Raw genomic sequence first — 70,194 nt, forward strand, 5'->3', positions numbered from 1 at the left:
TTGCTTGAAATTATGTTAAACTCATTTAATTATTTTTTTATTAAATGAGTTCATTAATTTTTTAATAAAAGATAAATTTAAAGAAATGGAATATGCGAAAGGTGAACGGTAATTTAAAAACTAACCTTAAAAACACATTTCACAAGTAAACTACAAGAAAATCGAAACGTTATAAACGCTTGTCTGTTCCACCGAATCCCATGGAGCACATCTGGGACGCCCTAGGAAGAAGTGTTTCTGCGTGTTGGCCAGTTAATCTGAATTACTCTGAGAAGAAGTAAAAGAATTTTTCTTCGCTCAATCTTAGAGTCAAATATAAATATTTATGAAAATCCATCCATTAGAGGTACAGTTATTACATGCGGACGGACAATCAGAGCTTTGTTGTTGGGCAACGTTTGGACAATCAGAAATTTTCGAACTTACTTTTGACTTGCCCTTTATTTCCTTTGCATCCAACAGTAAAAATGGGGAAAGGTTTCAATATTTCGCTAGACAGTGTACTTTCGATTTTTTGTGCCATCACTCATGATGGCTGGTTGCCTTGCCCAGTTTGTTAGCCAGTGCTTCCCTCCACAATAAACTACCTTCCTATTTCAAACTCTGACAAATAACCGCATTTTCCCACGCTTATGGGTAGATAAACGGCCATTTTAGATTTACCATTTCTCCTTTTATAGAAAATTGCCCCCATAAGATGAAAACAAGGGGCAACTACAAGGGAGAATGAAGTGGAGGCACCGCATTTGCAATACGATCTGAGCAGCAATTTCACTTCTTTGTTCTGGAAGCATTTTGCAGAGCAGACATCGCGTTAGAGGGTGTACTCGTGGCCCGTTAATAGCATCCAAAAGACAGAACATCCTGCTGGACCATCATCCGTGACGTGGCGGGGATCAAATGTGAAGTGTTTATGAGATTGAAGGCGACAGCCTCGAACTGTCGGTGACAGCGCGTCTCTCTCAATTCGCTAACGAGCCGTGACGGAAACTTTATATCGTCGAGACATCCTCGACAACCGGCTGCACTTGCCCGACTGGTGGCGGGCACGGAATATTCCAGCCGTCACCCCACGACCGCTTTTCCTCGGACCAGTTTCGCTTTCGTCACACGACGTCACCCGTAGAACGAAAGACGAACCGCTCTGTCGGAAGTCAGAGCGGAAGACGACGGTTTCCTGTCACGCACGGAGAAGGGAGCTTCCTTAATGGGTGGAGCAGCGTCTGTTTCAGTTGAGGAAAGGTCTGTTTTAGTAGGAAGTGCACGAAGAACAAAATAATGGACACACCAAAGTCCACTTTCTCTCACTAGTATGCACCACTGGAACATAAGGGGACGTCTCCTAACATTGCACGCATTTACATGATTGAAAGATTGTTGATGACCATTTCTAGAAATAGCGAAATCTTGGTGATGTCTCAGATAGTCAGGACAACTAATGGAATGTACTTGAACTAGTGTAGTGTGTGCATCACCAGCCCTCAAAAGGTCTGGATATAAAGATATACTGAAAGAACACCAAATGCCCTCTCCGATTGGTAGACACCAAACCAGTATTTTAGATAAGTAAGGCACTATTTAACAGGCCACCGTAGCCGAGTGGTCAGGAGCAGGAGTGCAGTAGCACACGCTCTTTGAGTAGAGCTGTGTTGAAGCCCACTAACTGCTAAATATGGTCCATCTGCCAACCGACACTGGATCAGCGTGGTATATAATGGTCCATTTCCATCAACATGAATCCTTGAGGATGCTTCCATCCTGCAGCGGACTGATAATGGCTGTAGTTTAAGACATTTTGGTCCATTCCTTGAACACAGCGACCAATTCAGCTACCGAGTGTGGACGTGTTAGACTGTTCCAAGGCTGGCGTTCCATTTAACCCCGATGGTATTCTGCGAGGTTAACGTCGGAGCTCTTCGGATTCTGTACATTATGCGAGGTCTGTTCCTCTGACGTAAGTGTAGCGTTTGACCTCAGCCTTTTATCTGGAACATCCAAGGATCTCCAGATGCTTGGAGATGGCCACAAATATTTTCATTGTGAAGAAGATTCTTCCCTCCTTAATAGTCTTGGGAAACCTACTCAGGTAAAGCTGTTGACCCGTAAGAGTGGAAAGTTGTTTAAGAGGGAGGCGAAGTTTCATCTTTGCCAATTTCAGCAGCCAGAATTCTGAGGAGTAGATTTTTTTTTTTTTTTTTTTTACATTCGTAGGAGACGTTGGGAAAAGGATTGCTGGATTGACGGTGGCACTAATGAAGTTTATACTCTGTTTGGGGTGCTGTGTAGGTATGCGCATTTGGAATGGCCGTATCACCAATCTCAAGACTAGTTGAATCCGGTTTCAGAGAACAGACAACTCGTGTCGATTTATTTGGGTTTATAGAAAACCCAAACGAGCACAGGTAGTTCTCAAGGTCAGCAAGCTTAATATTAATCATGCTGAAAACTGCCAGAGAGGAAGAATTAAACTCGATGCGAGTGAGCACCTTAGATCATGCTGCCCATGGATAACTGCAACAACCAGAGCAGTAGATAACAGACCTGAGAAGACTCAACCTTGTGAAACCCCTGCATTGATCGTTCTGGTTATTGTCTAATTGCCAGACTTGAGTACAACATCACTCTCACCAAGAAGCGTACAATTTGTACTTAAAAAACACAGGTCGCCATGAACGGATCCACCAGTGATTGGATATCAACAGCATCGATAGCCAATTATTGGTGGATCTGCTGGACACTGCCATCAGATCGCAAAACTGCGTACAGCGATCTGTCCCTCCATAGCGCAGCTTTTCAAAGGCCAATTACGATGGCTCGTGCACCAGGTAAGTCAGCATTGTGCACGTTGCATTATTTCGGTAAAATCCAATGTCACGCAGTTCCCTACGTGTCGTTGTTGTACACATATCAATTCCTATGGCCTTCCCGAACTTCTGGTTAATAACATTCGATGAGGATTGACAGCAATGTAGCTGCTGGCTGAGCAGAGAAACCAGTTAAAATACACAAGACGAATTTCCAGAATTTTCCTGTATGGCAACGCATAAGCTGTACTGATTTTGCACGAATGAACTCCCAAGAGTATTCAGCATGATGTTAGCGTGCACTGTTCATTGTATCAATAACCAATAATGTTTCAACACTTTTTTTTTTTTTTTAGAAAAACCTTGGACTGAATTAATAATATAAATATTAATAGTAACCAGTATTAGAATGCATAGTATAATTAAAGTTCGTTTATAATTTAATTTTTTAAATTTATTCGTTTTTAAACTTGGATTTAATTCAACACCTTTTTATTTTTCTAAGATAGTCAAAATAATCATTCAACAAACGGCTTTTATATTATAAAAGATCTTGAATGATTAATCTGGTTTCGCGTTGCGCTTGACGATTTCTCGAATTTTTTTTATCTGAACTCTTGCCCCCACCCCCTCCACCTCCCACAACGAAAACTTGAATAATAATGCAATCTTCCCTTCTGGTGTAGTTCTTTAAAATACCAACAACGAATATCTGATGGCATGTAAAATTTGAATTGAGTTCGGTTTTGAATTCAGAACAGCGAATAGTGACGTTCCTCTCAAACGCTTGGATAATTAGAAAATTTTCAAGATCCTCATTGCTGCACTATTATCGGGTTATTCAATCCCTCACAGAAACGTGCTCTTACATAATTTCATCGAGGCGAACAAATTCCATAAACGTTTTCCACCACATCATTATCGGCTCTCCAAATTCGCTCAGCAATAAACGTTGCGAGTTCTCTGTTACCTGTTGGAGCGTGCTTGTGCTTGACACTAAACCCCATTCAAGATCATTACATCTAAAGAAAGTATGCGTGGACACCGAAGTGGGAGGCGTATTTAGGACGAACAATATCAGCACTTTCTCTATCGTACATCCAACGCAATGCTGATTGAGAAGAGACGTATTTAAACCTTTTGGGATTTAAGTTTCTGGCGAAAAACTTTCCAAGTAATCTGCATCGATTTGAAAGTAAAATCTTCACCGCTCGAAGATGACAATAGTAGAAAATTAAGAGTCCAGAATTAAAATTCATGAGCACAAACCACTGAGTTCGGTTTTTTTCCGACAACACCAAACACCCCCCTCCCCCTAAAAAAACCATCAAGACTTTGAAAGATCTTCCAGTCCTATACATAAGGTCGTGGCATCAGATAATAAACCATCAAAGAGATCATTAAAAATATAACGCTGTAAACAAATTGCACCTTGTTATTTAACAAAGAAAACTACGCTGTGCTGCCAATTTATTAGGTACACCTACATAGTTGCGTGTTGAGCCTCCTTTAGCCTTCAAAACATCCTGAATTCGTCTAGACATGGATTGAACAAAATGCTAAAAACGTTGTGCACGAATGGAGTACCATGCAGACAGGAATGTGTCACGAAGTTCCTTGAGATTCGACGGAGGTGTAGCCCTGCAGCGAACAGCCCTTTCCAGCTCATCCAAAAGATGTTCAATACGATTGAGATCCGCGAACTGAGCGGGCCACTGCAGCAAAGAAAAGTCATTGTTGTTGTTGTTGTTATTTGGTGTTTTAGGAGCATTAGCAACTAAGGCCATATTGCTCCGGGATATGCGGTGGTCATTCCCTGACCTTTCCGTATCTTCCGTATTTGGTGGTGACGGGCTCGAACCCCGGTCTAATCAAGAAGCATGTGCTACGCACTGCTGCGCCTTCCCACCTGGCTACGGAGGCGCAAAAGTCATTGTGTTCCTGGATCCATTCCATAGTGATTCGGGCTTTGTGCACTGGCGCATTATCCTGCTGGAAGTAACCATCTGACTGAGGATAAAAACTGTCAACATGAACGGATGCACTTGGTCAGCAACGATGTTTAGGTACAACGTGGTATTCAGACGTGAATCTATGGGTATAAATGGATCCAACGTGTGGCAAGAAAACATTCCCTACACCATAACACTGCTCCCACCACCTTGCACAGTAAGCGTCAGGTCAGACATGATGGGTCCATGGATTCATATTGTTTTCGCCAAATTCTGAACCTTCCATCAACATTATGCACCAGGAACTTCGACTCGTCAGACCAAGCAACTGTTTTCCAATCTTCGATAGTCCAGTGCTGGTGTTGCTGTGCCCACAGGAAGCGTGCTCTTGTTATTCATTGATAACAAAGGTACGCGATGTCGCCGTCGGCTGATGTAGCCTATTCGCGATAAAGTGCGACTAGTGGTCCATTGCGATATTTTGTTCTGCGCACCAAGGTTGTATTCTGACGTGATGTGCGACATTGTGGACAGTTTGTTTGTTTGATTGCACAATTTATACCCATCCTCCTCTGACCTCTCTCATCAACAAGCGATTTTCTTCCACAGGAGTGCTGTTGAGGATGTTTTCTGTTCGTTGCACCATTCTCGATACACCCTTGAAACTGTGGTGCGTGAAAAGTTCAGGAGAACTGCCGTTTCAGCATGCTTTGTCCAGCACGTCTTGCACCTACCACCATGCCACATTCAAAGTCCGTTAGATCACTCCTTTTCCCCATTCTTGCTACGGTTTGTACACTTAACTGATACTTGAAAGGTTGCTCCAGCATTGCAGGTCACATGACCACAACTGTGGTCATGTGTCCTGCAACGTTGTGGGACAAACCATTTGTGCGCACAGCAGGGGTATACCTAATAAAGTGGCTGCACAGTGTATATTACATACAGGTGGATACTACAATGATGGTTTGAGGAAGTGTTGGAGCTGAAGAAGTGGAGATGTAGACCTTGGGATCTAAATCCGATATTTTTCTGCATTCGGTTTTCAAAGAGGCAACTAGTTCAGCCCTGCTTTTTGGGCAGGCTCTCCTCAAATGCACCAAACACTCTAATTTAGCTCAGAGGTTCTCTGTAGGATTGAGGTTAGGATTCTGGGAGTGGCCAGACACTTAACGGCGCGCATATCCTTAAACCAGTCTGTCAAAACGCGAGCAGTACGACATAGACGCTGTCGTCCTGATACAAGGATGGACGATCTCTGTGCTGCCACAACTCAACGAATTATTGTCTGGATGGATCTCAGTATTCGTGGTATTGTCCCAAAAAAAAAGATGGTTCGAGGCCAAACCATTAAAAAGAGTCCCGCACCATCACGCGGCCTCCAACAAACTTCATTGTCAGAAACCGCACAGTCGATACATCTGCCGTAGCCAGGCATGATCGTCCAAGTGGTAGATCATTTACCATGATTCATTACTCCAAAGCACAGCTTTCCATTGGTCTACAGTCAAAGAACAGCATTCAATGAATGTTATTTATTTTGCATTTATTAATATTAAATAATATTTAATAAATAAAATTAGTTTTTTTTAAGGTAAAAGACTGAACATAGTGGTATATCATTTAGGATAAGGAACCACCGGTGGTCTCGCACAACTGCCCCACCAGTACTCTTGTGAAGTATACAGAACTCTGGAAATGACAGAAGAGTGTGTGACATGTTGTGTATGTGCATAGAATTGTGTTGAATTCGTTTGTTTTTCTGGTTACTTGGCCCCAGCGCCCTAGTGGGACCCTACGTTGCCCTCCACCACCACTAGGAGGTGGGCCAGGCTGCCCGTCATTCTCTGGCTGGTTTCCGCCAGGGTTGTCTGAGCTTCATAGACGAAGTCCAAGTAAAAAAAATGAGATCGAGGATGATAGTTCTAAGAATGGTAGTCAAAGCAGGTAGGAAGATGGAAGGATGAAGGAAAAATGGCACCCTCCAGATGAGAGATGGAGGGAAGGAATGAAGGTTTGGACACCACTGGTCCGGGAAGCCCACCCAAGCTGAGGGACTGTAAACGTTTGCAAGGTAAGAGAACCCTGCAAAGAGCATCGCCATTTAACATCCCACACCCGAAGGTGTCAACAGCACCTGACCCACCGTACAGGTGCATAGTCCACACCCGAAAGTGTCAGCGAAAAAAAAAATATCTTACCCTTATGAGGATTTAAGGTAGATTGTTCCTACTCAGGCACGAGGGGAAGATGTATCATAACACAATCTAGTGTAGTGCCAGCTAGAAGATCCTACCCCAAATTGGGTCGTGTGGGATATATCACCCGAGGTGAAATATCCCACACAACATAAGTAGTGTTAGTATTCCTACCCGCATAGAGGTTTGCATGGGTCAGGTTCATGGAGATCCATTTAGAGGTCAATATCAGAAATGTCAAATCCAGGTAAGGTAAATTAGTGGCCTTTTCTAGCGTAAACTTTTATAGCTTGCATTTGTCCTTTGAGTGAGACTCATGTTGGCTTCCAGTGGATCCTACCCCCAGACAGAATAAATCCAGCACTACAAACAGTGTTAACATTTCCAGTTCCATTTGGGGTCAGCAGGTAGGTGTGAAACCCTTCCCTGAAGTCCAACAATAATAAACCCATCAAGGTGGAATTATGGCGTCATGGACGAGTAATTCCATAGGAAGGAGTCAGCAAGTCGTGGTAGGTCATTGGAGGGATTAGTTGTCCTGTCTGTCATGGGTTTGTTTGACGGCTGGCTCATCTAATTTCAAAGACTGATTTCGCAAACTAAGTAAAGGCCAGATAGCAACTCTCATCCTACAGCAAGAGGTGCTCATTGTGCTGTGGATTATTCTGTATTTCGGTGATTAGCCTGAGTTGGGGATATTTTGGAGAAGTTCACATAATGTGGTCCCATTTTCAATCCCAGGGTTGTCAGTTTGGTATTGAAAGACCGTGTAGGCCTAGTGAATACGAGGGAGGAGATTTCAGACAATTGATGGGGTGAATTTCATGTTAATTATACCATTGCCAGAAGACAGAACAGTAATAGATGGTTTTGATTTTAATTGGATAAAGAAGAAATTATTTTCAGTGATTATGCCATTAACCAACAAGGCTAAATTCAGCCTTCTAATGTCTATAAAAGTTCTTGATAGTTTCATTTTAACCATTCAAATAAGAGAAATCTCTGAGTTGGGTTATGAGTGATATTCAACTTAATACGGATTTAATAAACTATTTTTTATACAAATCTCAAATATTGACTAACTTATAAACAATTAATTATTCATCAAAATTTAAAAAAAAAAAAAAATTGGTTTTCTGTAAACATTTTTGAATAAGAAGCGTTTTCCGATATATCCCAGATATTCTTAATTGGATCAAATCCCGAGAACTGAGCAGTCAAGGTAGATGTTGGAAATCTTCCGACTGTTCCTCGAACGATGCAGATGCATTTTTTTTTTTCATGGTGAATCGTTGCGTTGTCGTCTTGAAAGAATCCATCGCAATCCAATTAAAAATGAAGCATTGCAGGGTGAAGTTGATCCGGTACCACAAAAAGATATTCATTGGAGGTGGTACCATGATACAACCTCCAGCCGCTTGAGTGGTAAACACTAGACGGTGTGGGTGTATTTATTTAAATGGTGCGCTGGTTACCATACACTGATTAATGAAAATATTAGATCCCTTTCAACAGAGAATTAAACGTACAGTAGACAAACAATTGTCACATGGTACGATCAGCTGTTCCTTAGTATCACATAAATGCTGTACCCTTCTATGGGGAACCTACTTAGTCCATCCAGTCATAGAGAAGACAGGGGATCTTTCCCATTTTCATAAAGGTGGTATTGTTGGAAAGCGACCATCGGGAAAAGTATATAATGAGTGGAGAAGAAAGGATAATGCAGTTCTAAACGGAAGAAATACAGCAGACACTCGGTAATTCAAGAAAAAGACCGTGGAAATTTAAAGGGAATTGTGAAGCAGAAGAGAAGGTCCAGTGGGCAGCATGTGACTGAGAAATTCAATTTAGGCAAAGGATTACCTATTTCTAACAGAGCGGCTGGAGAGTTCTGAGTACGAAATGGGTCCATTCATACAGTTTAGAAGATCCCGTTACCTCCAACGAATATGTTTCTGTTTGATTGGACCAACTTCATCTTTCAATGCTTGATTTTCCCCCGGATTTCGATGGATTCTTTTAAGACAACGCCATTACCCATCGTGCGTCAATTGCAATTGAATGGTTGGAGGAACATTCCGAAGATTTTCAACCTCTATCCTGGCCGCCTAATTCTTCAGATCTAAATCCCATTGAAAATATCTCGGACATCTCCAAAATGGCAGTTCGGTTTCGCAGTTCTTTGATGACCACAATACAGCAAGCAAATATCCTGATGGAAGGATGATTAAATCTGGAGCCAGACTTCCTCATAATACACCTATTGGAATCCGTGCCACAAAATGCGCAGACTGCAATTCAGGAAAACGTTGTCCCTACAAGATATTCAAATAAAGGTTTCTATTTTTGGACAGTGAGTGTAATGTTGAAGTAAAACAGGAAACAGCTCAGAAGATAGTGTTTTAAAAGTTTTAAATGATTAGCTGATTCATGTGCCATGGTGTATATGTCAATAGAAAACTGAATCTCTAGGCTTCACTCTCGAAAAAAAAAATTATGCCCCCGGACTTCCTAAATGTGAATTCAAAGGGGATGACTGTGCCGCTCTGTCTGTACTTTGACGAGCAGATTACGACATGCATCCAAGAGGAAAATTAACTATGCACGGCTAGAACTCTTTTCCGTCTTTCATTCCACTGATCAACGATGAATAGAAAAGGGACCAAGAAACGAATGCTCTTTAAATAAACTGAACTTCGATAAGAAAAAAATTGGCTCCTTTGAAAGAAACCCACTAAATATTTTCATTTGATAATCCTTTTATCGGAACTCCGGTTTCAAAAAGATACAAAAGACAGCAATGGTCTTCTTATCAAAGTAATCACGAAGTTGAGGAAGCAAACTTCCTTCAAAGACCCTTTTAATTAGTCCATCAAAAGCCAGCGGATTTTAATGGTATTCCTTAACAAATAGTTGCATCAAATTCCTTCATATTTCATGTCTTCATTAGAGATTTGATTCAGTACTGCTGACAAATATTTTATTCGGAAATTAAAAGAACTGTTCCTTCTGTCACTCGAAACTATCGATTTGCACAAGAATCGATTCCACAATTATTCATCTACGTAGTCATTGAGGTCTTAACTCTAAAATCGATAAGTACACTACGTTATCAAAGTATTAGCACAGTATAGGATGATCGTATGCTATCTAAAGGTTATGCTAATGATGCAGAGGGCGCTGTACTACAGCATGGTTATAAATTAAACTGTGGACTGTGCCTGGAAAAGGGGTACGTCATACCCGAGTTTTCTAACCAAACATTGCTTTAATTTCCTCTAATTTAGAACTTGGGATTCATTGTACCATCCTTCGTATGATTTATAAGTATTTTTCTACAGCAAACATAATTCGACCCTAATTTACAGTTTCCCAAAGATAACTAGGGGAATTTATTACCTTTGGGGGTTGGACGATTCTCCATATACTTAACCAGCGGCAATTACTGTAATCAGATTGTACGCATTTCGGAGGTCATCTTGAATAACGGCTATACCGTCACGTACGAACAGAGGTGAATTAATCAAATTTATTTTTCGCCCATCACTTTGTCAATTGAGCCAACACATAACTCATTAATGTCATGCAAAGTTTACAACAACATTGATTAGGGTGCTCTCAGTTTGCGAGCATTCCCACCGTATATTCTCATAGCTGGGTTGCACCGCTTTCAAATATTGCAAAGAGAACAGACAGAATTCTTAATTCAACTTGACACGCTTCTCTTCTGATTTATATATTGAGGATATTTATAAATCTCGATTTATATGTGGTGAAATCGTCTATATACGCTTTCTGGCAGCATTTTACAAAAAGACATTACTTTTTGTTGTATTTAAGACATTGTCCTTTGAAAGACAAACTTTCTTAAATTTTGAGTAATTTTACGTTTTGTGGTACGAGATGTAGCAATAAATTTCCCAGACTGGTGCTGTTGAGGTCATGTTCGATAAGTTTGAAAATAAACGGAAGTGGTATGTGGAGTTCGAACTTCCTCCAGCAGATGGTGGTAGAAAGTGTGCAAGAGATCATCGTTTGACTATTAGAATGGTGGCCGATGAGTTGGATATGAATGAGCGGACGATTCGTCAATTTCTGCAAGAAGAGGAAAAGGAAGGTCTGTGCAAAATTTGTACCACAAAGCCTCACGAATGAGCAGAAGCAACAAAGGGTGTCACCATGCAAAGGTTTCATCTAAACTTCAAGGCAGTCCTAATTTCCTTGACGGTATTGTCGATGAAGATGAGTGCTGAGTTTTTCAGTGTGACCCAGAGACGAAGCATCGTCTGGAGCATCCATGAACTTCAAAACCATCAATAAGGCCCAAAACGTTTCGTTTACAGAAGTCCAGAATCACGACGATGCCGATTACGTTTTTTGATAAATAGGGCGTAATTCTCAAGAAATTTGTACCTGAAGGAGACAGTCAATGCTGCATTCTACGTACAGGTGCTTCGAAGACTATTGAAACGCATTTCCAGAGTGAGGCAGAAATTTCGAGAAAAAGGCAGCTGGTTCTTGTTGGATGACAATGCTCACGCCTATTCCGCACTTGTTGTGAAGATATTTCTGATGAAACATGGCATTGCGCAGATCAACCATCCACCCTACTCTTCCGATATAGCACTAGCTAACTTCCTCTTTCCCGAGGTGAAAACTGTCCTCAAAGAAAAAAAGATTTCGGATGTTGCGGACATAAACATAACGGCCGACATCCCTTGATTGCCTTCGCTGACTCTTTTCGGAAGCTTTTAGAAGAGTGTAATAAGTACATTCAACCAGGTGGTGATTACTTGGAATAAAAATAAATCCATTTTTGAGCTCCTTCGACTTTGTGTTCTTTTCATTGCAGCAGTCCGGGAACTTTATTACCCATCTCGTGTGGTAAATAAAGAGATATGTGAAACAACATTCAACATCTCCCATGAGTAAGCTCACAATATTATGGTAAATATTTTAGGAATGATGAGGGTTTCTTCAATTTGTTTCATCTTTTTGATCGACTCCGACGGAATGTTTATTTAACGTTGAGTTATATTTTCATTCCACAAGGTAACCATGTAATTCTGCTTTAATTTAGCCAGACTCACTACCTATAGCACTTCTGGAGGCAAAACTTATTTCAGTTATCGATAACCTGCTCCTATAAACGAATTTCATAAGATCCAGTCTCCTATTATTCCCTGAGATTTTATCTTTGTATCCCTAATCTGTGTCTTACCTAGAAGGGAGAACAAACTTTCCTCATTCATTTTACTCAGTCTCGTCAGCACCTTATACATCTCAGTAAGATCTCCCCTTAGAAGTCCAATTGTCATTTGCAGGTCACACCTAAGCCGTTCTTCAAATGCGCATCGCTTTGCACACGCAACTAATCTGGAGAGAGAGAAAGAGAGAGAGAGTGTTCAGAGAAGGGATACCAGTTCCATGCCTTGTTTTAGGTGCAGTCTCCAGACCTGAATACAATATTCTAAATGCGATCTAACCATGGCCATTGTATTGTAAAAGGACTAATCCCTTTTTGCTCCTTCTCCAGACTATCAATAGTCTTATAAATCAAGGACAGGACACCACTTGCCCTTCTAGCCCTCATCGCCTTAGTTGGTTTGGCGCTTAACACATTTGTTTAATTAATTCTTACCATTCTTGTCGAGATGGTTCCGAATAGCATCCTTAATCAGACTCCATGAATTGAAATCAATGTGTCTTTAAGGAATTTACCAGCATTTGTTCAATGGAAAATGTCTCCAGGATCGAATCTTCTTTTGTTCGGCAGTCAATGTTTATTGGCGTATGCTGATCAGTACTATGATTTTGTATGGGCGGGTGGGGGAGGGTTGATTCAGTCACTTATGTTCCCTTTCACGCCCCTTTCTGACTTTGCTGTGGTCCGGGCGATGTATGCAGTGCTTTGACTTTTGGTGGGATGAAAAGCTCTGCATCTTTACCGATTTGCATTTTGAGCTGCTTCTATGCGGATTGGTTTATTTATGAGTAATGGCTGAAGCACTCCTTTTACTTCCGAACTGCGTTTTCTTATTTCCGTCTATTACATAATTTGATTATGTCTGGACTTTGAAAAAGACCCAAATTACTTTCAAATTAAATGTACAGAAAGTGTACTAAATAGCGTGTGAAAACTGGATGAATGACTGAGGTAAAAAAAAAAATTCTCACCACACTATAGTACCAAATATCTTCCTTAAAAATACAAAAATTAGTTAAATCTCTGCCGTACTCTTAATTACTTCCAGGTGGTACTGTCTTTCTGACTAAGGAACTGTTGCTTTAATCCTATATATGCCAAAGATGGATTAAAAATGACAATCTTCTTTAATCAGAGACAGCTGTCTATTTAAGAAGAGCTTTAAGGCACCCTGACATCGAAATCTCTTCCAGTTTTTGACCGAGAGAAAAGTCATATTGAATTGACATTTTCATAACAGATGAAAGATTTCTCTATTGTTAATTATAAAAACAAAAGAATTTAATAGACTCTCAATGCTTTAAATTTTTTAATAAATATGTTATTAAATAACTTGATTAACCCATCAGTCGCATGATCTTTCGTGACATAATCCATTTTAAAAATCCGTTTTTCTTTCTTTTTGTATGATATCATGATGGTATTTTTAATCTTTTTAACCACCCTACTTTTAGAACTTTTTCTTCCGATTTTACAGAAGAAAACAAGATAGTTTTCTCAAGCAACCATCGCGGGAAGCGGACTAATTCAGTCTTAGTGAAAAAACAGCTCAAAAATGTCTCTGCCCTCTCCAATCCAGATTTACTCAATACCGGGTCAAAAAGATAATCCGAATAGCTGTCAGCGAAGGAGTTAATTAAGAATGTTTCATTTCATTTGATGATTGGTCATCCAGACCAATCTGCATCTAAGTTATTTAGGAATACTGACCTACAGCTGATTCCAAAATCACACTGAATCCGCGAATTACTCTTAGATGAGAAGTTACCGAAAACTTCCTGTGCAAGAAATGCCATGTGCCATTTCAAAATTTAAAACGGTAGGGTTAGCAATACTGTAGTAGAGAATTATTTCTAAACAAATCTACACAGGTCAGAAAACCTGATGTAGCTGATGCTAATTTCCAATCAATGTTTGTTGAAAACAGTCAAAGACTCAAGAATGAACAGAATCTCTATCAAAACGAACTCTTCCCCTACAGCACCAGCACAGAAAAGAAACAATGCAAAGATCGCAGGATCTCATCTTGTTCATTCCTCGCTACAGTCAGGATCCTATTTCTGATGATTTCCGGTTTCTACGACCAAAGAGACTAATGCCAATCCATACTAGCAATCCACCTCCATCAAACTGACTGTCCCTGTATGTGTACAGGATTATTTAAGGTTCCTTTTACATACCATACTAGAATCCAAAGAAAATCCGACTGTAGTCTGTATCTGAACTCATCTGTAAAGGGGAACGCTGCGCAGAATTCTTGGTTAATCCAATCAAACACTCAATGGAACACACACGATAGGTCATCTCACAAAGTCCATATCTGTGCAGACAATTTTTGATGGATTGGTTTACACTGTAGCTGCTGCAAAGGGCCCGAGCAGCTGGATGGCGTTCAGGCGTTGATTGTCCAATAGTAATCTCGCCTCGGCGTTGTCAGTGGTCTACTTCGCTGACTTGAACCTCTATTAACGGTTTGGGTCCTAGGAACTAATTCTACAATCTAGTAATGACACTGTGACACACCAACCATGCTGCAACTTTAGAATTGCAAGTGTCGAACTACTTCTGAATCCGATAAATATAATTTCGTAGGGCTTCTTAGTGAATTCGGTCATGGTTCAAAGACCATTCCCAAGATTTTCAGCATCTCTATCTGAATCCCACTAAGAATGTCTGAGATATATTGGAAAGGGCAGTGTGGCTTTGCAGTTCTCTACCGACCACAATACAGCAGCTGAAAAACATCCTGATGGAAGGAAGATCCAATGGCCCTACTAGATACTGAATAAAAATTTAATTTTTTGACTAGTGAGTATATTTAGACAACTTTTTATGCGATAGCTTATAGAAGTGAAATGTAACAGGAACCAGAAAATAACTTGTTCCTTTTATCTCTAATTAAACAGGAATCCCTAAAGAATCCTACCGAAGAGAAACATTTCAATCACCTCAACCATGCAGGACAATAGCAGACAGCAGCTCCCCCGTGTGTCATCATTGGCAGACGAATAGTATAAACTATTCGAGGTAATTAATTTGTGGGCGTAAAAAAGCTTATTTGAGAACAGAAAAGTCCCTACGGTTAATTTACATTAAAATCAGTCGGCTGTTGTGTGCTTCAATAAATTACCCTTCTGGTGATGTGCAATCATAGCGAGAATATCATTCTAATTTTCATATTTCAATGTGCATCGCACTGCTGGAAACTATAGATAACAGACTGTCCAGGGGAAATATTAGTTTATTATCTTTGTCTGTTGACTTTATAGTTAATTAACTGTACAAGGAATAACCTGGGGAGAAAACTAGTTTTCTTAAGTTCCGATACGAGCGTAGCATCTTTTACATCGAGAGGAAAGAGCGCTATAATTGAAACAGAGACTCCTGAAGGATTTGGACCTGAAGTGCAAAATCTATGGCAACAGTGATGATTAAACTTAAGCTGTGTTTGTTTTTGAATAAATATAAAAGAACGCATTTTCCACCTTATTTTTATCTTTTCTTAATGATGTTTGGGTTTCTTTCTGGGAAGTCCAGACAGAATATTAAAACTTAACACCAATAAAACATTTTAGGATGAAAAGGAAAATTAGCTGACGCCGGAAATAATTATTTAAGCAGATTTTTATCATTCTTTTTCTCATGATGTAATGCTTGGCGCTCTACCTTCACTTCTTGTGTAAAATATTTTCTTAGAACTTTTCACCAGACCTCTTAGTTATGTTAATAAACCAGAAAGCTATCATTGAGTACAACCTGTAATAATACAACTTAAAAAAGCAATCAGAAACTCGACAAGCATTTCACTCTAAGTCTCAACGATATCTTAGTTTTCACTTCAAATGCCTGAACGATAGCCAAGTTTCATTAATGAGCACCAAGGTCTTCCAGCAAACCCAAGTTCTCCAGGACTAATTGGAATCAGTTGATCTGAAGGTCAACAGTTAACAGACTGTTAAATTGTCATTGACTAGAAGCTGAAATTCATCCAAAGATCTCATGCAGAATATACAAGAGGAGTTTATTGGTTTTATAACTCTAAGCTGGTATGGACAACCAACTGTTGAGTCCACCATTCATATCATTAGGAATTTTAGGAACAAAACTAGTTACACAATTTCTTTTTATTTTTCTTAGAGAAATGCATATAGCACATATATAACTCAAATATCTGCATCAAGGGGCGGTCAATAAGTATTTGCCCTCATCAAGGAATAATTGAGTAAGGGATTCAGAACTTGGCTAGCAATTTCATCTATCTCTAAGTAACTGTCTTCAGAAACCACACATGTTCCCATCTACGAATAAGATCTTTCACTCCTCTTCAATAAAATCTTTGAGCAGAAAACCAGGATTCCACTTCATTAATTACCTTCTCATCAGTCAGAGCGAGAATTATAGAAGCCAACTCAGAAGAACAGTGCCCATGGAAGTATCTAAAGAAAAGAATGCAGCAGAAACAATCTACGAGAGTGGAGAGATTTTGTTAGAGATGGTACTACACTACTTAACATCTCTTCTTTGAATGAAATTAAGAAGCTTAAGACAGGTTTTATGGGTTCCGCCTGAGATGTGGGAACAATATTCCATGGTAGGTAGGGTAGATTTACGATTTGTACAGAGTGATAAGCTATCTGAAAGAAGAGGTAAAGACGAGAGCGGAACAGAAAACTCAGTTTTCTAGATGTAGAGGAAGAAATATTTGTGATGCGCTTATGCCAAGAGAGATTAAAACTCAGGTTAATCTCTAATAGAGATGTGATCTTGTCTAGAAATCTGAGTATCTTCCAAGATAGGAGCAGAAGAATCCTTTTTGCGAAATATAAAATAGGACTGAGTTTTAGAAGAATTGAAGACTATTAGGTTAATCTTTATAATTATCTGGAGATCAGCATTTAAGGAATTGGTAGCGGATATTCAAGAAGTTGACGCTGGTTGAGCAGGACAAGGTTTCTCAAACTAAGGTGGAATGTAATGTGCTATCATCAGCAAAACTATGGGTAGGATTTCCGGTCAGTGGAAGAAGGTCATTAATATACAAGAGGAAATGGTGGGAGAAAGAACTGAACCTTTGAGAACACTAGCATTGGTGAAGAAGTTAGAAGACAGAGAGCCATCTACCATAACCTTTTCAGTGAGCGATCAGAGATAGAAGTGGATACTCAATTACAAAAAACATTTGGCAAACCAAAAAATAGAACCTTATTTAGGAGACTTAAAGAGAAACTGCGAGAGTTTAAAACTTTTCCGCTGATTTTGCCCATAGATGCATAACATAAGTCAATATATCACCAGTGGATTAACACTGACGGAATCCATAGCAGCGATCATTGATCAGATGGAAGACTTCTAGACAATTTAAGATTTGGCGGTTGATAGATTTCTCTATTACTTTAGGAAGAGTAGAAGTAAGCGCAATGGATCGATAATTGGATGGAAGGGATTTGTCATCTTTTTTGGGAACTGGCGGAATATGAATTCCATGCAGAAAGGGAAAACACCGGTGGAATAAGAAAGTGTAAAATGGCGACAGAGAACAGGCGTGAGCTCATGGGCACAGGTTTTAAAAACAAGTGGAAAAGTACCATCAGGACCTAGTGCTTTCTTGGCATTCGCATTAAGATTGTTCAAAATTCTTCTGACTTCCTTTTGATGGAAGACTACAGGAGGCATTGAACGCGTGTATCTTGGTTTAACAAGATCATCAATACACGAGTTGAAAGGCTAATAGGTCAGTTTTATCTTTAGTTGAGGTGACAACAGATCCATCCAGTTTTGACAGACATCATAGCAAAAGAGAGGATAAAATTTGCGGTCAGTAGCTCCAGAAAGAGATCACAACACTCGGGTGCCATTTGGACAAGAAGCAAGTTTTCTTACTCTTGGCCTGTTAAAAATCTAGTTTGGACTGATTAAGAACTGCTCTACAATTGTTGAGAGCTTTAAAATGAACTTAAATTTTATACAATCCAATTGCGATATGCAACGTTCTTATCTTGAACAGCTTTAGCATGTATTGGAAACCCAAGGTTTAGATGAAGGGCGAGATTTTAAGGTTGAGTGTGAAATAAAGGATCCCTAAAAGAATAATTTCACTGACACGATCTGAGCAGATGCTGATATCAGATTTAAAACAGTAATTTTAAATTACTGTTTTAAAGAATCTTGATGTTGCTGCGGCCACAAGTGAAAACATTTCCAACCGGACTTTAAGAAGGCTCAATTCAAGTGGACTAAATGTAAGGAATAAAGTTTCTATCCTCTTAACCCCTAACCATCGCAGAGCTCGTAGGAACTGGTGACAGGAACATAAGACTTGGAGCCCTGACAAATGAGGTGCAGTTCTGCTCTCTTATGAGTCCCGTTTTAGCCTGAAAACAAATTGTAGACGTTATTTTATTGGGAGACCACGAGGAATGCCGTACCGTCCTTCCAATATCACAGAAAAGGACACTTACAGTGTAGGCGGTGTTCTCGTTTGGGGACGTAATAATTATCAATGGCCTCCATGTTTTTGATAGGACACCGTAACTGCGCAGAGGTACCGAGAACAGATCCTTGAACCCTATCTGCGACTTTTTAGGGCGCGATTGGCCCAGATTTTCTTTTCATTCACGAAAACGCCACTGCACATCAAGTTCAAGTGATGGAGGAACATCCTGAAGCTGAAAATGTCCAACGACTTCCATGGCCTGCACAATCATCAGATTTAACTCCAATCGAAGATGTGTGGGACTGGATTGCGCACCAACAGCTAACTCCTCCGTTACTTGGTGAGTTAAGGTCTGTGCTGGTGGAAGAATGGGATTTGTTGCCACAGAATCTTATAGACACCCTTATATCGAGCATGGTTTACCGCTGTCAGGCCTGTTTAGCAGTTGTAGGAATCGTATGCCGTACTGATGTCTGTGACCATATTTTTGGGCATCTTGTATTGACTTGTTTGTTTGTTATTTGGTTTTTAGGAGCATTAGCAACTAAGGCCATATTACTCCGGGGATATGCGGTGGTCATTCCCTGATCTTTCCGCATCCTCCGTATTTGGTGGTGACGGGCTCGAACCCCGGTCTAATCAAGAAGCGTGTGCTAACCACTGCTGCTCCTGCCCACGGAGGCGCCTGTATTGACTTCTGCAATGTTACGTTTTCGGTAATTCTTCTACAACCCATATAAATGCCCTTATACCTGTCCGGAGTTTCTCGCCATGTCCTCATTTCATCGTTCTATGATATTATGTATACGGATGTCGTATAAGAGGCAAACACCATTTACAAATACAAAATATTTTCTGGATTATTGTCTATCCATCATTATTGGGTACTTTAAATACGCACTTAACAGTTTTCCATAATGTATCTGAACTCCATAATTACCCTTCTAAAAAGAGGCTTGGTGGGATTTAAAACAGATGATAATGATGCTGTACTTCGATTTAAAAGATAAACATTCAAACCATTTGCATTTATCGTTGAATTGTAAAATAAAATTCCTGTTTTACAGAAGTGTTCATATTCTTACAAATAATAATCAAGGCACTCCATTTTGTTTTCTAAAATAAATTTGGTTGGGCACAGTATTATCCGATTATCATTCATTTTGTCCTATTCATAAATAGGCATTTATTAATCAGTGTCTTCAAGATGGTGCACATATTACTTTTAGAGGCATGCCGGGAATATCTATTACTCGCTCTTTTTGCCTCATCCAGCTCTGCTTGATTAATCTGCAGTTCAAGAATTCTAAAGACAGTCGAATGAATAAAATTTACGAGGACTGTTCTGTAAAGAATTATTTTTCATGAACAACCTTACTGTTTGCTATTTCTAGCTTACAACCCCGACCTTGCACCCAGTGACTTTTTTTTTTATTTCCAAAGTTAAGTTAAAGAAAACATTTCCAGTCGTCAGAAGTTGTTTAAAAGGCATCAGAGGCCATTCTCAAATCGTGTAAAAAATTTGATCTCAACCATGTTTTTGAAGAATGGCAGAAACGTTGGAGTAAGTGAAATTCATCAAATGGCGACTACTTTGAAAAGGACCATTAAGTAAGGATGATTAAGAAAGATATGGGGGAAAAAATTATGATAATACTTTATTGAATAGCCGTCTTATGGTTATTTACACATTGCAGATACTAGACTAGAATTGTACATTCTTTCACTGCCTTACCATTAACAGTTGATCACATCCTGCCCAAGCAGCACTTGTTAGACAACTATAAACGTTCTTATAGGTCTTCAAGCAGACAGTAGTACGATTGTGAATGCAAGACATCGCAATCTATGACATTAAGAACAGACTTCCAGAGCAGAATGATAATAGGGTGCCACATAAGCGATCGGTCTGCACATGTCATTTAAATTCACCGAAGACGCATAGGTTGACAATTGATGATGTAATCTGCAGTTGCTGAAATCGTCACTAAAACTACCCTAAAAAGCATCGACCGTTTAGTAGGCAGTCGACATTGTTGCAGCTAACACAGGCCCTCAACGAGACAATTGAGACATATGTCACCACATTTTCAGTCCTCCAGAGGCCCCTAATCACCCCGACCAACGCCAGATGCCATCTAACTTGGAGTAGGAATCTCCATTCTTGGACAGTAGACTAACAGAAAACTGTGCTTTGGTGTGATGAGTTACGATACTCTGTCTACAAGCACCCAATGGGCTGGGTCGCTGTTCACAGTTTGACCCAAGAACCATTGATTGTTTTGGATAAAAATAATCAACGAATCAGTGCCGAGTTAATACATAATCTGTGGCAGTACGTTGGGAAAGGCCCATACCTATATCAACAGGATAACGCTTCACGTCATAATACTCGAGTTGTGACAGTCTTTTTGAGGATATGAGCGCCGACATGTTGGATTGACCAGACCAGAGCTTCGACCTAAATCGTACAGAGAACCTCTGGATTGCAATGGATCTTGGGGTGCGTATAAGGAGAGATTGCCCAAAGAAAGAGTTGAACTGGTCGCTGCTTTGAAGGTAGAATGATGAAAAATATCAGGGGACATTTACAAAAGAGTGGTGGAGAGTGCTGCACAGAGTCTGGAGGCTTTCATAAAGGCTAAAGGTTTCAAGACACATAATTAGGTTTCTTACAAATAAAGGTTATTTGAAGATATGCAGGTGTCCTGATATTAATGGCAGGGCAGTATATGTAAAATTATCCTGTGGATAGCGTTCTAATGACTCCTTGGAATAAATTCCTTACTGTATTCTGAAATTAGATCAACATTTCTGTTTGGCAAAATTAACGAGAGTCTCTTGTCAGTGGCTTAAAAAGGAGGCGAGAATATGGGTTAACAAATTATAGAGAGTAACTACTCTCTGTCATCGGTAATTACGATAAATAGCGGAGGGCAGGTAATTAACGCCTTTCTTCGAACCGTCTTTAAACGAAAATAAATGATCGCCTTCAATTTGGGCCTCACAAAATGAAATTAATGTTTAGAAATTATTAATTTTGATGTAGCCTTTCAGCGAACTGTTTATTGGAAAAATAGTGTTTGTGCTTAATGTTTAATAAACCATAAAATTTGGATTTATCTTATATTACAATAGTATATACCATTTTATTCCATAATTAAATATTTGCCTTTTTACCCGATTTCTTAGCAGTGATGATGCGTATAATGGTAAAAGACTTCTTTAATCATACTCTCAAGTGTCTTATTTCAACAGGTCCAGATGATTCTGCAACTTAAGCACGTGAATTTCTAATATTAAGTTAAATAAAATTAGTAATTATAACCATGATTTCACACATTTAAATATTAATTAAATAAACTCATTTATTTAAATAATTGAGTAAATTTCTTTATTAATTTGCCCTCTCATGTCACTTTTTTTGGGGGAGGATAGTAATTCACTTTACGAATTTTTAATGAATTATTTATGAATTTTTAATGTTTTTTTTTTACTTTTTTTCCACCAAGAATTCAGTTTTCTACTTAGTTATAATGAAATGTTGACATAAAACTCAGCTCAAAAAACCTAATAACAAAAACGAGCCAACTTTGTTTTCTCTTATATCAGAAGCAGCAACTTTTATCTTGAAAAAACAAATAAAACATTGCCACCTTCCATTTTTTTTTTTTTTTAATTAGTGCTGGTTACGCATCTCCTGACCGAACCCGGTATAGTTGCACGCTCTCTAAAACCTTCAATGCTCCGGCTGTCACCAACCTCTTCAGCAATTATGAAAGGTAAAAAAATAAATAAAAAAATCCAATGTCATCTGCAACAGATGGACATTAACAATGTCACCGGTCCCTACCTTTTTTTTTTTGCGCATGCTTTAAATCGATTATAAATTGTGACACCAGATGGCGACATACAACGGAAACTAGAAAGTAAACGCATCCTGTTACTACTAAGAAACCGTTCTAATATAATCTAAGATTTCACTGATATTCAGTTTGTCATTCTGTTACTAAAAAATTCATTTTCTCCTTGTTCCGTTAACAACTGAATACTGCATTCTTTTAATCCTATTTCAACAAGTTTTCTGCGTGCAAGGAACTATCGTGACTATGGCATTACTAGACCATCCTGGATTGCAATAACGTTGTTTTCAAAGCCTCCATTAAGTATTCATGTGGCAAATGCATCAGAAGCCGAGAATTGTTTTTGAAAAGAGCGAGTACACCTTGATTATTTTAAATGAGAACCGATGGAAATGCGAATATATTCGAGTAAAAGAGTATTAAAGACAAGAAATTTACGAGTAACAATTTTTATTTTGCTTATGGTGTTAGCATCTGTGGACAACCTGTAGAAACTACGAATTCGCACGCTCAATGGAAGCAGTAAATGAACATTGCGTTCAACACAGAATTTGGTTTATGGTAGAATATTAAAAGAAGGAGAGGATCGCCATCTGTTAGACAGCGAGGATGAATATTTGGCCTTCTCTCGCTTTGCACTAGACCTCTTTGCGACGCGAAGAATCTACATTTCCCTGCAGTGGCTACAAGGACCTCTTGCACCTGTGCGACAACTGCTCAGCATTGACAACAACTGGATTTGCAAATTCCCAAAATGGACAACCATTTGTGGGGAACCACCGGTGGGGCCTCAACCCAAACACTATGCCATAACGCAAAGAAGAAAATCACCGAAAAACTTACCAGAATCTGCACGAGTATAATTACCAAGAAATTCATCCCATCAATTAAATTCACTAGTCCAAAGTCTCAACCCTGGTATTCACCAGGCCTGCAAGCTTCTTTCCTCCTTACAGGACATTGGCCTTTCAAACTCAAACTGATAAAGCTGGGGATTGAAAATGACCCTCTATGTACATGTGGAGATGAAGCAAGTTGGGACTACAATATCTACACTTGTCACCCCCGACTGAGGTTAATCGCCTGCTGCGATCAGCGTTGCTATCTTGCCTTTACTGAGTTTGCGAAATCTGACTTAAAAATTAGACGAGCCAACTGCCAAACAAACCCATAACAGACAGATGGCAATCAAGACAACTAAACCCTCCAACGACTTGCTGACTCCTTCCTATGGAAGGAGTCTGGCCTTGGAAACGTTTACTGTCCCTGGGTTCAAGTGGACTTCCTGGTCCAGGAATGTGCAACCTTTCATTCCTTCCCTATCTAGAGGATGCCTTCTTTCTTCGACCTTCTTCACCCTTTTTTCCCTTTCCCTTTCTTTTTTCCCTCTTTTCTTTTTGATACTTGTAAATGCACTATTTTACTCGAAGTTATCTGTATTTTCATGCGTTCTCATATTGCACATTCACCCTGTGTAAAGTTGGATTTCTGTTAAATTTCGTCAGTATTTAACATTTCTTAAATCAAATTCGATTTTCGTATAAGCTAGTTTTCGTCTGATCTTTCTTCAGAATCCAGTTAGAGTCAAACCCTACCTTCAGATTAAATTTGATTGCACAGTCAGTTGAAAATTATTTTACGACTCCGCCCTCTGTTGGCAACTTGAAGCATTGGTGCAAATTATTACGTGTAGAAAAGCGCATTATTTCCTTAGAGAGTTTGCAATTGCCACTTATTACAGCCTCTTCGGCTACTCCAATAATCGTGTTTCGTGTAGTTGTTATCAGATTCATCAGGGAGAAACAGAGTTCCAACATAATCACACTTCTAAGCTATAAAGTACTGTAATTAGGGAACTTACTGCTCCAAGACAATCGGGTCGCTTCGTGTCAGACACGTTGTGCCTTCAGTTCGAAATGATTGCAGACTCTTCAGACGTTGAATTAGAAATTGCTTGCACCGGGGATATTTATTTAGATTTTGGCTTGCTTCCTTACCCCGAAGCTAATTAACTACTGATTATTGCGTGCTGTCAATGACTGAAGATGAAGAGACGACGAGAATCCATTTTATTAATAGCCAGTTGAAACCAACAGTAAAGAATAGTACACTCAACGGCCAAAACATTAGAAAGAGTTCTTCAAATCTATTAAGGCCCCTTTTGCTCGAATTAGTGTTCAAATAGTGCCTGGATTCCGCTAGGTGTTCGAAGGAGTCTAGTTCCAGAATTGACTTCTCTTCCATCAGGATACAGTTGCTGAATTGTGGTAAGTTGAGAACTGCGAAGCCGAAGTACCCTTTCCAACAAATCCCAGAAATTCTCAACTGGATTCAGATCTTGAGAATTAGGCGCCGAAAACTGATGGAAATCTTTGGAATGGTTCTCGAACCATGCAGATACAATTTTTGTGCGGTGGATAGTTGTTGCACTGAAAGAATCCATCGCAAACTGAGTAAAAATGAAGCATTGCAAGGCGAAATTGTCCAATATAATAGAAAGATCTTAAATGGAAGTAACACGACCTATGAGCGGATCAGACCATATCAACAGAACATACCCTATACCTTGATACCACCTCCAACCGCTTGAGCAGTGGATACGAGTCAGTCTGGATGCATGACTTCACTCAATCCACAAGTATGCCTCATCTCTTGGAGGTATCAGATGAAAGTTATGGCACAGCGATTCATAATACACTGAATGATAAAATAGAGGATTACGGATTTTTTGGACTAATTCTAGTTTGTTAAGTAAACTATTGTATGAGGATTCCAGATGAGTAAGCTGAATTCAAAGATTGGCAGTACAATGGTTTTATATAAGATATATACCGTACATTTGATCGCAAAAAGTTTCTAATATTTTGTCCAGTGAGTGCAGCAAAAATACAGTTCCCACGATGAAGTGAAAGTACTATTCTTAAATTAAGTCAGACCAGTATCAACAGCTACCACTGATGTGAGATCGATTCTATTGGCTGGTTAGCATCCTTTTTGGAAAGAGGCATGGACCCTTCAATGGTTAGTCTGATGGTTAATTTTTGGTGGAAGTGGTGGAGTTGATAGGAAAGTTGTCGGGGACTACCTGTTTTTTTTTATTTAAGTCCTGGAACTGAAATTTAAAAAATCCTGTTTTTGTATTCCACAGCAACGATGTGAAAATGTTCAAAAATTGATGAATAAATCGTACTCAGACCAATTGACAATCAGGACATAAAGGGACACCAAGATTTGTTTCGACTTAGAATGTCCAATGCCTGGCAGAGAGAAACTTTAGTTCGACAGGTAGCAGAGTGAGAAGACAGATACAAGTGTAACCACAATCCGGAACATAGCACATACGAGAGCTGAAGTGTTCAATTTGTACAGCGTCAGTCAGAGACGAAGCAACCTGTTCAGGAAGCTAACGAAGTGTGAAGAGGACTTTGTCTTCATTTATAAATCAGCACGCGCGTCTGTCACTTCGGTAGCGCCTAGCTTTTCTATTTTTAAGACACCCGCAACTACTTCCTGCAGTTAAAGAGTTGAGGTTTTGTGTTTTGTCACAAGGATCAAAATAGTAAGGCAGTGTTCGTCACTTTGAGTTCAAAAGACCGAAGGAAAATTCAGTTTTGTCATGCGCACTTGAGAATACGTTGATTAATGGTATTAATAGTGGTAAATGATGCAAAAAAGCATTCTCGTATACATTATTCAGCGACTATTACTGCCCATGTGCAGTACCTTGCATTTTAAACCTCAATTTCCACTTCCCAGCCCACTTGCCTAATTTTTCTGGGTACTGATTTGCCTTTATCGACATCCTTAATAAATATTGAAAACAGTATGAAGCCCAGCATTGAACCTTGAGGGACTCCATTAATGACTTTAGTACAAGAACAGTGCACGTTTATAACCACCTGCTATCCCCCCTACTTCAACCATCCCTTTATACAATGCAGTAACTTACCCCTAATTCCAAACGTATAACACTAGTATTAACTTCGAAATCGTCGAAAACAGTTGAAGAATGAAGCTCATCTGGACCACTCTAATTCCAATTGATTTTCTAAATATTTCATTCCATTAAACAGTTTTAAATAATCCGCATATATTAAGGACCTTTAACTAAATCCAAGTGGCACACGAGACATTAATTTAACTAATAAACAACAGGGGTTCAAGGGAAGAACCTTGTGGAGCTTCTTGTACTAAGTTACTGCGCGAAGCTTGGTTCTATATACCAAAACATATCACTGATTTGAAATAAGAGATCATTAAATAATTTACATGAATAATTGCAAGCTGTAAACGTAAAAACATTTTGATTAAATTATTTTCGCGTTTACCAATAAGTTATTTTATTAATGAAGTCTGACCATTGAGTTTGATTAACTAACATTCCATAATGGACACTGGTTCGTGTGATTGGCCAAATTCTTTAACGTCATCTTCTTCAGAAACAAACTCCTAAATAATCTACGAACTTCTTTCTCCATTTACTGATTCCATATTGATCGTTACTATTGAAGTCTATTAGTTCTTAACCATTCCATCCTTTCCTTAGCCAAGGTGATACCGAAGAAGCCTGTACCAAAGTTAAGACAGACAAACGTTAGAATTAATACAGTCGCCATTTTCTCCAACTACCTAAAAGGGTTCCTTCACTCCTGTGGAGGCTGTCACAGAGAGCTCCAAGTGGACACAGCCGATGACTCATTCTCACATTTGCTCTCATGTTTGTCCCCACGACGTTATTATACAAGTGCCGTCCCACTGGTTATTATATAGGTACACCTATCAATAACGAGCAGGTTCTCCCCCCCTCCTTCAGCCCTCAGAACTCCCCTTAACTAACAGCATGATATGTTGCATTTTATTTGCTATTTAAGGGGCGTTCCATTTAATGAAAAGAGCAGGTGTATCTAATAAAAATGGCTATTCACTGTATATTATTATTTTTTAATAGTCATTCAACACAGTATTTTTATACTTATCTTTAATTAAGTCCTAAAACTTACCTTTACCACAGCTCTGTGAACACTCCGAACGCAATGATATTCTTTTCTCAACGCATTAGTCAATGAGCGAACGCCTAGATTGGAGTCTTGCAAGGAAATCACTTGCCATCAACGCAGTGAGCGACACGTGCAGTTTATTGGCACCACCCCATATCACTTCAGACTCTATTCGCGCACTATTGGTATCACAAGAACATCATGGTATACAGAAAGAAAAAAATAAATAAATAAACAGACACCATTTCAAGAATATTGCAAAAACAATTCTAAGTCTTCAGCCAATTTCTATTTGGTGTGCGTGACGTCAGACAACCTTCTCCACCCCTCGAAGAAAGAAGCTACATTCCAGAAGACTACAGTTATATTTTTAATCCCCCATAAATCTGATATAAGTAGCCAGCAAACAGAGCCCTCTGGTTAAGTATCACCACATTAAAAAGTTGTAACTCAAGTTACGATAAGAAGCAATGAACTAGGGTGTAGTGAACATTGAACAGCAGCTTGAACATTCACTGAACATTTTGGGAAGGAGAAATAAATGTAATTTTCAGTAAAATTACACGCCAAAAAAACTTTGAAACGTTTTTTCAATATCTAGTAAGGCTATCCTTTGGTCGATTTACAGCATGCACACATCGTGGTATGGATTCCACTATGGATGCCAGAAAAACTCTACCTCCAGATTTGATCATTTTTCCATCAGCATAGTTTTCAGCTGCTGTATTGTAGTCTGTAGAGAATTACAAAGCTGAGCTCCCCTTTCCAACATATCCTGGACATTCCAAATTGCTAGATCTAAGAATTAGATGGACATGGCAGATGTTGCAAATCTAGGGAATGTTCCTCGAACTGTTCAAATATAATACTTTGGATTGTTTGCATCTTCAGATTGTTCAAATTGTTTGTCTTCAAAGAATCCATCGCAATCCGGGCAAAAATGAAGCATTACTGGGTGAAGTTTGTCCAATACAACAGATGGATATTCGTTGGAGGTAACACTGTGTTCTAACAGTATGAATGGACACAGACCATATCAACAGACTATACCCCATACCATGATACTACCTCCAGCCGCTTGGGTGGTAGACACGACACAGTCTAGATAATCAGTCGTGATTTCATGAGGTTCACACCATGTGACCCTTCCATTGGTGAAAATCAAGACATTAAGACTCATCAAATCCCAGATTCTTAAACTTCCGGCACATAGTTCGGCTGGAAATGGGTCTTTCTTTGGATAAATTAAATTACGCGTTCATTGCTGCACACTGGACGATGTACTGTGGCGAAACTTAGGATCATACCATGGGACAACTTACATTTGCACACCGCATGTCGATTTATCTGTTGACACCAATTGCAAAAACATTCTAAAGCCATGATGTAATTTTTTTTTCCATCCACGACAGTTGACACACTTGCGACGGTCTATCCAAGACCTTCTATTTCTTATTCGACTAGCCAAGACCAGTAATGAAACAACTGATGGCAAGACGAATTACATGTATCTGTATAGATATGACGTGCTGCAACAACCAGCCTACACTGTTGACCTGGCCCTGCGACTACCGCATTTTCGGTCCCCGAAAGAGAGGCTCACGAGCAACTAACATAATTCTAAAACCAGGCGGTGTGCCAGCCGACATGATAAGCTTATGTCCAGAACATTGTGGGCCTTTTTCGCAACGTGGCTGAGTTAGTCGGTCTCAGTCAAAGGTAGTATGATTTTTTCCTCCGTGAAACTCGGGTTTTTCGTCCTGAAAACAGAAAATATACCAAACGACACACACAGTTTGCAGCCAATACATGTGGAGCAATATGACCTTAGTTGCTGATGTTCTTAAAAAAATCCTACAGCAACAACATTAAAACACCAGCTCTCCTGAGCTTAATTTAAATGAGAAAAGGAGCTCTTTTATGGGAAACGACGAGTCAATTTAAGGTTCTTTGTGGATCAACACCTACGCTGTTTCGTTAGGTGTTTTTTCGTTCAATTTTTCTCTTCTTTTTATTCCCCGCAAAGCTCCCCAAAACTGGTCGAATGAATGGCAGCTGTAAAGGCTACCCTGATCACGTGATTTTTTTTATCCTTGCATTCTGAGTTGCAGTTCTGAGCTACTTCACCTCGGGCAAACGGTCCCTCGCTACCAACCAACAAAGGGAGACGATGCTTCAACAGCGAACCTCACTCTTTCTCCTTCCCTCCTCTCTCCCCTCTTTCTCCTGCACAATCTTGTAGCTAGTTAAGAGCGCGCTCTTGGAAGCGCAACAACAAAAAAGGAGTCTTTCCAGTAGCAGCTGGAACCCATTATCTCGATTAGCTCGATCCGGCAGAAACTATGGGGATCTCTTTTGTATTGATGTCCACCGATGACCAAGACCACGTGCGCTGCTTCGGCTCTTTTCAATGACTCTTAAGATAGGCGAAATTTGATCTCCTTTCTTGCGAAACCAGTGCTTCGCCTCGTCGCTATCAGAAAGAACTAATAGATCCGAAACTTCCTCGCTAGAGGGGGAAGCGATGCTGTGTTGAGATCTATAAAGTCACTACAGGAAGTCCGCGCCAGCTTATTTCTTACGTCTCTTTGCCCAGAATAAAAATATTAAGTCAGACGTTCTCAAATTTTAATCTGCGTTTATTACTCTGCTCCTCTTTATGATATCTTGGTCTCTTGATTAGTTTCTCTTCCCATATTAATTAAGTTGACTTCCACTACGGAGAATTACACTGAGTTGGCTTTGCATTAGCAACACCTCCCTTGTGCAGGTTTGGTCTGTGATGCTGATGAAGGATCAAAGTAGGCAACGGCTGTTATAGTCGACGAATCTGCCTACTTTGGGATGGAGTGTATACAAAGAGTGAAGCTACCATACGACCAGGTCCACTACAGCAAAAGAAAAAAATCAGGAAGCCAGACGATTGATCTGCGAAGGTCGTTTAAGATCATGTGGGCTATTGGGGAATCTCGCAGGGGGACCAAACCTTATAGTTTCGCCTCTGAGCTTAGAAAGGACAATAGTCTTAGGTGTTTTCAATATATCATGATCCTGAGCTCCCTATACCATAATCTTGAGCGTGGGTCAGTAAACCACTCCCTGATTCAAGCTGAATAACCTCTGTCCCTTGTGTGTCTCTGTACGTGCATACGGCTGACACTGGATTCTAAAGACAACATCATCCATTTCTTGTCCTCAAGCGCTTCGAAAATCTGTCAGATTGTGACCGATTTGTTTCCAATAGCTATTCAGCAGATTCGTCGATCCTCCGGTTCTGACATTCTTCTGATGCCTCCAGAGCCCAGGCGACTTTACCCGACTGCCTTTCTGCATCCATTATTTCCAACAGCGTGTTGACCATCCAACTGCCAACAGTCCAATGATCTGACCCCTTTCAAAATTCGTCAACTGCACAGAACGTCACCTTAAGCGTGTTAAAGGTACTGCACACTCTTAGATGGTCATCTGATCACCTTTTTATTTGCTTGCTGAAATCGCTATCAAAACACACCTTTTATAATGCTTTCAGATTCCTACGTCACGACAGCAGCAGACATGTTATTTGATGTTGAACTGGGCCTAATAACTTCCCCTGCTAATCGTTTATGTCCATATACACTGTGCTGCCACTTTATTAGGTACACCCATGCTGTGCACACAAATGGTTTGTCCCAAAATCTTGCAAGTCACACGACCAAAGTTGTGGATATAAATGCAGCAGAAGAACCTTTCTAGTATCAGTTAAGTGTACAAACCGTAGCAAGAATGGGAGAAAGGAGTGATCTAACGGACTTCGAACGTGGCATGGTAGTAGGTGCAAGACGTGCTGGACAAAGCATCTCCGAAACGGCAGTTCTCCTGAACTTTTCACGCACCACAGTTACAAGGATGTATCGACAATGGTTCAACGAACAGAAAACATCCTCTCAACGGCGCTCCTGTGGAAGAAAATCGATTGTTGATGAGAGAGGTCAGAGGAGGATGTCTAGAATTGTGCAAGCAAAGAACCGGGCCAAAATGTCGCACACCACGTCAGAATATAACCTTGGTGCGCAGAACAAAATATCGCAATGGACCACTAGTCGCACTTTGTCGCGAATGGCTACAACAGCCGAGAGCCACATTGCGTACCTTTCTTATCAATGAAGAACAGGAGAGAATGCCTCCTGTGGGAACAGCAACACCAGCGCTGGACTATCGAGGATTGGAAAACAGTTGCTTGGTCTGACGAGTCGAAGTTCCTGGTGCATCATTTGATGGAAGGCTCAGAATTTGGCGAAAACAACATGAATCCATGGACCCATCATAACTCACGACTACTGTGTAAGGTGGTGGGGGCAGTGTTATGGTGTTGGGAATGTTTTCTTGGCACACGTTGGGTTCATTGATACCCATAGATTGACATCTGAATGCCACATCTTACCTAATCATCGTTGCTGATCAAGTGCATCCGTTCATGTTGACAGTTTATCCTCAATCAGATGGTTACTTCCAGCAGGATAATGTACCGGTGCACAAAGCGCGAATCACTATGGAATGGTTCCAGGAACATGACAATGACTTTTCTTTGCTGCAGTGGCCCGCTGAGTCCACGGATTTCAATCGTGTTGAACATCTTTGGGATGAGCTGGAAAGGGCTGTTCTCTGCAGGCCTGCACCTCTGTCGTATCTGAAGGAACTGCGTGACACACTCATGTCTGCATGGTACTCCATTCCTGCACAACGTTTTCAGCATCTTGTTCAATCCGTGCCTAGAAGAATTGAGGCTGTTTTGAACGCTAAAGGAGGCTCAACACGCTACTAGGTAGGTGTACCTAATAAAATGCCAGCACAGCGTACATCACTATTATGCGCAAGCTTTTAAAATTCCATCCATTCTTTTTAGGCTGGCAATTTCACTGACAATTATTGTAAACTCATGAAACTAACCAAAAGCATAATCAATATACATGCCATTAAAGAATAATCTACTCATGGAAATTATAGTTTCATGCCATAAATAAAAGATTACACAGGAATTAAGAGGAGATGGGATCGCCCATGCTTCAACAAGACACAATAAATTCCATTTCTCTTTGAACGCAGATTTGAGATCACGTATTAGTTCTTGGGGTAGGGTGGTGACGTAGAATTCGCCTTCCCTCTCCACACTGTGCATAGATAAATACAGTTATAAGCTGCAGTGATTATCTTTCAGGATTTAAGCTCTGTTCACGAAGAAATTGAAAAAAAAAATAGCCCAAAGATAAACAAGAGTGATCTTTTTCTCCTTTCTAATCAGACTTACTTACGCTGCTATCTTATTTTTGTGTCTTTTTCCCAGCTGGTTGCTGGGATATAAAATCTGAAAATATGCATGGGATTACCGATGGCAAAAACACACAAGGAGTAAAAAAAACTTCTGCAGAGGAGAGAAAAAGCTGAGAAATTCGATAGAGACGCATCAGTCGTTAAGGGACAGATTCAGAAAAAGTTTCCTTAAAGATAGTTGTTGTCTTTCTGAAACAATCACAAGAAATGATTTTATCGGTTTGGTTAAAAAATTACTATTCGGTGAGACGTATTTTGTACCACAAAATCTGTAATGTTCAGTTCTGAAAGACAAAAATTTTTGAGCGATCGATAAATGGGAATAAATTTAGAAAGAGAGGGAGAAGAGACGCAATCGTAAGAATATTTTTGTAAAGCTAAGACCCTTATCTTCAATATATGCACTCACTGAACGAAAAATTAGAAACCTTTATTCAATATTTAGATGGGCTACCCTTTTCCCGAATAAACATTCAGGCTTGGATTCCACTAGGTGTCTGAGCAAGTCCAGTTACATATTTGACCATTTTTCCATCAAGATATTTTCAACTGGTGTATTGTGGCCGGTTGAGAACTGCCCTTTCCAACATATCCTTGATATTCTCTATTTGATTCAGATCTGATGAATTAGACGACCAGGATAAATATTGGAGATCTTGGGAATGTTCTTCAAATGATTCAGATTCAAATTTTGTCCAATGGATAATTGCGTTGTTGTTTTGAAAGAATCCATCGTAAGATGGGTAAAAATGAAGCAGTGGGGGGTGAAATTGGTCCGATACTACAATAAGATATTCACCGGAGGTAACATGAGCATAGCAGTATGAATGGACTTGGTTCTTAACAACAGGTCATATTCCATACTAGGATACCAACTCCAGCCTCTTGAGTAGTAAACATAAACAGTATAGATACTTGGTTTCGTGAAGGACTAGGTTGACCCTAAGGCTTAGGACTAGGATCCTCCAGCTACAGTGCGCCCAGAAGTCTGGTTCCGAAATGATCCCGTTCATTTGATAGTAAAGACGAGTCTCTCGTGAATTATACAGAAGACGTCTGATATTAAGCGCTGATTCCATCCGGGTGGTCCTAAATGGGTCATTGTTGGATTGAGTTTGAGTGAGAAAGTTAATTGTTTCGATTTATCGGATAGAAGCGGAGAATGAAACCGAACAGGTAGGCCTCATAGTTCTGGATTTTCTGCTGGATCAAGACATTAATATAGTCAGCAGTATCCCTAGAGTTGATGAATGCGAACAATTTTATATCATGAGCAGGGGTAATGATGTAGTTCGGCCCGTCAAAAAAATCAAAAGAACAGTTGACAACAAGTTACCAGACAGTTACCAGCCCTGTCTTATATCTCTCAAAAAGATTTCTTTCGCTTCAGTGTTTACCTTCGACGACAGTCTGATTTCTAAGCAAGGTCGTGTATCTTTTTTGGGGATTACCCTGACTTCTAATCTCTCTTGTCATTCATAAGAACATTCCAAATATTGCTTCCTCTGCATCTCAAAAAACTGGGTTTTGTCTTTCGCTGTAGAAGTTACTTTTCTTCCAAACAGCTGTTCTCTGTACAATTGACAAATCTTCCCTTCTGGATTCCATTCAAAAGAAGGCAGTTAGGTTAACTAATGAGTCATCTCTAACGGAGTCTCTCCACTCGCTGTCTCATAGACGTACTGTTTCTGCTGCATGCCTCTTCTACAGATACTTCCATGGGCACTGTTCTTCTGAATTGGCTTCTATAATTCCCGCTCTCTCTTCTAAAGCATTCCGATTGAATAAGTTACCGGCATCCGTCCTCGGGTTGACTTTTATGGAAGGTCTTCTTCCCCTTATTTATGGTAGCGTCGAGGTGACGTTTTATTGTCTCCCTCTTCTCCTAATAAAGAGCGCCCTAGGAAGGTAGAAAGCAGTTCTGTCCGAGGGTGAGCCAGAGTTTTTTTTCACTTCTTGTGCATGTCGCGTTTCAAGTGAAAACTTTCAGACAGTTTTGGGTTCCACCACTCCTTTGAATGATCTGCAATGGTCAGTTTCTCTGTTCCAGGATAGAGAGATTGCGGTTATCCATTTTGTCAGCAGGTCGATTCAGAGATCGGGTCGCAGTCCTCCAGGACACCCCATCGGATTATCTGAGCTGCCTAAATGCACTTTGCGGGTTAAGGTATTTGGGTAAAGTAATTGTCTTGGTTGTGGCTTTCCTCTACTTTTAATTATCCGTTAACGTCGATTGAAAAATGTTTCTAATTTTTTTGTACAGTTGATATTTAAAACTATATTGGAGAAAAATAAAAAAGGTTGAAATTTTCATTTTTTTTTATATTCTTTTCGCACTTTAAACAAATCTTGCAGAATTATTCGGATTGAGTTCCCCATTTGTCAATTATCTTCCAGATGCAAAACGAGCCACATTAAAACTTGAGAAAATCAATTCTCTCCAAAAGGTTTCTTTCTAAATCTCTCTCTCTCTCTCTCTCTCTCTCTCTCTCTCTCTAAGCCCACGAAGCGTCAGTATATTGTGATGTCTGTAATTGTTTGCTGGATGAAAAACACTCTCAGACTAAGTCGGCAACATTTCAAAAATATATTCTGGGTGTTATCGATGGGATTCGAACTCAGCTGTTTTCCACCCAGTTTGGGATGTTGGGATACGAACATTTTATTAAGACAGTCACAGATAGAAAAAATGTAAAATATATGCAAATAGACCAAAGAAAACTGTGAGATGGTTAATGACGTGTTGACTCGTTGAGTATAAAGATTGCACCGGCTGTTAGACTGCAGAAATCTGAAGCGAGAATGGGGACACCTCTGGGGATATTCACAATCTTTCAAGACATCTTTCAACTGTGAAAAATGTCTTATTGTGAATGTATGTTTAGCAGTAGCCACGATTCAAGAAACGAAAGACATATCTGGTTTCTCAAAAGCATCCTTCTCAAAAGGTTTTAAGGACTGGAAAGCAAGCGATTCTTCCACATTTCAAAGGCGTGAATTGTGGTAGAAAAATAACACTTCAAGATCGAAGCCATCGTACTCAAAAGAGGACTGTACGGAAATGATAAGACATCCAGTGTGTAGTAAATAAGATCTAAACTCAATCAAGCCTTGAACTGCCTTCTTTAAACCCGTACCATGCACTGGGAATTTAAGAAATTGGGTATTGGCAGTCGCGTGTCTATTCGGAAGCCACTGTTTCAGAGAAAAACAGAAAAAAAACGCTTGGGGTGGTGCCCAGAAGGTCATGATTGAACAGTGGAACAATGGAAGAATGTGGTCAGACAAGTCACGATGCACTTTGTTTTGCACTGATGGTAGCCAGAGAATGTGGTGAGAACCTCAAAACATGATGGACCCTGCTTGGCTAGTTAAGATACCCCAAGCATCTGGAGGTGGTATCATGATATGAGGAATGTTTTGCACGGACTGGACCCGTTGATACTAGTGGGAAGTAGAATGTCATCCAGAGAGTACCAGAATTTACTGCACTCTGCAATGTTACACTTTTATCCCGAAAGCCATGCCCACTTTTTGGATGAAAATGCAACGGCGCATCGTTCCAGAATCGTACAAGAATGGTTCAGAGAATATGACACGGATTTCCACCATCTTCCCTGTCCTCTATATTCACTAAATCTCAATTCTATTTGAGAATGTGTGGGATATGCTGGAGAGAGAGAGAGCTATTTGTCAACAAAGTCTTCTTTCTTCAACTTTATTTATTTTGCTTGAAGAATGATTACAACTAGACCAAAACGCATAAAAGCACCTTATAGAATCCATGCCACCCCGCATACTTGCTATTAGTCGAAACAAAGGCGGTCCAATTCAATACTGAATAAAGGTTAACATTTTTTTATGGCCAGTGTGTGAGATGTACCATCAGGCTGAGGCAATTATTTCCCTGGGTCCTTTTTTTGATGGGAAAAGAATATCTAAGAAGAGTAACATTTCTTTTATGACGTCCTACCAAAGGACTATGGATATATTCATGAGCCTTCGAGGAGACAGCAGTACTGAATGAAAGATGCCTCAATCAAAGGAGTTAACAGACTTACAGCGTGGAACGATAATAGAGTGTCACAAAAACAATCGGTCTGTACTTGACATTTCATTGGCATCGAATGTTCCTGGGTCGACAGTGGGTGATGTGATATGCAAATGGCAGAGTATTGGTGCTAAAACCATCACGAAATAACCTGGAAATTCTGCAAAGCTGACTGGATGTGACACCGAGCCCTGCAAAGAATCGTTCGTTCGCAACGCAGGTCGACGTTATCGCAGCATACAAAAGCCTTAGTGAGACGATTGGGACATATGTCAGCACCAGTACAGTGCGTAGAACGTTGCATGGTATGGGTTATCACGATCGTGCAGCCGTCCACAAGCCACTAATCACCCCAGCTAATTCCAGATTCCGTCCCAGCTTGGTGTAAGGAATGCAGTTCTTGAACTACAGCCCAATGGAAAGCTGTGCTTTGGGGTGACGAGTCACGGTCTACCAGTCTCATGCGCTTGCCTGATTATGACGAATGCCCAGAGAAAGCTATCTTCCGGACGGTATCCCGCATAACCAAGCTTGTGGAGCGTGATGGAAAACAGCCCCAAACCAGTGTGATGGCTTGGGGCTGTTTCCATGGTTTCGCTTAGGACCGTTGGTTGTTTTGGACAAAACTTTGAATGCTGAAGTCTATTAATACATGTTTTAAAGACATACAAAAGCATCTTTGTCCTGCCAAAACGCCGATCTTAACCCCATTGAACACTTTTGGAATGAACTGAGACTGTGTTGAAGTAGAAATGGGCCAAAATGTTCCCTAATTGAAGTGCCAAATTAAACAGTTCCAAATTAAAGTCAAAAGTGGGCGAACAGGTTATGAAATATTGCATCAATTGAAACTTTATGGGTGTCCGATTACTTTTGATAATACAGTGTACTTCTCTGTAGAAACGTATCTAGAATTTTTGGATACTTGACTTCGGAGAGGCCTTGGCTATGCAAAACATATGTCAGAAGCATTTGAGGAATTAAAGCCTTCTTTCTATCCCTTTTTAACTATTAACGCTGATTATGAGAAACTGAATTTTCTCACCAAAATGTATCGAATTCAAAACAGCGAATATCGGTGTTCATCAGAAAACTCACTGGTAATTACAAACTATTTCCTGATTACTGTGTAATTTCATTGTTACGCAACCCCTCCTGTCCCCTCACAAACACACTTTCACATAATTTCAACGAGAGGAGAAAATACCGTAATCATTTTCTGCCACATCATTATCACCAACCGTAAATTCTCTGAACGGTGAAATTTCAGAGCTCCCAACTCACATACTTGTTGGAGCGTGCACCTAAGTGACATTGAACCACTCCCAACAGTACAGATCTCTTTGGGATCACCGCGTTTAACGAAAGGATGCGTGAGGAAATTGAAAGGGGGGACAAAAAAAAGAGTGAGATGCAAGAGTACAGAATTAATGCTGTCAGCACTTTCTCTGCGTCCAAAGAGGCGTTGATTAAACGAAGTGTCTTCTCTAACAATTCTTCGGTAATTCGCTTCACTCTGAAAGGAATTTCGCCACTTTCTTATTCATATAAACGCATCTTAAGGAAAAACATTGAATACAATTGAGGTAGATGAGTCCTTGAACCACGATCAACAGGTAAAAGACATTTGATATTGAATAAAAACAACAAATCAATCAGTTTGAGCAGCCAATCTGAACAACAAATAAGATTGAAAAGCCAATTCTTTGCTTTTCGATTGTTGCGGGCTATATCTTTCAAGGATTGACAATTTTCGGCAAAGGTACAGTACGATAGACTATATCTACAGCACTCTTTGGTTCAAGGAATGTGAAGATGGATAACTGCCCAACCAATCACATTCGGCTTTCGTTAGGCGAGCCAGAAAATTAGTTAAGTTCAATTTCCTACTGAGTTTCTTATTCAACGTCGGTACAGCAACCCATCCTTTGATTGTTCTGTAAGGTTACAATTTAAATTGTGCTTTAAGTTGATTAGATTCCAACGTAGCACACACAAAGAAGAAATCTAGAACTTTAATAATTGATATTTACGCCCTCTGTCGATGATTTTCAGAATGAGACGAAAAGTGATTGTTATCTTTAGGAAAATGAACAGTACCCTAGAGGAATTGTTTTTTTTTTTTCTCAGCGAGACTCGCTAAATACGCTAACGAGCCATGACGGAAACTTTATACTTGTCACATGTTCGATAACCAGCTACAAATTTCTGGCAAGTGTTGACACCTTGGCTCTTCCCTTTGATGACGTCCACAGCTGCCCCCGCAACCAAGTAGGCGTTCTACTGTCAGTGTCCGCTTCACACTCGAGTTGACGTTAAAATCGCTCTGAAAAGAATCGCTACTCGCTCCCGTTTCGGAAGGCAGAGAGAAATGCTGTTCTGTCAGTCTCTTTCAAATATCCTTTGGGAAGTGGGCTGACTAAAAGCAATTAATTATTTTTAACCTTCAGTGGATACTTCAAACACAGCGATAGATTCTCTTCCAGATATCAGAGGACACTACGAGTATGCATATGTAAAAAAGAAATCTAATACATGGATAATCCGACAGAATTTACAATACATTTTTATTGCAATCGGTGTTGGAAATTTATTTCATTGGGTTCCTCAAAGTTGGAAAAAGGAAAGTCGCGAGCTGTCGTATTGTCATGGCGAGCGATGCCGTGAGTAGCCAGTAATCTCTTTTCTGCCGAACATATCTTTAAGGATGACAGAAAAACATCGCAATGGCTTAAAGAATACGAGGACAAAGTTGTTAATCTACCATTGCCCTCCTAGTAATTTGACATCAATGAACTTGCGGAAATTTCTGAAACAGCGCTGGCTGACAACGCAATTTTGTCACCATTCAACGTGGCTTAATCTGAATCGTCAACTCCTTTTGGATGAATGGTGCCCCACATCATCTCTGAGAGGTTGTGTGGTTCTATGAATTTCTTCAAACCACCTACTTCTGCATCAGATTGCAGTTTGTTCCTGCAAACCCCTGGATGAAGAAAAACTCCCCCACATCGATTGTGCAATCATCCTTCTTGAAATGAGGCCTCCAGACCTGTATACAGTACTCAAGGTGTGGCCTGACCATTGCCTTATACAAGGGAATAATCACCTCCCTATCCCTGCTAGAAAAATTCCTATATATCATTGACAATACACCATGAGCTACTCTTGCAGCCCATCTGCACTGCTCAGAGAACTTCATATCTGCCTGCACAACCACCCCCAGGTCCCTTTCATTCTCTACCACTGTCAGTGTAGTACCACAGAGTTGATACGTTGCTCTGGGGTTGCTGTTTCCCAAATGTTGTACTTTACATTTGTCACCTCTCAGCCCATCTGCTCAACATTTTCAGATCCTGTTGCAGCAGCATAGTGTCAGTAGTGTCCTTGACAACCCTGCCAACCTTTGTATCATCTGAAAACTTGGACATTAAGCTTAATATACCTTCATCAATATCATTTATAAATACAGAAAACAACAATAGACCCAACACTGAACCCTGAGGGACTCCATAGATAACATTAGTCCACGATGAGCAGTGTCCATTGATTACCACTCTCTGTCTTCTCCCCCTCAACCACCCCTTTATCCATAGCAGCAATTTGCCTCCAATGCCACACTGCTCCAATTTGTGCAGCAGTCTTCCATGGGCAACAGTATCAAAAGCCTTTCTAAGATCCAAGTATATAATATCAAAGTTATTCCCTGCATCCAGTTCTTTTGTGACTGCATCATAGTATCCAATCAAATTGGTCAGGCAAGACTTCCCCTTAACAAAACCGTGCTGTGTCCGAGCTATAACTGAAGTCTTGTCTAAATGATCCTGCAGTGCTTCTTTAACCAGTGCCTCCATTAATTTTCTTGGAACAGAAGTTAAACTGACAGGTCTATAATTACTTGTGTCAGCCTTTGATCCTCCTTTGTGAATTGGGGTTACATTTGCACATCTCCAGTCTATGGATACCTCCCCTGAGTACAAGGAAGCTCTCATAATTATGGCTAGGGGTTTGCTTACTTCCTTTGCTGCCTCCTTTAATATAACGGGATAGATCCCATCAATCATGGGTGCCTTTTGTATGTTTATCCTCAACAATTTCTCCTCCACTTTCGTCTCAGTTATTGCAAAATCATCTAGCTCACTGCGAAAGTTTACTTCACCTCTGGCATTCTGCTCCCTAAATAACTCCACATGTGTGAATGTAGATGCAAAAGACTCGTTTAGTTTGTTAGCCACCTGAGCAGGATCCTCAACTGTTGACCCATCAATATCAAGTGGACCAATCTGATTCATCCCTTTCCTTCTAGAGTTTACATAGGTAAAGAACACTTTTCTATTTTTCTTTGCATCCTTTGCCAAGGATTTCTCATAATCTGCCTTTGCGTGCCTAATCTCCTTTGTAACTTGGTTACAGACCAGCTTATATCTATCATAGGCTTCCATGTCACCCATTAATTTATACGTATCCCATGCATTTTTCTTCTCTGCCACTTGTGTATCTGATAATTATATAGGCCTAAACCTTGAAGAATATTTCTTAGTCGGTATGTAAAGCCTAGTAGCTTCCAAGATAAGTTCTTTGAATGCTTCCCATTTTGAATTTGCTGTTGGTAACATTGTAAGAACTATTCTTACACTTATTTTTAGAAATTTTTAAATTATCAAATTTTAATAAATAACTAAGTTAAAAACAGTCAAGCACTCAGCAGAATTGCTGGTCTGTTTACACTTCGAAAGTGAGAGATTAGCGTAGCAGCAGGAGGGACGCTGACCGAACTGTGATACAATGGGTAGGCCAGTTTGACGCAGTTCGTGCCTACAGAAAAAATAGGGCTGTGGCCTGCTGACGGTAGCGGGGGACAAAAGAACGCCCACACCCCTAAAGTGGTTCCGACTCCGTCCAAAGGGAAGACCCAGATCAGAGAGCTCACCGTGTCCGTGCTGTAAACAAAGTACAAACAGGCCGACACGGGAGGCACTCTCAATAATTTCACAGGCGGTGTCTTGGAAGGAAGCGTGAAGGAAGAGGTAAGTGGTAGCGGGCATCCCAAGGATAGTTCTACAGATTGGTTAGAGCCCGGATGTTGTCAACACAAAGAAAGGAGCTCGACCTACCAGACGCGGGTCGGGACGACGCGAAAGAAAAAATGAGCAAATGAAGTTAAAGATGAAGAGGGAGAGAAAGCTATGATTGGACGAAAAATAAGGGAGAGTTGTAAACAAAAACTCTGATGCAAGGAGAAGAGGGAGCCAGAGCCCGAAAGTCAGAGTCCCGAAGCCTGGAAGGGAAAGATCCGGAGGAGAATCCGGGGAGAGGCGTGAGAGTGGCGGAAAGATAATTTTTTTTGGGAGTGCGGGAAGCGCATATAGAAAGTTCCGTAAAATGATAGTATAGTGGGAAAACTAATAGCGAAAGGCAGAATGACCTGGAGGAAGTCCTGAGTGTGGGAAGGCCAACGTGGAGACAGAAAAGAGCCGTAAGCCTAGCAGATCAGGGAAGAAATCGAAGGAAGACCTGAAGGATCGGAAACTCACCCAGGTGGTAGAGAAAGATACCAAGTAAGTCAGCTTAGTGAATGTTACTAACGAGAATGGGGTTGTAAAGAAATCCATGGGAGAAAATGGGACAGGACAGTTTTAGAAGTATTGTAACGTGAAGAATACTAATTTGTAAAGATAGGAATAAGATATAATAGAAATAGAGAGAGAGTGAGTGAATGTTACTCATCTGTGACTAGAGGTATTGATGAGAAATTTAAAGAAATGTGTTAAAAGTAAAACAGTGGGTTTCAGGAATTGCCTAATTGCTATTAACGGAGTTAATTGTATTCGATAGAAATCTCCTCCTTAAAGTATGTAAGAGAGAGAGTGAAATATTATTGGAGTTATTCTATATATGTTGAAAAGGATATATATATATATATGACCATATAACGTTGTATAAGATTGAATATTTAAGATTTAGTATTAAAATATAGTGGAAATTTATGAATTGTTCAAGAAGAGTGATTAAGGGAGGACACCATTTCATGTATGATAATAAGTACTGTGTTGTGAAATTTTGATATTATGAATAATGATGAATGTGTAAATAATCCCTGTACAAATGGTAAATAAATCTAGTTTGTTTTATCATGAGCTTTATGTGTGATATTGACACCAAGCATTAACTGTAAGTCACGGGAACTATCCAAGTTAGGGAAGCTAATATAAGGAGAAAAAATAATAAAATAAAGTCCTCAGTACTTGGATCTTCTGATGAGCAAAAAGGATAAAATTAAGGGAATAATATATTATGCAGCAGGTAGCGTGTGGGCCTTGGAAGGGAAGTGAGGACCCCCCCTGTTTAAAGGACTAAAGAAAATAACAACAACAGCCTTTATGGTTCCAAGGAAAAGGGGGAAAGAAATAGCTAAGGGATAGATTAAAATAAGGTCCAAAATAAAGATAACCTCTAAAATAATAATAAGAAAATATATAAATATAAGAAAAAGAATAATCATAAAAAATATCCCCCCCACAACATCACCGGTGGATCCCACTGTATAGAATTTAAATAATGTCTCAGACCACCCTTCCCTTTACCCTTGATGGCCGTTACGTTCTTGAGTAAATCCTACTTCAGTGCACTGTTATCACTGCCACCTAGTGATTCCTTTATCTGCAGATTCTTAATGCATGAAGAATCACTGCTGATAATCAAATCAAGAGTATTGCTCCCTCCAGTTGCCTCCCGAACATACTGATGTAGAAAACAATCATCCAATAAATCCACAAAAGCCCTGCTAGTGTGTGAGTAACCAGCCCCCAAAATCCAGTCAATATCTGGGAAATTAAAATCTCCCATTATAAGACTGTGATTTACTGGCCCACTCTATTTCCCTGTACAGTTTCTTATTATACTCATCAGAGTCATTAGGCCTATAGCACACTCCTACTCTCAATTTTGATCTCCCAATGCTTATGTCACACGAAACTGACTCGACACTGCACTGTCTAGCGATGTCGACTGGCTTCACTTCCTTGGATTTTATGTGTTTCTTAACTAATAGCATAACCCCTCCTCCCTTCCTATCCTGTCTATCCTTTCTGTAGACATTGTACTCCCCAAATTCCAGTTCTGCATTCCTTATATCTGTGTGACACCACGTCTCTGAAATCCCCACAATATCTGCCTTTGATGTTTTGAGCAATACCTCAAATTCATCAAATTTATTTACTAAACTCCTAGCATTGATGTACACGCAAGTATACATGCACTTGCTCTTCCTCTTAGCCACCCTAACACAACCCATGTGCTTATTTGTACCCCAATGATTCCCAGCAGTCTCTGAAATATTCTGCATCTTATTTTTGAGGCTGCGGCTCATTCCAATAGAAGCAGTGCAAGAATCACTTTCACCTCTGCCAGTGGCTACTGTTAATGTATTAGTCCTTTTACCCCCCCCCCAAGCTATCAGTTTTTCGACCCACCCAACACTGCCTCGATAGCATCAGCAAACATTCTTGCACCCTTTCTATTTAAGTGTATCCCATCCCTGTAGAAGCAATCTCTCCTGTTAACAAGTACAGTCCAGGCTGAAAAAAAAATTCTACCCCTTGAGCCTTGCACAATCCTTCCAGGGCCGAATTGATCGACAGGGCTCTCATCATATACTCCCTCCTATCGTGTCTGGGCAGAATTGCAGACACTTTTTTCAACAGTGACCTGTACTTGTTAAAGTACTCAAGGTGTGCTTGACTATTGCCTTATACAAATGGAACAATCACCTCCTCATCCTTGCTAGGAAAATTCCTGTATATCATTGATATACAGGAGTATTTTCTCCTAACTTTGTCGATGGTATCAGCAAATATTCTAGCACCCCATCTATTTCAGTGTATCCCATCCCTTTAGAAGCTGTCTCTCCTGTTAATAAATACATACTACGTTGAGTAAATTTCTACCCTATGAGCCTTGCAATCTCTGCAGGGTTGAATTAATTAACAAGGCTCTCAACGTGTAACCCCTCCTATCATCTGTGCAAAACTTCATATACTGTACTACTGTACTGTACTTTCAAATTTAATCGCAATTCCCGAAATTCTCCTCAACTTTGCTCTGTACTATTTTAATACCAACGTGTACAACAATAATACTTTTAGTGCCCTTAAAAGATGATATATGCTGTACAACGACATACTTTTGTTCCTGGCAGGCATAAGACCCTTGTCCTTATGACCGCCGATCCTTTTTTCACAATATTTCCCATTTCCCTAAAAATAGAATCACTGAGAAGAACTACCTCCTTGAAACCAGCGAATTCTGCCTTTGGAATTGCCACTGTTGCTTGATTTACAAACGTATGCTCTGGAGTTGAGTTGGAAAGCAGAGAGCTTGATAGGGAGCCCCATTTTAATTCCTTCCATGGCGTCCGCTCTATTCTTCAAGCTTTCGTATATGCTCATCAGAATCTTGGACATCATGCCTTGGCTATATGATGTCCATTTCAGATAGTTGCGCAACCATCGCACAAGTAACACATTTTGTAAAGCCGCAATTCTTTGGAGAACCACCCAGAGCCACAGCACTCTCGCAAACACTACCAGCATCTTGACTTGAATACAATACGAATAAAGTTAACCATAAAACCAACAAGTTATCATTCTAATAATCTTTTACGTCATGTATGGCTGTCAATAACCATACCTTTTTAATCTTAAGTTCTAATGTAATCATGGATTGAATAAATTCATTGCTATATTATTTTAAAACTTTTATTTCTTCACAAAACAACTTTTAAACAAGATAAAAGAATACAAAACAGGTATGACATCAGGTCTGGCAGGTCACAGCGATGGATCAACCATGGAAACTCTCTCAGATGCATTAAGTAAACGTATATACACGTACAAGTTCTGATCTATTCTTGCCATAATACTTGTACAAATCCAGTCTCATCTTAGAAGTGAAAATAAATAACTGTTTTCAGTGCTGATCAAACAGATCAAGCTGAAACATTGCAATCTCTTCCTTTGTAATAATACGAGAAATTATCGTACATATAAAAGTAAATTAAAAAGTTCCTATTTACAAAACTTAAATACAAAATGTCATTGAATTGATCTAAGTATGTACAGATCGCTTTAATTGGTACAAATACACAATTCATGTCTTCATATCCCATCTCAAATGTTCGAAAATGTATTCCTTATTTATGTTTATTTTAAAATTAAGATTAAATCACTCAAATAACACTTTTAGTACTTTTCTTTTACATTAAAGATTTAGTGAAACTTTAATCTCCAAAAAAATTAACCTCATGATAGTCCCAACTTGAAAAGCGATTATTTCATATCATTTGCACATTGTAATCAATCCCACACTGTATGTAAGATGCCCAACATCATCCCAACAGAGTCTACCACATAAATATTGCATTGAAACCACAAGATTGCACTTCGTCTTCCTACAAGTGTCATATAAATAAGTGTGAATCCGTGCTTGAGGTAATTTCATGACAAGTCTTTGAATAGCGATGTCTGTTCACGCGACAACAAAAGATGGTTGCGCAGCACTCAATATACGTCAGTACTTCTGGTTCTAAAAGACATGCTGTGCGTTAGGGGTTCTCTCTCTTCAGCTGTCCCATCTTCCTTCCTGTGTATCCGTCTCCATACAATATAGCCTGCCAGTGCTGCCATCTATTAAAGATAGAAAATACTACATTAAGAGATTTTACCTTTCTCAACTTTGGTGCTTCTTACAGGTCCGAAAATTGACAAATGCAACGTATTGTAATACTTTGGGATATCCAAGAAACAGAAAAAAAGTGGAGCTTTACATTGCAACTTACCAGGATCAAATCCAGAATTAAAAGAACCACTGTGCCCATGGAGTATCCCAGATGTTCCAACAGCCATCCACCAACAGAAGGTCCGATAAAGCAGCTATAAAATGGAATTGGGATTCAATAATTGAAGTAGTTTATAAATGGTAAAAGGCGGCTTTAAAAGCAAACTATACTGAAGAATATAATTACTAAAGAACACTAAAATCTTTAAAAACTTACCCAATTGAGTTTGCAGAGGCAAACATGGCAGATACCATGCCATACGTTGTTAGGTCATCGGGAAAGCCTCTCTTTCTGAATTAAAAAAATAGTTTTAAATTAGATATTTGACAGCTTTTCATAAATAGTCTATTCAGAGCTAGAAAAAGTGGAGCATTTTTCTATCCAATACTAGATGAACATTTTATTAATCATAAAAGTTAATTATCTTATAATCAAAGTCTTAAACTCTCCACTATGGAAGATTTGTCTCTTAGCGCTAACTTCGATGTAATCTGTTTAAATAAAACTTGGCTATCCGACGATAGCTGCGACTTATGATTTATTTTCTTTCTGGCCATGACTTTTTCTTCAGTTGCAGGCCTTGTGGTTCAGGTGGAGGGACAGCTACTTTGATTAAATCTTTCTGGATTGTTTGTAATAAAATCCACTCCGTTTTTAATTGAATAGAAGCAATTTCCAATGAGATAAAGTGAGAAGAGTTTAAGGAGTCTTAACTTGTCTGCGATTATTAGCTTTCCCAATCAAAGGCTAGATGGATTCAAGAACATTAATATATCAAAGCGTGTTATCAGTGATATTTCCTTTGACTTTAAATCATCTTTCCATTATCTTAAGTTGTTGAAAAATACGTTCCTTTTTCTCACGTATCTGAGAAGTTCTCTAAGAAAGAAAGCAGGAAGACTTTCTCTACTAAATTCACAAATATCTGTCTGTTATTCCCAATGGAGTTTGCTTCCTTTTGCACTTGTTGAACTTTCAACTGAATGAACTATTATTATCCATCTCTTCGATCTCAAAACTTTTCGGATTCTACACTTGTCAAATGGGTTTAAAATAAAAAAAAAGTGTTCAACGAAAAACCAACTTAAAACTCCCACACTTAAATCATGTCGCGAATATTTTCAAAGCAACAGTATGTTCGTGAAAGCTTTGTATGTTTTAAAAAATTAACTTCTAATCTTAATTTAAAGCTCCACTATAACAAAGATTTTTCCTTCAAGTGAACTAAATTCACTGCCATCAGAGACCCTTGAAGTTTGATATTTCTGTTGATAAAAACTGATTTTAAAAGATGCTCCATAATTGTTTACGTATGATTCGAAATTGCTGGTGAGGCCTTTATCCTCCAGTGGATTGAAAATGGCTGATGATGATGATTCGAAAAATTTGGTCCATCTCCCATTCTTTGGATACTATCGATAAATTCCTTCTTTTTGCAGGCTCTTTCTAAATCCTAAAAAGCCTACCCATTTCTCTATAACTATGAAATCTCTTCCATTCAAGCTTTCTTCTGTCATTGGAACACTAATTCAAAAGGATCCAGTACATGAAGACCTGGGTACGTATTTTGATTCTAAGCTCACTTTTAACTCTTAAGTATGCTTCAAGCATTAAGCAAAATCTTATATTTTCAATTGAGTCACGACAAAACTCACTTCCATCTAGTCTTGTTTTATAGATCAGTCATTTGGTCAACCACTGCAAAATTCAAATCTTTCTCTTCTGTCTGAGGAATTTCACGTTTCAAAATGGGTTAACATTAAACCCTGAAACTTGTTTACCTTTTCCAGATCATAAATCTATAACTCTTAACTATATTCCTGTATCAAAACTGTTCTTGATTCACTGAAGCCTCGTACAACTTCATTTCTTCAGCATCCATACACCTTGGGATAAAATTGATAAAGCTCCTCTGAAAAATATTGGATCCAAATGTTCTCCGTTAAACACAGAATCAAAATATTGAATATTTTGAATTGAAAGAACCAATCATTGCCCACTTTGGACAATAATTGATTCTCAACAGTAATTAAAATACTTAATTTTAAATAAGTATAAGAAAATCTGATTCCGTTGATTAACTTACATGGTATTTCGTAATGCCCCTATGAAAGAGCTCACTACTTTAGAAGCAATGCCAAATCCAATTACCACAAGCGCAACTATAACAGTCCACAGTTCCCTGTAAAAATAGAAGAGTCGCATGAAGTTCACTACTTCTAATCAAATAATTCCAATAAAGAAACAACGTGACTGATGTCATAGATAATTAATATTACAACATAATAAAGGGTTTTAAAACCACTTACGCTTTGAAAGGAATAAATGGAGCAGGTCCAATAAGTAACAACCCTATGCAGGACAGGATGTAGCCAATAACGCCAAGAACGTGAGTGTCTACCTGCAAATTAAAAACGGACTTAAAATGTAGTCGCATACTAGTAAGATGGTCTCTGAGTTATTTTAAAACGCTTAAAAAAATAGATGTTAAATTAGAAGATTTATTGAGTAAAGAATTTAATGTGTTCAAATGGGGGTAAAAATTTGTACAGTAAAGAACTTTCTTCCCTCTACACACTGTAGTTTCTTGATGGCAGGATTCAGAATCCAGAAACGTAGCTAACTGTTAATACCGATGTATTGTGTAGGAGTTTGATTCACGAATTCCCAATCCAGTTGAACACCTGTCGAATGAGCTCTCTGGAGTAGAGATCCGCAACTATAGGAAGGAATTGGATCATGGACCAGCAACGTCCCTATGGCACGCTTTAAACAACTTGAGGCCGACCGAGCAATGACAAATTCTGGTTGCTCTGAGAGCTAAAGGGGATTTACTCGCTAATGGTTAGTGTACTTAATAAAGTGGCCAATCAGTGTGCACTTGTTAGAAGTACAAAAACTTTTACTCTGTCCTTAAAAGTAAGTAATGTCAGTGACATTATCCCATTAAGTAAATCTTTATATAAAAGCGGAAATATATTCAAACTTTAGCTCAAGGAGGCCAGAATGTGGAGTTAAAACGAAGGGTTAACAGGAAGACATGGGAGGCTCTTTGCATGCCTATCTAGTTATTTAATCTTAATGAAGTTCTCGTTCACTTTTAATTAAAAGAAATAAACACTAATAAATCATAGAAATGAATATCAAGCGAAATTAAACCAACGGATTACCATGTGAGGAGTTTTCTTGTACACAAGTTCTTGTTTGATTCATAAGGCAGCGTATAATTTTAGAACAAAGTGTATTAAATGTCCGAATATTTAAAAAACTTAGACCATGTTTACCATCTTATTAAAGTAAAAAAAATTACGCAAAAATAGAATACCTACCCCATGATCACAAAGCCAACCAAAGAACGAAGTAGTTACAGCATAAACCGTTCCAGTAATGATGAAAACGCATCCAACTAGAAATGCAGACAGGTTGAACTGAAATACGAATTAGACCGCCATTAGGTTTTCTTTTAAAAGCCATTAAAGGAGAATCTTACAGAAGTTAAATAACTTATTCAACCAATTTGTTTTAAAGAATTTCTTACTGCATACCTGACGAAGATGAGGCTCCAACGTAGCAGCATTAAAACCGATAAATATCATAGCAGTAATAATAGCACACGCGTCCATGATGATTCCGTAATCCCACAAGAATTTCTTCATGTCTCCTGATGCCGATTCTTCTGGAATCTCTGAAATCAAGGAGTTGTACTTTAATGTAAGCATTGGAGCTGCCATCATGCTGCAATAGAGCGCTGATGGGCACGAAGCTGGTGGAAAATACCAAATTCGCGCATAGAAACATGGATTAGATTTATCTTACCTATTTCAGGAAGAAGAATTATCGACAGCAACGTTCCAGCCATGAGCAGGCCTCCTAAAGCAGCGAAAGGAACTACAAATCCTCCAGTCTGAAAGAATAAAAAACAGTTTATTAATATCTAAAAATAATTAGTGTTATTAATGGTAGGGTGGTGGGTTTAAGCACGTGCCACAAAAGTTTTACGTGAATCGGACAGAAGAAAAATTCACCAATTCGATTTAAAAGATTTGGGGTGGGAGTAAACTGAATTTTGGTGTCAGTGCTCTTATCGGGAAAAAGAAAAAAAAAAAAAAAAAAAAACTTACCTCGTACAATGCACCTCCCACTGTCGGTCCAACTATAAGTCCAAAGCCAAAGAAAGTCTGCAGAATTGACTGGAATTTAAAATAATGGAATTACGTTCTCCTGAAAACATATTTAAGATTTTATGAAAATATTAAGTTTCTTTATTAACGTAATAAAATAAATTGGGAGTTTAAAGATACACTACGATTTAAGGAAAAAACTGGTCCAATGATGCAAGATATCTTCATCATCAGCCAAAATAAAAAAATCTTCCCATTCACTTCAAAAGTTTTAGTTCTGCCTTGAACTTAAGTTGCTGACCTCAACTACAAAAGATGGAAGTTTGATCCAACGATTAACCACCCGTTTGCTAAAGGCAAATTTCCGCACATCTATTCTACAACTATTTTTCCTCAATTCAAACTTATGGCTCCTCAGGTGATAAATCTGAGCAGGAGGAAGAATCCATCAGCATTTAGCTTGCTCAATGCCATTAAAGGCGTTATACACCTCAATCAGATTACCTCGAATGTGCCTAATCTCCAGACGCTGCAATTTGCAGAACTTAAGCTTTTCTTGGTAACAGCAACAATTTGTTCTATTCACCAATCTCGTTGTCCTTCTCTGTACTCGTTCCAGAAGCTCTAAATCCTTCCTAAAGTTTCTATTTTAAAGTCTGCATTTCTTTCATCATTCTGTACAGTTCATTACTATAAAAAATACAAAATTCACACTACCATGGATTGTTCTCATATACGAGATGTCTTCAAATCTCCCAAGATTCTAGACTATCCAAAGGAGAGAAATCAGATTAATTATTGACCCATCTCAAGCAAACCTCTGCATTCTGTACCACAGATGTTCATTTTATATTGCATGCTTTGTCTACAGATACTATCCAAGGGCACGCTTCTTCAGAATTGGAATTTGTAATTCAACATTTTTCTCCAAAACCAGTAAGAACACATACCTAAATTAGTCCACATCCATTCACAATTGAACGGATGTGGATTAGTTTAGCCATTCAACTTTTCCCCTCTTCTACTTATGTTTTCTGAAACACTCTTCTTGGGCATGTATTTTTACACTGTTAGACTTTAATTTATCAGGAAATAAATAAGGCTTGTTCCAAAGAACAATGAAAAAAAGAAACATCCAGATTGGAATTTTGCAGTAACAGACTACTTTCAGTATCCATCCTTACATGATTAAAGGTATCACACTATTATAACAAAAACAGAAAATACTTACGAACATAACAGCAACTCTTCCTTTAAATTCGGCTGCAGTGATCGAGAAACTTGCAGTTAAGATGGCTGCGGCACCAAACCCTTGTACAATTCGAACGGCTAAAGCCAACGCTACAAATGGAACCCCATCAGGTGCGTGGTCCAAAAACCTACAAGTAGATTAAAAGAAACATGAAAGCGAGTGGGAATTGATATGCCAACAAAACAATGAAAGATTAAAGAATCAAAACCCAGATCTCAGTCAAATTAAACACTTTTGAGTCAAACTGTAAAGGAGTGTTCGTCAATACAATCCGCTGCTCATTTCTTTCCAGCAAATGAGTACAATTTGTTACATGAATGGCCCAACAGCGAATTTAGCACTTTCTTGACTCGAGTCATGGCAGTCATTCGAGCCATCAGCAGTCTAAAACACCATTTGCTCATGGTCCTTCATTACCGAATAAAGTGGCCAGGTAGTGTATTTTGGGGGAGTAATAGGACTTCTTTTGATGATCAAAGAGCAGTTTATCTCAAGAGGTTTGATCAGTGAGATTTTCTATTGGTATTTTCAATAGGACAGACTTCCAGAGTACAGGAAACTTATCCCTTCAAGAGGGATAAGCTTTTGTTATAAATGCCTTAAGGGTATTGAGGCTTCTTGTCCATAATCTTTTGAGTATCACCTGTCTGGTCAAGTGCTAGACATTTCATGGGTCCGATTCTCGGAAGTATTCAGCTAAAGCATGTGAGTTTTCTTTAGAGTCTAGTATCCATTTGTATTGCATTTTTTACTCCTTCAGCTATGCTTTGGAACAATGCTTCCACCTGATGGACAACTATGGAACTTTGATAAATTCGATTGGAATTTAATGCGCACCGAGATTGCGTAATGGCGATAAAGTAGATGATAAGAAATCTATTGTAACCGATAAGCTTGAAGGTTGAATGATAAAACGCTGTCCAAGTCAAGTATTTTGTAAATCAATCCTTACGTAAGATATGAATTAATAGTCAAACGTTGCAAAAAATTGAAAATATTATTTTGAGGATTACGTTTTCACTTACCCAAACAGAATGCTCGTTGCTCCAGTTACAAATATGCCAGCTGTCACCATAAACTTGGTGCTGACGTAAGCAATCTGCAAAAACAGAAATTGGAACCGAGTTTCAGAAATTTAAAAAAAAACTCACTGTTTACGTATTTTCATCTACAATCGGTTATGACCGCATTGCTAAAATGGTTAAAATAACTTCACTTACCAGTTTTCCATACACTGGAGACATGATGATGACCACAAATTCAAAAATCCCAAAGATGAATCCATATTCTGTCGGTGTTGCTCCTTTCTTCTCAGCCTGAAAGCATGATTTTAAATTCACTCATTACAGTATAGCAAAGTGGGCTTGTCTTAAAAAAAATAAAAATATTTTAACCTATAGAAGAGCTCGTGAGATTGTTAATCGCCTTCAACTTACCGTCTGGGGAAAAAATGGTGCCAAAATCGAAATGCAGGCTGCAATCCAAAACTGGGCGTAACTGAGAATAACCAATACCATCAACTGCTTAAAAGTGATTTTTGAACGTACTGGAGTTTGTTTCTCCTCTGAAGCCTTAGCTTCCTTTTCTTTTTCGCGGTTGTATGGAATTCTGATGCTGTGAGAATGAGTTTCCGTGGATTTTTCATAACTTTTCCCGCTCTCTAGGTCTTCTACTGTCATGGTGAAGTTGTTCTAATAAATAAAAAACATTCTTTGAGAATTGGATACTAGAAAAGGCTAATGACACAATGATAGAACCTTGTATCGAATAAAGATCAGTCACAATTCACAATTTCCACCAGTTAGAAATTTTTCATAAACCTGCAACAGGACTATGACTGTAGGTAATTTTGACCACGGGATCCTTGCCTTATACTGGACACAATTGCACCATTTTGTGCAAGGTTTTTAAGCTGTTGTCCACAGGGTATCGACATTCAATTTTATTTATTTATATTATTTCTCTTTAACAATTTTCTTTTGTTAGTTCAGGCTATTCAATTATAGCAAGAATGTGAGAAGTGTCTGCTACCTGCAATCATAATCCTGTTGAAAAAAAATATCGCAATCATAATCTTTAGTTTTAAAAAAAAAAGGTGTTGCCCTATTTATTATTAGATAGATATACAACTTGAGTTTCAGGTACAACTTAGACCGTATTGCGCAGTACGTACGATGCGTGGCAATAAAGTTCAAGGACTGGTGTTGTTGCGTTCATGTTTGATGATTGAAAATAAACGCAAGTGGTATTTTGTAGTTCAAACTTGTTTCTACAGATGATAGTACAGAGATGATCCAATAAGTGGGGGTCCGTGAAATGAGGACAGTTCCAAAAGTTCAGGAAATTGTGGTAATAGTCCTTTGACCCTTAGAATGGTGACTGATATGATGGCCAAGATGACGATTCGTCAAATTCGCACGAAGATTTAGGGAAAAGTACCCCACAGCCTCACGTATGAGCCGAAGCAGTGAATAGTATCATCATGCAAAGACTTCATCCAAACTTGTCAAGGCAACTAATTTCTTCGACTGTACTGTCACTGGAGATGAGTGTTGGGCGTTTAAGTACAACCCACAGACTGAGCGTAAGCGCATGCAGTGGACTTCAAAATCATCACCAAGGCAAAAAATGTTTCGTTCACAAGAGTTCAGGATCGAGACAATGCTGACCAAGCTTTTCGACAAACGGTATGATTCACGAGGAATTTGAACCATAAAACAAAAAGAAAGGCATCAAATCATGTGGCGAGTTTTTCGTCATCCATTTTATGTAATCTAACCTTACTAAATAAGAATAGGTTCTGACTAGATTAACTTTTTTTTTTATTTGTACATATGAAAAAATCTTTGTGGAAAACAGTGGGCGTTAATGAGCTGAAAAGGACATTGACAGACCAGCTTCAACAGAGTCGATCCTTTTACCACATTGCACATGCAATTTGAAAAGAAAGATGCATAAATAAAGAAAATGGATACAGAGACTAATGTATATTTACTTCCCAGTGCTTGTTTAATAAGTTATGTAAACCAAATCAAACTTGACCTAACGAACTATCTTTCTTTAACCCATTTTAAGTACAGTAATCCAACATGAAATTTCGTAAATTAAGAACTCACTGCTGATCCTATTTTAGGTAACCTATTCTTATTTAGTAAGGTTAGCCAAATTTTTAGTTTAACATGGCCATTTTTATGTAAAAAAATAATGTGTTAAAGAATCCGGAGTTGAAGTGGGAGCGTGGCATTATGCAACCATCAGAACATGAAGAAACCAAAAACATTTTTATCGAACATCTCAACTCATCTTAATCTACAGAAGGAGCTGTGACCCTGTTTTTAAGGTGAAATGCTCCTGGTTACACAATGATTTATCAGTTAAGGGTCATTCGTGTTTCTTCTTTCTATAGGACGTAGTATGAGGTGAGAATCGCATATCTAGATGATATGAACAGCAGCAACAATGGCTAGAACATCTACTGTATCCATGACATTATTCCCTTAATTTCAAGGGAAAACAGTTGCCCTTATAATTATTCATTTCTTGGGTCATTATCTCTGGGTTGGTTGGTTGCTAACTATTTCACAATACACGTGTTGCGCTTATCAAATGAAAGCGAAATCGGCTGATAGAAAGCCTGCGAACAATTGTTAGATAATTTCTATCTTTCTTCCTGATCTCGATAGGTAAACATGGCCCATTATCTTTTGAATTTAAATCAGTGACTGAAGTCAAGGAAACGGTGGTTCCGCACGAGGACTTAAACTGCTCGGAAATATTCAAAGGGATTTATCCTGAAGGTCAAAAAGTCCTCTCCGATCTCATCGCACTCGCGGTAGTGCAGTTGGTAGAATCGCCGTCCTCCCCACACCGGGTAGAAAAGATTTCAGTTCGAGTGCAGTCGATGAGAAGAATTTGAGCCTTTTTCACAACATGGCCAAGTCAGTTGGTCTCAGACGAGGATAGAATGGTTTCCTCTCCCGGAAACTCGGGTTTTTCGTCCAGCAAACATAAAATCGACCTCAGAACACGAAATTTACAGACAGCAAAATTAGCAATATGGTCTTGGTCACTGATGCTCCTAAAACCCTTCTCATCCCATATTGCAGCTGGTCCGAATAACAGGAAAGAGCCATTGGAAGATTAGCGCGTTGCTTGAAGGACAGCGGATGATCATAAATGGGTATTCTTCAGAATGGACTGCAGTTGCAAGTGGAGTCCCTTAGAGATCAACGCTAAGGCCTCTCCCGTTTTTTTTTTTTTTTTTTTTTTTATCTTCCTATACGATATTGATGAGGGAATACAAGGGAACATGTCAAAGTTTACTATCTGACATAATAAATGTTGGGAGAGTGATTAACAAAGGGCATCAGGCTGTGCTACTTCACAAGGATTCCGACAGATAGCAAATATGACCTGGGAAACAGCAGTTAAGGTTTAATGGAACCAAATGTAAATTATTGCATTTGACCAGAACAGAACCCCAGGAGTAGTTTATAGACTGGTAGAATGAATTAAAGGATGTCCAAGATTAGAAAGATTTTGGAATTATGATACAGGTCAACAAAATACAGCGTAAGCAGGCAACAAGAAGATAAAGATTTATCGAAATTTTTTTAAGTAGAGAGAAGGAAGCTGTCCCTTTCTGTTAAACTATGGCATGACCACACTTGGAATATTGCATCAAGGACTGAAGGCTTAATCTAAACAAAGATATAGAATTTCTATATATTCTATAGAAAATTTGTCTTATATACTATACTTTCTTTTCTCTATCTTTCTTCTAAACGGCTCGAGCCCAAAAACTTTAAGGGGATTTGATTAAAGTGTGTTATGCCTGAGTGGGGGAGTTAGTAAAATTAATGTATAAGGAATACTCTCCCTGGTGAGCGGGGCAGTAATCAAAAGGCACAACTATAAAACCTTAGGGAAAAACAAGACTAGACCTTGTGAAGTTTACCTTCCAGCAGCTTGTTACAGAAAGCTAGAATAATTTGCCTGCTAGAATGGCAGAGAGTTTGAGGGAAGGGGTGGGGAATAAATTCCGGACAAATTGGCCCAGTCCTTTTTTGACGATGGTAATTAGTTATATTTTATGGCAGACGCAGAAAAAGTTATCCTCCTTGTGTCATTATGCTATATTAATTAGTGTTCTTCAATACAAGGTCGGACAAAAATCATGAGTGATTAGACCCGCTTTCATATGAATGGGATGTAAACAGACAAAAATTTTAAATATTGGGCAGGTGAAGATCTACATAACCTTCGTGAACAACTACTTCTCAGCCAAAAAAGTTAGTTTTGTGGAGGTGGGGGGAGGTGTCTGTTTACGACACCATCAACCCATTTTATGAAAATGCTAATGGTTGATCTGTCACAGTAAATTCAGCCTTATATGTAAAAATGCTGCAAGAATTTTCAAGACGGATCTTCAACAGAAAGGAGTCAACTTACGAAATGTCTGCATTCAACAGAAAGGTGATACGGCACATCCACAAAACTTTCCATGGATAATTTAAAAGAAAAAAAAAATTACAAATCACATTGTAACGGTTTGGTAAATAAATTGACCATCACGATTCCCAGACTCATCTGTTTGCGATTTCATTTTTATGGAGTTTCTTAAAATCCAGAGTCTATGTAAACCATCTATGGATACTTCAGCAATTAAAACAAAAAACATTCGTGATGAAATTTTAACAGAACCATGGATACTGGGAGGGAAAATACGAGTAGAAGACTGTGTTCGCAACGGTGGTAACCATTTCAGAGACATCATTTTCAAACACTGAAGAGCATCATAAATGCTTTGATGTATACACAAATGAACTAAAACATTATGACCACCTACCTAATAGCGTGTTGGGCCGCCTTTCAACGTGATAATCGCTTGCATCCGGCGTGGCATCGGCTCTACGAAACCCCGAAGTTGTCCTTAGGCATCCTGGATACCAACCGAATAAAAAGACTTCCAGAGTTCGGCAACCTGACACCCGTTGTGGCCTGGCAAATGATGCATTAAACCGCATCCGACAAATATTCGATGCGATTGATGTTGGGGCAATTTGACAATCAGGGGGGCACACTAAATGCTCGGATATGATCCTCGAGCTATTTCTATACAATGAAGGCCTTGTGACATGGAGAGTTGTCTAGTTGAAAGAATCCAGTACCATCTGGATACACTGTCATCGTGTTGAGCAAAACCTGGTCCGAAACAAATGCTGCGGTAGAATCTGGTGGTGAGGGTGTGTTCAGTGGGGATGAGGGAGCCTAGCGATGTCCATGATACCACATGGTTGTAGTATGTCGTTAATTGAGGGATCACGAGTCGTCTGTTGTCTGGGACAGCACGTGCTAACAGTCGTTTCCTTTGACTGTCAGATTATTCCCTCCACACCTTCACTACGGCTGTCCTTCAACACCCGCCATTGTCTGTGGTTGCTGAGATGGAGGAATAGGAAGCCCCCCCCCGTACTGTCTTTTCCAATATGCGCAACAGTTATTTCAATTTTAAAATGGGTAGTTGTTTTGTTCTTGACCCTGTATAACTGGATGAATTCCACGAAACTTCTGATAACTTGTTCGCTTTTAAACTCAAATATTTCTTTATCTGGCCCCTTTTCGATGAAAAAAATAATCTCATTCCAATTACCTGTTATCAGACCATGATCAACTGCGACATTGATGAAAATCTAGATCGAAATTCCTAGTAGTCTACTCTGATACTCAAGGTCAATATTATTGAATGTACTTCCTGGATGATTTCGATTGAAATCGTTCGGGAAAGTGCATAAGCCAACGGATTGAGGAGCAAGTGTCATGAAATTCCAATCATAGATCCATGAACTAGTGCTTTTTTCGCTATATTCTGGTCCTTCCATCAGCATGAAATATGAAGGATTCGCTAAACCAAGCGACGCTTCCAATTCTCCACGGTCTAGCGTTGGTGTTCGCGAGCACCCTATAACCGTCCCCCCACTTTTTTTTTTTTTTTTTTTTTGCAGTTTGTTGTTTCTACTCCAGTGTATTTTCCCCAGTGACTTTTGTCATTATATTACTACCTATTCCCATCTCATTTTTAAATGGCTGATTAACCTTTTTGTTTAAGATAGTTCGTTGAGCAGGCAAAGTTTGTTCTGCTGCTGAGCGAGACTGTTAATTATATAGGTTGGATCGTGCTGGTCGTCCTAATTTTGCAATTAAGTGTTCAGAGAATTTCTTTCCCACAGATTCTAATTACACTTTAATTCTTCACGGAAGTTCTAAAGCAATGAAAAAGTTCCATCAATGTAAATAGATCCAACGAACGTGACTATTCTACCGTTTCTCCAGGAAGGTGGACTGTAAATTAGCCTGATCTCGTGGTGGTTGAAAGATCTAACAGCCACTCCAGTTTGTTTTTAAAAGCACATATTAAACCAAAGAGAATTTATCATTAAGAGTGGTTCATAATTTATATCTATTCTATTAACATCCTAAGGGCAGACAACAAAGTTCGTGTTTTCTGTACTTCGTATATCGGTACTCAACCTCAGTCCACACATATCAGTTGTCAGCACCAAAAATGCGCTGAAGTTCCAAGGGGCATCGCCACTTAAAATTCCAGTACTACGATCTGTTAGAACCATAATCTTCAGAAAGTATAAAACAAAAGGAAACACTTTACAAAATAGGCAATCTTTAATGCTGGAGTCTAACGCATTGTTCGAAATATCTGATATGGACCCGAATCGGTTTTAAACGTTGGGTTAAATCGTTGGAAAACAGAAATAAACAGTCATATAGTGAAATCAGAGGACAAATTAATAATTTAAAATCCTCTTATAAAACGTACAGCAAATCTAACATAAATTATACGTTGCACAGTTCCAAAATAATGAAACAATAACATTCAATAAGTCCTATTATGCAAACTTACCTGAAATTAAGCCTAACTCTTACACACACTAGACCGGTCTCCTAACTTGGGCACACGATCGTAGATATAACCCTCCCCCGACAGCACGTTGTCAATGGAAGAATAAAAAATAGTGACGAAGTTCTTATGGACTCGTACAAGTGTTCAAAGCGCCCCCACCTCTCGAGCAATCTTTACCTTTGAGCCAATTGGTAGATAACAATAGAATGCAACATAGGCTGCAATAGAGTATTGTGTAAACAGCTAAACTCAGTGATAGATATCGGTGTCACAGCCAATAGGAAATCATAAATCGCAGAGAAAATAATTGATAAATATTGAACGTTGGTGATTGTTTTCTCGCTAAACGGAGTTGGGAAAATACTAGTAATTAATCGCCATTTTTGTAATTCACCATGACCTTTGTCTGTTAGAAGATAACTGGAGGCACAAAATAACTTCCTAGTATAGCGGTGAGCGTATTTTGATAATTTTCCAAAGTGAACTATGTTTGGTGCCATTTTCTAACGCCAACACCACCTGTCACTTGATTTACCTCTTTGAAGTTATTATTATTATTATTAAAATCAGTTTATTTCCCAAGAAACCTTGGGTTACCCCGGGACGGCTCGGTGCCAGAATGGTGTGAATATTTATAGACTAAGGTGCGAGGAACACAATGTACAATAAGCAAGAGTACATGCGTGCTCGACCCGAGACTTTTACAAGATTAAATATACAATAATGTACAAAATATATGATTGCATGAAGACAAAAAGTCTTTGTCATATATAAATAAGCAAGTTAAAAAAAAAACAATCTGTCATGTCCAGGAGCAGGTGAGTATTATAAGTTCATTACAATGGAGCATCAATTCGCCTCGTTATAAGCCATGCAAGCGTGGGGACATTTTTTGTCATGATGATATGTCTCCAGAGAGTGGTGCCCAGATTTGTTTGTAGAATAGATCTGGAGATAGGGGGTGGCCTACCACCCTCTTCATCCATCTAAGCAACCAATACTCTAAACTGAGATACTTCTGAAGGTAAGAAGCAGGCGCAGATGACCAAATTTCTGAAGCATAGAGACGAATCGGCGTAATACACCTCAGGATGTGCCGAACAAGCAGCGCTGGCTGATGCACACCAACGAGCTCTTGACGCACTACCCAAAGAGCCGCGTACGTCTTCTGCCTCATCCTGACAAAGTGAAGCTGAAATTTGAGCCCAACATCCCAGGTGAGGCCAAGATCAGTATGAGAGGTCACCTTTTGCACCGGTTCCCCACTAACAAAGATTTGGATATCATTTTTGACTTTCTTCTTGGTTATCGTCAGTTGCGCTGATTTGTTGCAAGATAACTTTCCAAGCTCAATATCTGCCTGGAAGCTTGTTGGTTGATATAATGAATCTGATGATTATGATCTGAGCTCACGTAGAACTTCAGATCGTCGGCATAAGAGACAAAGTTCGGATTCTGAGCAAGGAAAGGCTCCAAAACTGCTTCAAACAGGATGGCTGACAGTACCCTTCCTTGTGGGATGCCTCTTGAGACGTCAATAGTTACTTGAAAGTCATTGTGGGTCACAGACAGATGTCTAGGGAGTAAAATAGACTTCAAAATTTGAAGTAAGGTATCTGCCAGGCCGAAGTAGTGTTTCAGAATGGTAAAAAAAGCTGGGAGGTGTATTCTGTCATAAGCCGATTTTATGTCGCGGAATATGATATCAATCTGTGATTTGTTGTTAAGGGTGCGCTGAATTCTGAAGAGAGTATCAAGGAGATTGGTAGTTGTCGATCTCCTTTGTAGAACGGTATGCAGGTACTCGGGCCTGTGTGCAAGGCAATGCTGGGTAATTGTTGGCTGAATTACTTTTTCAAATATTTTGAGTAAAGAACAACTGATGGAGATAGGTCGCAGGTCTTTAGGAGATTTGGGTTTCTTGATCTTTGGAATGGGCTTAACATGGTAGGTTTTCCAAATTGAAGAAACTATTCCAGATTTCAGGATTTGTCTGAAAAGGTGAAGGAGAAAGTCGACTATATATGGGCTGCAAATTTTGATAATAAAGAGTGGGAAACCATCTGGACCTACAGTGGCTTTGTTGGGTAGTTTAATGATGACATCAGTTAGGGTCTCTCTAGTTACTTTTATTTCAGACAAGTGTGCCCTAGGTAACCAGTCCTCCTGCGAGAGAGAGGAATCAGAGTCAGGAAAATCTGCCTGCAGTAAGCTGAACTGTGCCCATTCCTGGACAAGCTTTTTGTCAATGGCTAGATGATGATGATGCGAAAGGATTCTTCTACCACTCTTCAACCTATTGAGAACAGCTTGGTTAAGAACCTGCCTTTTCTTTTTCAAGAAGCAAGCTCTTTCTTTCTTAAAGATGGAACAGTCTGAGGGAAGTTGAGTTTTCTGCCATTTCCGGTAGGCCTTCTGCTTCTTGATGAAAGCCATCTTAGTTTCCTTATTGAAACCCCGATTCGACCTGTTACCAATCCTGGTGATTCTGGCTGCACCATGTAGTGCAATTAACTTCAGTTGTTCCGACAAGAGCAAAACGGCATCCTCCAACGGCTCAGAACAGAGACGCCCCCAGTCAAACCCAATAAAGCATTCGAGAATGATCTCTGGCTTCAGATATTTGATAGAGAAGGCTATCCTAGGCAATTCAGCGGAATGCTCGTCAGGTAACCCAAGGATAGCTTTGTAAGGATAGTTTACATGCAATTGGCAAGTGGTCAGATTGGAATCGAAAGTTGCTAGGTAGGAGTTTGATATCTTGTTAAGTTGTGGAAGATTAGGTCCAGCGCTTGACACGCTCTAGTTGGTTACGTCACTAACCGTGTAAGGTTAAAGGCCCGAAGAGTGGCCTCAAGGCCTTCAAGGGCATTCTCATGCCTGGGCAGTGGCATGTTAAAATCACCTGCTACAACAGTTGGAATTTTAGGCACTAAGTTGGTTGCTATCCACGTGAGCAGCTCAGCTCTGGAGTCTTCATTGTGGTCTGGAGGAAGGTAAACCAGGCAGCATTGGATTTGAAGAAGAGGACTCCTCAACGTCAGGGAGACTGCCTCAAAGTTGCTTGACTGGCTCACTCGTGTCCTTATTGGCTGGAATCGATCGTTGAACGGGATTTCAACACCTCCGCCTCGCCCGTTAATCCTGCGATTCCCAATTTGTTTGTAAGGAGTGTTAAAATGGGTAAGATCAAGCTGTCTATCCATGTTTCTGTAAGGCAGATGACATCAAACTCATTAAGCAATAGGAGAGTCTGGTGACAATGAAGCTTGTTTTTTAGGCTGCGTACATTCTGCATAAACCAAAGAATCTCTCCTTCGTGTGTACCTGGTAGCAAGTCATCCTTTTGTAGTTTGAGCGCAAGCCATTTGTGGGTTATGTCTGGGAAATTGCGCATGATAGTTAAATTGATCAGAGAGACAGAAGGCATCCGCTTGAGCATAGATCCGCTCCTCCCTGTTTTGGCAGTGTTTGGAAGTGTTCGTCCAATTAGATAAAATTCGAACTTCCACAACAGTAGGTGGAAGTTTGTTCCAAGTCAGTCCCTCTTTTACTAAAAGAAAGATTTTCGGACATCTATTCTACAATTATTGCTTCTCAATTTTCATCCCCCCCCTTGTGCATGTCAGGTGACCAAGTGTAAAGTCGCCATCTCATTTGTTCTACTTGACCCTTTTAAAATTTGATCTGTTAACTATCGATGTCGTTTCTCCTGGTTTCCCAATGCTTTTGATAGCCAGATTTGTCTTGAAGCTGACTGACAACATCAAAGCAACAATATTTATGCCAATGACTTTCAGGCTCCTCATCAAAGTTAACTAATTTATGAATTGAGTCGATACACATGACTGGTTGTCGATATTAATAACTACGCCAACATCATATTCACTAACACCCCCCCCCCCCCGAACACGAGCTAACATGTATTCCTATCATTTAAATAGCCCATAGGTTAGGAAATTTTTAAGATTGCTAATTAGCTAATAACTTTAAGAGTGGATTCAGCTGTTTGTTTTGAAGTTGCAGGATTTTTAGCTTCAGTAATACATAGCTAAAAACCATGCTACCATGATAGTGTTGTAGAGGGGAAAGTCTACACTTTCCCCTCTCTGATAGAATGATGATTAGATTGCTGTCCTTCACACCATATGAAAAGTCTGGTTCGAGTCCTCTTAAAAGGGAAGTTTTATGGGCTTTTTCAGAGAAACTCGCGCTGCATTTCAATAACATATCGACTTGATAAGTGTTTTTTCATGCAAAACCTGTGCTGTTCAAACTTTTAACTGCCTATCCAGTTTTGCTCATAATTGCTTGTGGAATTTTTGCTGGAGAGCTTTTTACAGACCAGTAATAAAATCTCAAGCTTTTCATGTTCTGTGACATCAGATTAATTACACTCACTGACCAAAAACTTAGAAACCTTTTGTAATTGGCGTCAACAGATAAATGTACGGTATGCAAATATAAGTTGACGCATGGTATGATCACAAGTTCCTTTGTATCAGATAAATCCAATGCGCTTTCTTGAGGTTTCTTAGTCCATCGGGCCATAGGGATAACAGGTTATCTTTCTGAAAGAAAGATCGCCTAAAGTGCTTCCAACAATAACACCTTTTTCAGAAAGGTGTTATTGTTGGAGACTGTGCCACCACTTGTGTTCAAAACTCAAGTGGCTGGAGGTGGCATAAAGGTGTGGTATCACGGTATGCTCTGTTTTTACGGACTGGTCCACTCCCTATTAGAAGACCATGTTATCTCCAATGAATATCTTTCTGTCGTTTCGGGCCAACTTAACCCTACAGTGCTTTGTTTTTACCCAGATTGCGATCGATTCTTTCAAGACGACAACGCCGCTATCCACCATGCAAAAATTGTATCTGAATGGTAATAGGAACATTCTAAAAAATCCCCGACATCTACCCTTACCTCCTGAGAATGTATTAGATGCGTTGGAAAGGGTACAAGAGCTTCGCATTTATTTACCGACCACAATACAGCAGCTAACAAATATCCTAATGGAAGACTGGTCAAATCTGGAAGTAGACTTCCACAGACACCTAGTGGAATCCATGCCGCGACTTCTAAGGGATGTAATTCGGGCAAAGGATAGCCCTACTATATATTAATTAAAGGTTTCTAATTTTTTGTTAGTGAGTGCACGAAACGATAATAGACATTTGGATACAAGTAGTCTTTCCCAAAACGCAATTTCATTCTTTATTTTAGCCTTACTTTCTTACTTTCTTTTCTAAACGAAGCAATTTTCCCTCCTCCCGAAACATCAGAGACCTTCGACCAGTTCTTCTGAAGTGTTTGTTTGTTAATCAGCAAGATAGACCACACCTCGAAAATCTCTTCAGACAATCAGTAAATTTGTCAATACTGTGATCTGCTTGGGGCCATCCCCCTCTGTTTCTATGTTCCCTTAGAGCAAATAAAGAAAAAGAAGAGGAAAATAAAGATAATTTTTCTTATTTTACAATGCCTCAATACCAGTGAGATGTTTACAAAATAAATTTAAGTAAAATTTATTTATATTAATTTTATCTTTATATGTAAATTTTATTAAGAGAACTCTAATTATTAGACCAGTTTATCTCACAATTTATCGTTGAGATCCATCTCTTAGAGTTTCCAGGGGTCACATATCGGCAACTTCCGGTTTGGCATATTCACGTAAATTATTACCTAGTAGATAGGTTCCCTAGATGGGTTTCATTGAAATAGGCTGGACACCCACAGACAAGGAAAATTTGTCAAAAAAACAGTTCTCACTAGAGGTGGGTACACCAGAGTTATTATTCCTCCTTCCTGCAGTCCGGGGATAAAATGGATTCAACATGAAGGATGTGGAAAATAACCGTATACCATTCTGTGTTTCTGGAGACAAAATTAAACAATATTATCAAATAAACAAAGTTCAGAATTTATTTAATTAACTATTAAACAAATTAAATTATAGTTATTAATCACTAATTTTATTAGTGATTAATAACTATAACTATAACTATAATAACATGATGGAATTATTCACCATATCTAAAGATCAGTTCCCCCAGGGTTCAGTGCTTGCCCATTGTTGTTTTCCATATTTATTAATGATATTGAGGAAGGTATATCAGGCTTAACATCTAAGTTTACAGATGATGCAAAGATTGGCAATGTGGTTAATCACAGTAATCTATGCAAGTTACTTCACGAAGATCTAGAAAAATTAGGCCAATGGGCTGAGAAATGGAAGTTGAAGTTTAACATTGACAAATGAAGGTACTGTAAATGGGTAGTAATCCCAGAGTAACTTATCGACTGTGTGTTACTACACTCAGAGTAGTGAAAAAGGAAAAAGACCTGGGGGTAACTGTACAGTCACATACAAATTTCTCTGAGCAGTGTACGCAGGCTGCCAGGGCAGCTCATAGGGTTTTGTCAATGATATACAGGAACTTTGCTAGCAAAGACAAGAAGGTGTAATCCCACATCCCTCTGTACAAGGCCATGATTAGACTACATCTTGAGTGCGGCATACAGGTCTGGAGGCCTCATTTTAGGAAGGATGTAGAGCTACTGGAATGTTTGCAGAGGAGGGCAAGGAAATTGATGAAAGGAACAAAAGAGTGTTCTCACAAAGAAAAGCTTCAGTCCATCCTGAAAATTGCAGAGTCTGGAGACCAGACACCTGCAAGGAGATTTTGATTGCGGCATTTAAGGCCTTGAATGTATTGAGTAAGCTCAATGTGGATGGCATTCTTCCTCTTGCTGAGATTACGCACATGATGGGACATAAATTCACGAGGAGAATTGATTGCAGGATAGACGTGAGGAAGTTTGCCTGCGGGTGGTTGGAGCAGGCTTCCATCTGGTGTTGTGGAAATGGGTAGGTTGAATAAATTCCAGGAAGCACTAGGCATGTTCTTGGAGGGAATGGACGGATGAATTAGTTAGCTTTTTTCCCCTTTTTGGCTGATGCTCTATAAGCTTGTCGTCTTGCATCCATTGTCACTACTAACACTAAGTCAGGCGATTAATCAACACGCTAATAACACAGTGATTAAAATAGTGTATTACCTACATTGGTGTTCAAACAAAGTGCATAACCCTTTAAAATTGTAATTGTCGTCCGAATAACGTAAGTATATGGTAATATTTCTTACAGATTGCATCAGATAAGATATATGACGTAATATTGCATCAGCTGTTACTTTCAGCTATATAAGCACACTCTGCAAGAGTTGCAGCCATTCCTTGCTTGTGTCAGGATGGCGAGCAGTTGACGCCACGAAGAAAGAGTGCTATTGTTGCTTTACATGAGGAAGGATGTTCTTCCCGTCATATTGCTTATAGAGTGTTTTGTCTACAGTGAGTCCACAGTCGACAGTGAGTGGATTTCTTTCCAAACTCAAGAATACTGGTTCTGCTGATAGGAAAAAAGGAACCGGACGCAAACGAGTCTCTACCCCAAAACAGGACCGCGTTTTGAAGGGCTTATGCCTTAAAATCCGTAAAGCTTCTTCGTCTGAGCTGAAAAGAGAATGGGAAGAACATACAGGAGTGATAGCAAATTCAGTAAAAGTCAGAAGACGCCGCTTCAAAAATGGACTTGTAGCCTGCTGTCCTAAGAAGAAGCCCCTCCTCACACAAAAAATTAAAAAGGTCCGATTAATTTGGTGTAAGGAGCATGTCAAATGGATCCCCGAGCAGTGAAAGTCAGTTAATTTCTCGAATGAGAAGAAATTCAACCTGCATGGCTCTGATAGGGGACAAACGATTCGCTCTAGTTCTGGTGAAGAATACCATCCAGACTGTATGGTGTGTACAGTGAAATTCCCTACCAGCCAAATGACATGGGGGTGCATTTCGTATCACCTGCAGTTTATAAAAGGTTCCGTAAATGCCAATGGATACCTGGCTATATTGGAAGGCAAATTGCTGCCAACCATTAGAGACCATTTCAACTTGCCAAATAACTGTATCTTTCAGGACAACTGCTCCTTGTCATCGGGGGACGAAAAGTGTACGTAAGCACTTCTGTAGTTACTTTAGCTTCATTTCTGTATTAGAGGTTCAACAGTAATGTATTCACATTTGTTACAGGTGAAAAAATGGTTGGAAGAACGGTCCATTACAACTGTTAGCTGGCCAGGAAACAGCCCGAACCTAAATCCTATCGAGAATTGTTGGCATCGTGTGGAATCTGCAGCTGCCAGAACGAAACCAAAGACACTTCGTGAACTTCAGGAAGCCATAATTCGTGTTTGGAACCACGAACTGTCAGTTGATTATCTTCAAAAATTGATCTTGTCAATGCCTCGACGGTGTGCTCCTGTCATCAGAGCCAGAGGCGGTTCAACTAAATATTAGTTTGCACCTGCTGAACTTTTCATTTTGTTTTCCATTTAAAATGATAAACTGAAGCAAATTCTGATAACATTTCAGTATTTTGAGAGCACCAGGCAAATATTAGCTTTGCCTTAACTATTAATAAATATCTTTTGTTTATATTTCTGTTTGTGACGCTAGTCATTATTGTAACATACCATCGCGAAAACGGGTTAGAAATCGTCCCATGTGATGCACTTTCTTTGAACACCAGTGTATACTGAAAAGGACTGCATTTAAATGCAAGTAAATTCTGCCCAGATGACGATTACAAAGAGAAAAGGCAAGAGGAATAACCTCATGCAGGTACGCAGTTTAGAAGTACAAAAAGCAAAATTCTAAGTAGGCCTTCGCCTAAAATTGCATGAGGGATTAACCATCTCTGAGGAGGATCTTGATTGCATCAAAGCAAGAAACATACCGCACCATGGACAGCTAAACAAGAATTAATTGTTTAGAAACCAAACAAAGTTAAAAGAATATCCTGAAATGTTGTTTTTCAATCCTTATAGGATTCACAGACTTCCTCCTCTATTTCCCCAAGCAACCAGAAAGCTGTTCTTAGTATTGAATACTGGTTCTATATTGAACACTTTTCTTATTTATAAGAACCACCTTAACGGGAATAGAATCTTAAACAGAACACATTTGCATTAAAAAAGTAAATTATCTGGCGTTCACTTTATTCTCAATTAACTTAAGAATTCAAAATTTTAATATGAATTATACATAATGAAAGTGGCAACGATATCTCTTATTTAAACGAACTTTATATAATTTTGACGCAATATGCACAGTCGTATTGCCCAATCTAAGGTGCTGTTTACTGGTTCCTATCTTTTGGAGGTAAATTGTACAATTTGACTTATGATAACATAAAATGCTTCCAATGAGATTTTCGACTTGTGGAATATTTCTCTGTACGCACTGATACTTTACTGTTGACGTAATCATTATGATAAACGCACTGTGATTTCCAGTCAACCAACCAAATGCAAAGAGATTAACTTCAAAACTGAATTTCAAGAAACCAGAAGTTGCCCAACTTATTTACGCCGGAGTCATCTCATTTAATCAATATATTATCTGTTTTCTCGAGCTGTTTACGCATTTCCTTGTCCTCATTGTCTCTGCTCATGTTTTCTTCTTTTATGCTATCAAAAACTTGGTAAATCTTTACAGAGGTAGAAGCTCACTGATAAGTAAATGGAAGCATCCTTAGATTTCATGGAGTGCTGATAAAATCATTGCTACATATTGATTGTTCTGAAAATTAATTCACATTCAGGTCAACAAATATTTGTTTGCTGTTGGATCAATTGTTCTGTTCCAACAGCAAACACAATCCCACAATCAAAAGCCTTTTGGGGTAGCAAAATGGCGACTGATAATTCGTCCTTCCGTGACAGTTTTTAATAGGTCCCAAAATGTGTCCCAAAATTGGAGTTGTTTGATACCTTTGTTAATATGGGACATGACACCTGCATAAAAATTATATTTCCATTTAAAGGTGTGCCGTTAATTGTGAATGTCTTAAAATTCCCATGTCTTGTGGACATGAGCTGTATTAATTTCTTTAGTTGTTCAATAAAATCAGCACCACCAACATTTTGGAGCATATCCGATTATTATTTTAATTATGGTTTGGTTATCAGTCTGGATTATTAGTCTTCCTGGCTTTTCCAGCAGAAATAAAAAGTAATTTTCTTTGAGAACTTTCTTTATTGTAAATCCTATCCTGGACGTCCTTATTTCAATTTATTGCCACGTTCAATAGGACTTCTTCCATTTCTCCAGCAAGCTAATAATCCCATTATTCTTTTCGTTTGATTTACTTCAAGGACCTCAGTTTTTACTTTGAGTTCTCAGAGTAGA

General features: G+C 39.2%; 1 protein-coding gene across 1 annotated transcript; it reads right to left on the minus strand.

The window, feature by feature from the left end:
• Positions 1 to 24,629: 24,629 nt before the first annotated feature.
• LOC150077757 (MFS-type transporter SLC18B1-like) lies at positions 24,630 to 60,028 on the minus strand. Its single transcript, XM_090384352.1, has 15 exons — positions 59,944 to 60,028; positions 53,462 to 53,716; positions 53,246 to 53,341; positions 53,051 to 53,124; positions 52,005 to 52,152; positions 50,774 to 50,842; positions 50,469 to 50,556; positions 50,198 to 50,337; positions 49,978 to 50,080; positions 48,962 to 49,049; positions 48,739 to 48,834; positions 46,869 to 46,943; positions 46,653 to 46,746; positions 26,409 to 26,489; positions 24,630 to 24,908 (listed from the first exon to the last, which is right to left on the minus strand). The coding sequence occupies exons 2-15, from the start codon at positions 53,702 to 53,704 to the stop codon at positions 24,630 to 24,632; spliced, it is 1,674 nt and encodes a 557-aa protein (XP_090240478.1). The 5' UTR covers positions 53,705 to 53,716; positions 59,944 to 60,028.
• Positions 60,029 to 70,194: the final 10,166 nt, after the last annotated feature.

Source organism: Mastigoproctus giganteus, chromosome 11 (assembly GCF_048544385.1).
Source record: "Mastigoproctus giganteus isolate SK-2022 chromosome 11, ASM4854438v1, whole genome shotgun sequence".
NCBI lineage: Eukaryota > Metazoa > Arthropoda > Arachnida > Uropygi > Thelyphonidae > Mastigoproctus > Mastigoproctus giganteus.

Coding starts and splice junctions, on each gene's coding strand:
- LOC150077757 (XM_090384352.1), bottom strand. CDS start 53,704: ATGACAGTAGAAGACCTAGAGAGCGGGAAAAGTTATGAAAAATCCACG. Junction 46,944..48,738: donor GGGGCATTACGAAATACCAT/GTAAGTTAATCA, acceptor TTTTTAATTCAG/AAAGAGAGGCTTTCCCGATG. Junction 46,747..46,868: donor GCCTCTGCAAACTCAATTGG/GTAAGTTTTTAA, acceptor TCCATTTTATAG/CTGCTTTATCGGACCTTCTG.